This window comes from Crinia signifera, chromosome 3 (assembly GCF_055691185.1).
Source record: "Crinia signifera chromosome 3, ASM5569118v1, whole genome shotgun sequence".
Lineage (NCBI taxonomy): Eukaryota > Metazoa > Chordata > Amphibia > Anura > Myobatrachidae > Crinia > Crinia signifera.
The window spans coordinates 315,892,679-315,964,767 of record NC_139219.1 but is presented as its reverse complement, the minus strand read 5'-3'; positions in this window follow the sequence as shown (position 1 = coordinate 315,964,767).

Below are 72,089 nucleotides of genomic sequence, written 5' to 3'. Positions count from 1 at the left end.
TGTGTTATATACAGGGATGTAGCTACCATAGTTGCAGGGGGTGCAGCTGCTATGGGGCCCAGAGCTGAGAGGGGCCACCTTACCTGTCACAGTTCATGTGTTATATACAGGGATGTAGCTACCATAGGTGCAGTGGTGCAGCTTCTATGGGGCCCAGAGCTGAGAGGGGCCACCTTCCCTGTCACAGTTACATGTGTTATATACAGGGGTGTAGCTACCATAGGTGCAGGGGGTGCAGCTGCTATGGGGCCCAGAACTGAGAGGGGCCACCTTCCCTGTCACAGTTACATGTGTTATATACAGGGATGTAGCTACCATAGGTGCAGGGGTGCAGCTGCTATGGGGCCAGAGCTGAGAGGGGCCACCTTCCCTGTCACAGTTACATGTGTTATATACAGGGTGTAGCTACCATAGGTGCAGGGGTGCAGCTGCTATGGGGCCCAGAACTGAGAGGGGCCACCTTCCCTGTCACAGTTACATGTGTTATATACAGGGGTGTAGCTGCCATAGGTGCAGGGGGTGCAGCTTCTATGGGGCCCAGAGCTGAGAGGGGCCATCTTCCCTGTCACAGTTACATGTGTTATATACAGGGGTGTAACTACCATAGGTGCAGGGGGTACAGCTGATATGGGGCCCAGAGCTGAGAGGGGCCACCTTCCCTGTCACAGTTACATGTGTTATATACCGGGGTGTAACTACCATAGGTGCAGGGGGTACAGCTGATATGGGGCCCACTTTGCCTGTCAAAGTATCATGTGCTGTATACATTTTTCAGCATTAGGAGATAAATAGGGGCCGTTACAAACTTTTTCTATGGGGCCCACATGTATCTAGTTACTCCACCGCATGCACTACTTTATCTTGCTAAGTTCCTCCTCAGAGGCGGAATTAGGGATCACGCCTCCACCTAGGCACAACATAATTGTTCAGCTAGCTTCTCCCCCAATAACTTGTGTGTTGGGTGTTTTATTATAGTACATGAGGTCTGGGGTTTGAATCCCCTACATAAAGTGATGATTATTGTGTCTTTTTTTAAACATAGAAAACTGTTGAGCGAGTGAGTGATTGAGTAAGGATAAGACTCTTCTTTAGCTATTATATCAGAGATGTACAAGGGGGCCAAATATGAGACATGGGGCCAAATGTCCGGCAGCCGTGCGGGATGCCGTCCGAACATGGGGTCCTGATTCTAATTCATATTCATGTTTTTGCACTGCTTAGCGAGCCAATTCTGGTTGCTTAGCGAGCCAACCAGAATGACCCCCTTGGATGGTTTTTAAAGGGGCAGTCATTTACAAGGTTTTGCCTTGTAATTCACTGCCCCATTAAAAAAATCCTCAGAGTTTGGTCGGCATGCCGCATGGTTGCTGGACTCACACTGCATTACATCCGGAGCATAGTGTCAGTTTCCTCTCTAGTGGTGATGACAGACAGTAGATGGCAATAAGGCACAGGTAGATATGACGGATGGAGGAAGTAGAGGAAGTGGACATGGTCTAGGAAGAGGGGAGGATATGCACAGTGCCGGATTACCAAATAGGCAGAGTAGGCACCTGCATATGGGCCTTGTAACTCTTAGGGGCCCCGTGATCAAAATTATAGTGATTGGATCTTTAAAGAAAATCCCAATCATGCTTTCATAATTTGTTTCCAAACGATGGAAAAAAATTAATTAACTCAAAGAAAAGTTTACTTAAAAGACTCTGTTGAGAAAATACTGGATAAATGTTATGTACCAATTAACAATAAACCATAGACACCACAATTACATGACACTGTCCAGATCGTAGACTCTTGGTAAAATGAAATACGTGTTCAGAGATAATTTGCAAGGGGTCCTGAGATTTCAACATGTACTGGGACATAATTTGCAAGGGGGTCCCTGAGATTTTGACACACATAAGGAGATGATTTGTGAGGGAGGCCCCAAGATTTTGACTACCTAGGGACCTTAACGTGACCAGGGCCCAAGGTACCTGCAGCAGCTTCTGATCCCTTATTGTCCCACTCGATTCCTGTGATCGGTTGATGAAGGACTACTAACAGTACCCAGAATTTCCCTGAATTAATCTGGGGGTCGAGCTTTCAGCACTGTGGCTCCAGCTCTATGGAACTCACTTCCCCGTTCAGTTCGAGAAGCTTCAACTCTCAAATATAGACGCAAGACTTTCCTTTTCACCCAAGCATTTCACTATTGTCCCTTGTTAAGTTGTTCAGTTTGTTTTGTATTTTGTGCTGTAAAAGGCTAATGCAAGCACTGAGTCCTATTAGGAGAAAAGTTCTATATAAATAACATTATTATTATTATTATTATTATTATTATTGTTGTTGTTGGCCTAGAAAGACTCTTGCAGAGTGAGGCAAGGAGTTCCATAGGTAGTGAACACAATGGAAGAAATCTTGGAGACAGGAGTGAAAGGAGGTTAATAGAGGCAACATAGTTAAAGAAGAAAAAAAGAGTAGAGTTCCAGCTAGGTTGTATATCACAATGGGGCCATGCTTTTAAGGAGGAGAAGCATTTTTGAGGGCATCATAGGTTTAGGATGAGCAGCTTGAATTAAAGTCTGGGAACAATGGTCAAGTGAATGCAAATTTATTTAATAACCACAATGAAAATAAAGTCACAAGGTATAAAAATGCTCCAAAGGCAGCTGGGTGACCGTAGCCCTGATGGATATTCCATCAGTCCATTCATCTACAAATTTGGTTGCTAGAGGAACTGTTCAAGATTCACATAAGGCTAATACGTTGCTGTTAAAATTGGATCCTTAATGGACACAGAGGAGAAAGTCCAAATTTAAACACTGATTAACCTTTTCAGAGCCAACATCTCTGTGAGAGATGCACAAAATATCCGCTAAGAATGCCAGCATCGCCCACATTTGTTGTATAAAATCAATTAAAAAAAAGAGATTATAGCAGTGGTTCCCAAACTGTGTGCCTAGGCTCCCTGGGGTGCCTCAGGACACTTGCAGGGGTGCCTTGGGTTAGTGGACCAGGATCAATTCATATTATTAATGGTCAATGTCGCAGGCAAAACCAGTGCTGGTGGCTGCCAATCGTAACATATGTGGACAAACAGAAGCAAATCCTCACCACATAACTGTGACATATAAACACAATGCACGTCATTTAATATTTTATTTCTAAATTTCTCGAAAGAAGCATTTGGCCTAGGGGTGCCTTGAAAACATTTTGATGCTCTAGGGCGCCATGATTCAAAAAAGTTTGAGAACCACTGGATTATAGTAACTATGGGGTTTATTCGGTTTGGTACGGTGGGACCGTATACGGGCGGATCAGGTTTTTTTTCCTTCTGCGCAAGCGTATCTTTCGCAATGCGCATGTGCGGCGACCGCACACCACTCACGGACGAGTCTCTCCGTGCGAAAAAACCTGTCCGCAAGAACACGGTCATTATGGGCGGCATGTGGGCGTTTTTATAGGAGTGGCCGGAATAATGAGGTAAACTGGGTGTAAACATGGGCGTACACGGGGTGTGCACACAAAATGCATGGTGCCACAACCGCCTCGATCGGCGAACGCACCGTGCATTTTGGACCAAAAACTATTTTGGACGCCAAAGAAAGCTCCAGACCACCCCTAGAGATACCGTATGAGAGCGGACGCCTGGGTCTGCTAATTAACGCAGATTACTACTGAAACACATACACCTGAATGTAATGAGCAATGCTGCAGGCTATTAAGTGAAAACCATTATTTCACTACCTGCAAGCCACACACAGCCCTCAAACACATTGGAAGCTTATCTTTCTACACTTCTCTACATGTAAACGTTGGTTTCATTTTAGGTAATATTCATTCTAAGACCTGCTTATATATGTCAAGGTAGTTATTTTATAACCATCTACACCCAATCAGAAAGTGTTTTTGTATACTTTAAAAAGCAGGACACTCAATTCGACATGTGCCAACTTTTTCACTGTAACACAAACATACCAGTTTTTTATTATGAAAAAGACACATAAACCACGTCTAAGAGCAACAATGGTGTTTTTGGACTCAATTTCAACTTGCAATGTGGCGTACGCTCAGATATACAGTACGGAAGGTGTCGGTGGGAAAACGGACGAGATCCGTCCGTGCACTTTGGCGTACGCTCTGATGTACGCCAGGTATCGGTGACTAAGAGGGAGATCTGTCCGTACACGGTGGCGTACGCTCAAGTGTACGCCACTCCCCATTGTCGGTGTTTGGGACCGTCCGTGTGCGGCTGTTCTGTGGGCGGACTTACGCTCACCATGAGTGTACGGAAAACGTACGGTGTGATGGACCGTACGTACGTTTCACCGTACCAAACAGAATAACCCCCTATATAAGGTAACATTACAGGTTGTTATGATGAATAACAATGTTTGCTTGGCAATTTTCACACTTTCTGCATTTTGACCAAATCACTTGTCACTCAAAGAGTTCAAACAGGAGCCAGCCTGATATTGCATGACCCTAATCTACAGTACCAATACTCCTGCAGTGGTGGCTCCAGAGGACGAGCTGCAGCACAGTTCAAAATTCAAATAGGAGAGCCACACCCACTGCCTGTGAGTCAGTATGAAATGGCAGTTGGTGGCAGTTGCTGTGCCGCCCCTATTTGAATTTTGCTAAACCAGTGGTTGCTTTTTATAATCTATGATTTTTTATTATTGTGGTTTTAAATAAATGTGCATTTTCTTTACCATATACTGCCCATCATATCTTATATATTAATTGTAGACATTAATGATGGTGATAGTGGAGTCAGAAAGAAAACATGCCCCATGTAAATTTGTGAGAGAATTGCGAACGGCAGCGACTGGCAAATCCATACCCAATTCTCGAACCATCAAAAGGTTTTTCCAGTCTGCGCAAATGTGCGTAGGCCTGAGGCTTCCAATGACTGACACAGGGTGAAAGTGGTCATCGCTGTCATCACAGATCCTACTCAAAAACATCTGGGCACGCCTGCGTTTTTCAGACGCTCCCAGGAAACGTTAGGTTACCACCCCGAACGCCGACTTCCTGTCAGTCAAATTTGCGAGGGGATTGTGTTTACGTTCCATACGCCCTTTTCTTTTGCTAATCATCCTCACGCATGCGCGATGCACACGGAACACATCTCTCGGTTTTCAAAATCGCCGATTCGAGATCCATGTTGAACTAGGCCCATAACCTGAATACATTTACGGATAGAAAAATAAAACACTATGTATTAAAATTGACAGAATGTCCTTGGAAATCCATTCTCTGGCTTCAATAAAGGCGGCGTGATTTATTTACACAAGATTTCCATGCCAGCTGATTCAGCGCAGGGTCTGATAGAGCAGCGATAGTCTAAGCTGACAGCTGCGAGCAGAAGGGTTGATAGCTCGGAGCTGGAACCTTAGACGTAAATCACAGCCATTTGTGTCTCGCTTTGTTAGATGTTAACATTTTTTGTTGGTTTAACAGCTCACACTCGCAGCGTATTTATCCATTTGGCACACGTAGCTTAAGGATTTAAAAGTTTTCTTCATTAAATGGGTTCCACTCTGTCTTACGCTGTGTTTTTCTTAGCCCGCCTGTTTGTTATTGTATATATAGTGAGAACTCCAGTCCACGGCGAGGCCGGGAAGAGACGTGCTATGAAGAGACGCAAAGGACACACTCGGATTAACGGTCTCTGCATTTGATAAAAGCTGGTGATTGCACTTAATGATTGGAGGGAGAGGCTGGGCTCAATCCACTGCATTCATTCAGAACCATAGGCGTAAGAAGCGGACGCCGCTGACGTCATCAGCCCGAACGAGCAAAACGCCAGGCCTGAAGTCATGCTAGGCCCATCGCTAAACACCTGCTGGAGGCAGAGGGGCAAGGAGTGCGGACTTGTTATTACTACTAAGAAACAGGGTCTGTTTCATGTCAACGTAGGAGACACCCAGGTGTTTTCTCAGCAGTCCCGAAGCAGAAACCATCAGGGTCTACTTAAGATCTCCTTTGCCAAATTATACTTTGAGGAGGTGTCATGTATCAAGATGCCTTCCAGGATGCCAAGCTAAGCAGAAAAGGGTTGAGAAAAATGGGAGGAGAGGGAGGGGAACCAAAACGAAAAATGTAAAAAAAAAAAAGAAAGTAAAAATGCTTAAAGAAAAAGTTAGTTGTTCCAACTTGGCTGTTTCTTTTAAAAATAATTCACTAAGCGGTGTAGGAAAACAGGTAAGAAGTCTGTTCTGCGTTGCTGAGGGAGCTGGCAGGGCTCGGTGCTCCTGGCCTCGCGCTGGAAGGTTCGTCTGCACTGGAGTCCTAGGACACGCAGCAGGATTTGTACCGCCCTGACCTAATTCAACCCAGCTTGTAAGGTTCAGCATAATTATTAAAACAACATGACCCTTTTTAACCTCATTACAATATTATTTACAATGAAAATACAAAGAGAACCAACGGTCTGCATAAAGATTCTATGAGCCCTGTTATATAAATGTCCTGTTATTTAAATGTCAAAACAGCTAGATAAAAATATAGATAGATAGATAGATAGTCATTTTTATCTAATAGTCTAACATCCAGCAGCTGTTGACATGCAGGTAAATGGATAAACACTACAAGATGTGTCTTAACTGTGTCTTTGTGTATGACCACAATAACATCAAAGGTTTATGATATTGTGCATGATACAATAAGATCCCTTGCCTGAGCACCAAACATAAAGTACAGGCTGATCACACTGCACTGGCATGTTGTGAACTTGGCTCTATGCATATGCGCAAGCCTGTCACTGTGTTATTGGAGCATCACAGTACTGTATGGCTATATTAAACTTAGCCCAGGAAACACTGATGCAGTATCATATTGACTGCTAGTTATATTCTATCATCTGTATCTTGTTATGTTCAATAAAATCTACTCTTATAGGCATCTTCCAATATGACCACAATATCCTCATTCGTTCCCTGGGAAGTAAATATTTCCTTGTTTGATTTCCTTGTTGATTCTGAGGATGGCACAACTAATAGGAGATTGTGCACTTTTAGAAGGAGCAATGATCTTTCGAATTCTGATTGCTCTATAACAAAACAATTGAAATAATAAACTCTCGTAACTAGAAGATCAAACCTAAAAATACAAAAATCTTACAAATGGGGCAAAAATAAAATATAGTTTGGGCATCTACAATCAACAGTTGGAAGAACCAACTGGAATCAATCCCGGCCATCAACACCATAAATGGCCTGAAAGGATTAAGGCGGTCATAAAGGGAATGCAAACAAGATGTTCCATGATAGCCTGTACTGTCGATATCGAAAGATCTTAAATACTGTACTCCACACAAAAGTAAGCATACCTTGATGAAAGTATGTACTTGGCTGAGCTGCAGAAGTACAGAGCTGATGGACCAGTGCAACATCTTTGGTGCAATCATTTGCTTTGCTAATATATTCATGCCTGCTTAATAGCATAAGGACATGATCACCAACCAGCACAGCCTGGTCTAAGTTTGTTGTTCCAAAATATTATGCTCACCCAAAGACTACCACCCCCTTCTTCCAAGCTCCAAATCCACCTCTATAGCAAAGAACGTCCTGAATCCACACGGTGGACCAAAGTGCCACACCAAGAATCATTTGAGTGTCTATGAATCCAGTTGCAAACACAGCATCAGTGAAGAACTGCAGTTGCAAGTTACTGCAGGGATCTGCAGGCCAAGTCCACACTTCATACATTGGGAATGGAAAACATTTAAAAAAGTCATAGAAAACAGAACAAAGATATGTGTCTTAGTTGAAGTTGTTGTGCAGTTGAAACCCAATAAACCTGAATGAATCCGAATGTAGGGGTAATGTGTGTAATTCTGACTCAAAATTAATCTTAGCCAATAAGGAACATTGACCAGATGAAGCGCCTGGTCAAAAGATTGGTATTGTACCCAACACAATTCTTGAGGGGTCATGTAATTCATGAAAGAGCTGTATAAGTAAGATTGATGTTGTATCAGCTGATTGTCCTTGGTTCTTCTTGGGGATAAATCCCAATGGAGAAAGAACCAGGTCAACGAAAGGAGGAAAGTGGAAGGATTCAGGCATATGACCCAGCTCCACCAACTTTCTAACTTTTTGGAGCATCACATTTGTTAGATCAATAACTGATTTCAAATTTTATTGGCATACAAGCAAAAATTTATAATGAAAACAAAACTGTCATGGAAGATCCAAAAATCCAGCCTCAGCTTTGGTTAGTTATACAGTCGTGGACTTATTTGTTGGTATCCTCATAGCTTATTGAATAATTCTGCATGAAGTGATGAAATTAAAAGAAACTGGGTGACATTTAATGGGATGAGAGTATTAGTCACTTTCCAAAATCGCCCATTATAGCATTTTTTAAAATCGCTTTTTTTACGTGAATTCGCATATTTAATGAGCTGCGTGTTCCGGGAAAAAAAGTGTGATAATTTTTAGTCATGAAAATGTGCGAATTTGAGGAAATGTGCGAATTTGTGTTAAAAAAAGAAAAGAAAAAAAATGGCGTGAGGTCCCCCCTCCTGAGCATAACCAGCCCCTGGCTCATTGAGCTGGACCTGGTCACAAAAATACGGGGGGGGGGGGGGGGATCTGGGGGTCCCCCGTATTTTTAAACCAGATCAGGCTCAATGAGCCCAGGGCTGGTTATGCTCAGGAGGGGGGACCTCACACCATTTTTAAAAAAAAATTAACTTTTACACATTTTTTAAGACAGGACCATGCACAGATCTCAATGATGTGCATGGTTCTGGCAGATCCGCCTGTCAGAACCTGCATGTGTGGAGATTTTTAGTAACATTTTCCCGTTTTTGCATCTCGTTAAATATGCGAATTGTATAGTTTATAATGAGAAAACATCTGGATGTGAGTTCCAGCGGTACTAAAAATCGCACCTTCAGAATGTGCGATGCCACGGCAAAATCTATGTTTTTTGCCGTTTTTCGCATCTCCTTAAATATGCGATTTCGGAAAAACGTGCGATTTCAGCCGTTTTTTGACGAAAAAAAATTGCACAAATCAAATTTTCGCATCTCATTAAATGTCACCCATTGTCTAATGTATATGTGCAAGCTTTTGTTATTTAACAGATTAACCATGAAAACTAATAACGTTGCTTATTCTCCAAATATATTCTAAAATGGCCTGGAAAGATTTGTTGATACACCTTAAGCAAAGCTAATAAATAATCGGATTATAGTGATATATTAAACTACCTGCTTTCACACTTGTCTTCAGTCTTTTGAGTTTTAACCAGTCTTTCAGCCAATCTAAATGATGTAGTTCCCTTTGCAGTTTGGTATCATTGCTTGCACCACGCTAACAACAGACCAGAGAAAGTAAAATATAGCGTTGTCTGGGGAGAGCAGAACGAAAATTATAGACCAGTATGTTAAGGGCCAGGCTGAAAGACCAACTGCAAACAGCTTGATGTTCCTCAGACTACAGTTGCAAATATTATAAAGTCCACCGTACTTTAGTCATCTTCCTTGAACGTGGTCAAAAGAGGTAAACAAAAGTATAGCAAGAATCATGGAAAAAGAGCCAAAGAAAATATCTAATAAGGTATGAACTGAACTCTGAGGTCAAGCTACATCAAGGTACGATGCTTTTTGAATGACTGGGCTCCATGGAAGAAGCCAAAGGAGGACTCTACTGACTGGACTGGAATTTGCATATTGGCAAGTTAAAATGCTTCTGGAAGAAGGTCCTTTGAATAAATTAGTCAAAATTGGAGCTATTTAAAAAGATGCATCACCTTTATGTTCTCAGACAAAAATAAAAGAATGTTTGAAGAGAAGAACATAATACCTACTAGGAAATGTGGAGAAGGTTCAGTTATGTTTTGTGGCTGATTTGCCACACTGGCATGGACACAAAGAAATATCACGATTATCAAGGTATATTAATGTGAAACTTATTCCCCGGTGTCAGAAGACTCTGGGGAAGTTAATAGGTTGAGAGAATAGAAAGTGAGAGATTTGATAAGAAATCTCCAGATTATTTAAAGCGGCAATCATTTGAACTGCAGAACCAGTAAATGTAAATGATTGCCACTTTAAAAAAACCCTGGAGATTTTCTACCAAATATTTCACTTTCTAACGCTCTCATCCTATTACATTTCACCCTCTGTCACAGGTCATTGGTCCTCCTAAAGCAGCTCCAACTTTGGCCCTCCAAATGTTGTGAAACTACAAGTCGCATCATGCCTTGCCACGGTTCTGCTATTAAAATGCATGCTGGGATGCGTAGTTTCACAACAGCTGGAGGGCCATGGTTGGACATGACTGTCCTAAAGAATAATGACTCAAAAAACACAGCTAAAAGCACTTAAAAATGCTTAAGAATAAACATTGGATTATTCTGAAGTGGTCTCTATGATCCCTGATCTGAATATTATGGGGCTGAATCTATGGAAAAAAGCTAAAACATGAAGTCAGCAGAAGGCACTCATCAAACTTGGGACAACTGGAGCAATGTGCTCAAGAAAAGTGAACCAAACTACCTACTGATATACTGTATGCAGAGGTCCATTTAAGAGCTACAGAAATTGAATGATTGTAGTGATACACAATAATAGATTAAGGGACCAATCAATTTTGTCCATTCCATTTTTATTTGTTTAATTTTTAAAATATTCTGTTGAATAAAATGGAAAGTCTGATTTCTATTAAATATGATCATGAACAATGATCAATGCCAATTCCCTTTGTCAACTTTTTCAAGTTAAATCAGAAAAATATATGGGTTCTTCTTATCTTCCTGAAAGGGTACAACCTAATTTGTCCACCACTGTATCTCCCACCTGCATGACTTTCGACCAGTCGTTCAGGAAATGTGCATCTTCTAAGTGTTACCTTCCTCTAACAGGTGACTGGTTGCAGGTCCTGCCATAGAATGGAAGCAATTGCTCGGACCCCAGGAGAAATATAATTAGTAATATCATTCTAGAAGTAATTTGCCAACCTGGATGCCAGCAAAACATATAAAATTTTTCCAGACTATTTACTGATGACAAGGGAACCCAAGTCACATGCCTGAATTGCCTGCCGAAACCAAGAGAACCTCTTGTGATCACCAGCTCCTTGTTCAGAAGGGATGTATCAACCAAGTATTGTGCTACTCCCCCATTGCACCAGAAGCAGGACTGTCTATAGACTGACCCAGTAGACTGAGGACCTCAAGTTCATGCATTCCAACAGTCCCCGGACAGTTGACCACAAACAACACAGTGACCATATTTAAAGGGGAAACTCCACCAGCACATTAAAAGTGACAACATTTCTAAACGTCTTGTGGTTTAATGTTTCTCAGGTTTCTGGTGAACAAACCTCCTTAATCTTTATGAGCAGGTGAGATATTATTTAGACCAATGCCACATCTGGGCAACACAAATGATTCTGCTCCCTATGGGCTTCAGTACTAGGGATACATTCTCTAGGTCAGTGGTAGCCAACCCTAGCCCTCGAGAGCTACCAACAGTGCACGTTTTCCAGACAACCTAGCTGCTGCACAGTTGCAATCATTAATCACTGACACATTTTAAAAGATCCACAGATGGAGCTAATTAGCTCACTTGTGATTCTGTGAGGAGACCTGCAAAACATGCACTGTTGGTAGCTCTCGAGGACTAGGGTTGGCTACCCCAGCTCTAGGTATTTACAATAAATCAAGTGTTAAGTGCACTGAAAAAGTTGTGGTTCACTTATATGAGCGAAAAAGACCTACAGTAAATGAGGCTTTTAGAGATTCTCATGAACACCTTAGGTCCTGCAAGCTATGCTCGCTGTATGATTGCACACATTTCGTCAGCAGCAGAGCCTGGATTTCTTGGTACAATCTTTGATGCCTATATCATTACGAGGAGGAAATTTGAATTAATGGCTGTTCTGAAACCCTCAACAACCGTAAGAACACTAGTAAAGTGGCATAAGAATTCAAAACATCTTCCAGCAACCTCCTTGCATTCATTGATTATCATATGCACCTCCCGGGTCTCTCAAAATACTTAGGGGGAAATTTACTAAGATGTGTATCCTACTTTACATGTGATGTTGCTATGGGAAACCAATCAGAAGCTACTTCTTATTTATTTAGCACCCTCTAGAAGATAGTAGACAGGATCTGATTGGTTGCCCATCATCACATGTGAAGTAGAATTCACATCTTAGTAAATTTCCGCCTTTATGTTCTCTTATGGATTATGAATATAATATGAACTGTATTTTAAATACTGCCGCTGCTAGTATTGCATATATAATAATAGAATCATACTGTATACTGATTTCTAAGCTGTGACTTTGCTTTCTTGGGAATAAAAATTAAAATAAAAGGTAGGTATATCACTCATTTTATTTTGGTGGTGACGGCCATGGGAACCAAGTTTGCTCCCTCCTACACCAAATAGATGGTACTTATTACCATTTAGCAACATTACAAGGACAACTGTATGTAGCTTTCTGGTACCACTTCACTGAAGGGGAGAGAGATATATTTTAGAAAGCTTTTATACATCTTTTTGTGTATACCAGCTTAATATATATTAAAATAAGTACTCAGATAAAGCGGAGAAGTTGCCATAGCAACCAATAAGCTTTCAACTATAATTTATCTAGCACAGCCAGTATAATAACAGAAGCTGACTGGTTGCTATGAGAGATTTCACTTTAACTCAGTGGTTTGATACACCTCCCCAGGAAGTCATTTATTTTAGATTTAATATTGCCTATTACCTTTGGGATATTATTATAATGTTAATGATTATAATAATACCAATGGAATCTGGTTATTGATATGAACTTTAGTGTGACCTACAATTGTTCACATTACCAAATATCAACATGTTCGTAATGTCAATATTTAACATGTCGATACCAAATACCCTAAGGCTAAAAATAACATTAAAATGTATTGTTGACATTATGGTGTTGATATGTTACATTTCGACATAACCGACATGTTCACATATTATGCATATTGTTCTTGTGTCAACATTTTACATGGTACCAAACTTCCAAGTTGACATCCTGGATGTCAACTTGGAAGGGTTTGAAGTTCTAATCCTGGAAAGGTTTGAATTTCAACTCTGAAGGGTTTGAGTTCTAAACCTTCAAACCACAAGAAATAAATGTGGTAAATTTCAGGCCAAAATCACACGTATTGTAATTGGTCTAAATTTAAAATCAGAGGGAGGGGGGGGGGATTCTCCAAATCGCCCTCTTGGCTTTCTATAATTGGTCTCAAATACAAAATCACTGGGAGTTTGGAGGCTCAGAAACCTCTAAATTAACCTCTTGGCTTTCTGCAATTGGTCTCGAATTCAAAATCGCTGGGGGGGGGGGGGGGGGGGGGAATCAGAATTCTCTAAATTGCCCTCTCGGCTTTTGAAGTGTAACAGAGGCACCAGAGCACAAGCAGATGAGTACGACACAAGAGGAAGAAATACATGACTCGTACCTCAGTGTGGTCACTAGTTTTTTAGTGACCTGTTATTCCACATAGCTTCTAGTGTGTATAAGTAAAAAAAAAAAAAAAAAGTAGAAAACATACAGTACAGTAAATACATCATCCTAATATTATGCTAAACTTTATGATAGCTGCAAATTTACAAATGTTACTTTACATTACGCCCTGTACATTTTATACCACAGTTTGTGTAAAGTCTTAATGTGAACTATAAGCAATAAATTACAGTTTGCAGTATCCCGAACTGGAAGAATAAAGCACTTAAGGGATTGTGGGTTATTCTCAAACCATTAAAATGATTGGTGAGCAAATACTTAATGAAAAGACGTAACTCACAAGAAAGAATCCAATAGTGGTACTGTACATGAAGAGGACAGGCTTTATAAGAAAAATACAGATTTATTCCTGCCGGCCTATACGTATATATAAATACATAGAAACATATAGAAAAACATAGAATTTGATGGCAGATAAGAACCACTTGGCCCATCTAGTCTGCCCCTTTTTTAAACATATTACCTCAAACCATATTTCATCCTTATTTTTTGTAAGGCTATCAATATGACTATCCCAAGCATGTTTACATTGCACTACTGTATTTGCCTCTACCACCTCTGATGGTAGGCTATTCCCTTATCTACTACTCTTTTTGTGAAGTAATTCTTCCTCACATTTCCCCTTAATCTTCCTCCCTCTAGTTTCAGTGCATGTCCTCGTGTTCTGCTGCTCCTCTACCTGTGAAGAATGTCTCCCACCTGTACCTTCCTCCCTCTAGTGTCAGTGCATGTCCTCGTGTTCTGCTGCTCCTCTTCCTGTGAAGAATGTCTCCCACCTGTACCTTGGTAAAACCCTTGATATATTTGAAAGTTTCTATCATGTCCCCCCTTTCCCTTCTCTGCTCTAAACTATACATATTAATATATTTTAGTCTTTCCTGGTACGTTTTGTGATGTAGGCCATGCACCATTTTAGTTGCCCTTCTTTGTACAGTCTCTAATGTATTTATATCCTTCTGGAGATATGGCCTCCAGAACTGAACACAGTACTCTAGATGAGGTCTGACCACCAGATTGGAACCATATTGAAAGACGGAACGCTCATGTTTCATCCATCTTTATCCTACTGAAGGGTGCAGCAATGTCGCTTGGTGTGTTGTGCAGCACATCAAACCATGCGTCTATCGCTAGCAACCATAAGAGCTTGCAATCACCCACAACATCGAATGGCCCAACATCACTACAGTGTTTCCGGCTTGAACAGCAAATAGAAGATCCAGAGAGAAACATGAGGCTGATGTATCAACTTCAAGCAGTGAAGACAGTGGAGACTTGAACCTGTAGAGAAGTTGCCCATAGTAACCAGTCTGCTTCTACCTATCATTTTATGTACGTACAATAAAAAGTAATGATTCCAGTAGGCAGCCTGGTATTTCCAATAAGTACCCTTGTAGAACGTGTTTGTATGTAGGGTATAGATCAATAATCAGATCATTTAAGAACTATTCAGTCTACAATTTAGGATCCATTAAGGGATCACATTTGTAATCACTTTGTATCTGCTGCAAGCAAACTCCGCCCGGTCTTCCATGACCTTGAATGATCCTGCACCATCCTCCGGTATACTAAATGTGATATATTTATGTCAACGCACTTCGGGGGAAATTTACTAAGATGTGTATTCTACTATGTGATGCTGCTAAGGGCAACCAATCAGAATCTACTTTTTATTATTTAGCAACCTCTAGAAGGTAGTAGACAGGATCTGATTGGTTGCCCATAGCAACATAACCGGCGATGTAGAATACACATCTTAGTAAATTTCCCCCATCCTCTGTATATTCTGTGTATCGCCCATTGGAAGTACATGAAAATATTACCTGCAAGGACTCTTTGGGGTTTCATGGGCAGTGTTGTGTGTTATGTAATGTTTATTTAACTCTATACCACACACCATAATTCTTAATTCATTTTATACCACACTGTAATGCCCATTAGACATGCCACACATCGCAATGCTTATTTCACTTTATGCCACACACCGTAATGCCTTTTACATATTATCCCACACACCGTAAAACCGGTGGGCGTGCCCAATGCAAGGCCGGGAGTCCTGGCAAAATGCAGGTGTGCTTATGTCACCTACAAACACCAGTGCCATGTAAATGGTTAGAGGAAGTAAAAACAGTCAATTAAACAGACATTTGTGTGTACTGTAGGCACAGATAAGGATTATCCTAAAATCTGTATGTTTGCCAGCCAAGTATGTTATGGATGCACACGTCTTTAACACGTCGGTGCAGAAACTAAAGTATACAGTGTTATAGTGCTAAATTCAGGCTACTTGCACAAAGATGCGAATATGGCATCATCGCTAACAAATAACCAGACAGAATTGTGGGGGTTATTGAGTAAGGATCTCAGGATAAATTTTTTTCTATAATGGGCAAAACCATGCTGCACTGCAGGTGGGGCAGATGTAACATGTGAAGAGAGATTTTGGTGGGGTGTGTTCAAAATGAGGCCACACCTATCCTTGAGATCTACCAACAGTTCATGTTCTCCAGGCCACCTGTGGTTCTATAGTAAGAATGAATGCAGCATGTTTGAAAATGTGACAGTTAGTAATGACTACAGCTGTGCACCAGCTAGGTGATCTGGGAAATGTGACAGTTAGTAATGACTACAGCTGTGCGCCAGCTAGGTGATTTGGGAAATGTGACAGTTAGTAATGACTGACTACACGTGCACAGCTAGGTGACGTGGGAAATGTGACAGTTAGTAATGACTACAGCTGTGCGCCAGCTAGGTGATCTGGGAAATGTGACAGTTAGTAATGACAACAGCTGTGCACCAGCTAGGTGACCTGGGAAATGTGACAGTTAGTAATGACTACAGCTATGCACCAGCTAGGTGATCTGGGAAATGTGACAGTTAGTAATGACTACAGCTGTGCACAGCTAGGTGATCTGGGAAATGTGACAGTTAGTAATGACTACACATGTGCACAGCTAGGTGACCTGGGAAATGTGAGAGTTAGTAATGACTACAGCTGTGCGCCAGCTAGGTGATCTGGGAAATGTGACAGTTAGTAATGACAACAGCTGTGCACCAGCTAGGTGATCTCGGAAATGTGGCAGTTAGTAATGACTACAGCTGTGCACCAGCCGTCAAGGAGCATGAGCACCCATCATCATTCTTTAGACAAACTACACTACCAATTAAGACCAAAAGTTGAGGCAGAACTACATGGTGCATGTACCGGACTCAGGATACGATTCAAAGCATGCTGATACAAGCTCACCAGGGCCAAACAGTTTGCATGCAAACCTCTTGTGGATTTGAAAAGTTGGGTGCTATCTAGGGATGTTCTAGCAGGCCTACAAGCTATGACATCATAGCTGATAGCAGTGCAGTTGGAACCAACCTGGTTACAATTTCAAAAACTGCTAATACGCAAATTTACAAGGGATTACGCAGATCAGAGAGACTTTCAGCGCAGACCTTAATGTTCAATTTGTAAACCCCAATAAATTATACATTTTGAATGAAGTCATTTTTTTAATAAAAATATACAGTATATATATATGATAGATTTCTAGAATAGATGACGGCTTAAGAAAATAGATCAGACTGAACTAACTAGAGGTGATCCAAAAATTTGTTCCACAAACAGCAGAAGATCTCCTGATGATGACTTCACCACACGCGTATTTTAAGTCTCCTGGCGCGTGGAATGGAGGAGAGCTGGGATGCCCCAAGCGAGATTTAATGACCAGTTCCCCTGTTTTAACCATCAGGAAAACCACTACATTTTTATTGAGACTTTAATTCAGCATAAAGATATTGGCAATGGGACATATTGCATTATCTTTCACACAACACAACGCCTTTCACTATTATGTTTCTCCTCCACATGGAGAGATCTGGCAATGTCTATACATTACAGATATGCCCGGCTTATTCTCTGACTAAACAGGAAAGACAGAGAGAAACTGCATATACAGCTTTTTTTTATATTTTAAAGGAAACATTTCCATTATCTTGTGCTCCTTGCCATATATTAAGACCAAAACGCATAGTCTACAAAATCGTTAATTATAGCTTTCAAGTTTCTGCTGTTTGATGAGTCTCAGTAAGTTGGATTTGATGAATGAGCTTGGCGACCTCAAGTAAAAAAACTCCCAAACATTGGTCATCGCATCCAAGTCAAACAGAAACTGAGACGCCCGCGTGCAAGAAAAAAGTTACCAATTTTTTTTTTTTTTTACATTTAAAGGGGAATTATACATTGGGTGAAATTTAATAGGATGAGAGATTCAAAAAGTGAGAGATTTATTAATAAATCTCCACTTTTTTTAAAGCGGCAATCATTTACACTGCAAAACCAGTTTGATTTTGCCATGTAAATGATTGCCGCTTTGAAAAACAATCTGGAGATTGCATCCCAAATCTCTCACTTTCTGAATCTCTCAACCTATTACATTTCCCACCGTGCATCATCTCTGGGATATTTTTGTTTTGGTGTTCATAAAAAGTTGATAGCAACTCTGCATGAAAACTTTAAATTTAACATTCAATGGGTGCTCACAGGGCTGGTTGTACCTGTGGCCATAATAAGGGCACGATTCAGACCTGATCACTGGGCAGCAAGTGATCGGAGCTCAGCGATCAGGTAAACGCCACCGCACGCAAAATCCCGGCCATGCACACAGGATAAATCCAATCGTACTCACTCACCATCGAATGGATTTTTCCCTGTTCACAGTCATCGAGAAGACTTACTCTGCGCTGCGAACACCATAGGGCGATGGATCCCGCTGCTGATGTCAACATCTCTCTCTCCCAATGGTAGGGCAACACCTGCATTTTCCGGGGCACTCCCAGAAAGCGCTGGCATTCCACCCCCAAATGCCCGATTCTGTTAATCGACTTGTGAATGGTGCTGGCTTTGTTCAAAGAGGGGACCCTACGCATGCGCACTGCTGACCAACAAGTGGGACTGAATTGGGCCCTAAGACGCCACCTCCACACTTTCCCTTGCGGTGCTGGAGACTGGGTATTGCTGGCAGTGTGGGGTTGGGGGGGAGGAGTAGGTGTATTCCACAAGGTTATCACTGGTCCCGTATTGTGAAGCTATGAAGTGTCCTTGTGGATACTCTGTACATATGTCCATTATTCTGTACTGCTCCACAGTGCGGCAATCCTGCGTTACCTGTCCTGCCGGTACTGCTATGCAATCCTGTGCTATCTGTCGTGCTGGTGCTGCTTTGCTATCCGGAAATCCTGGTCTATCTATCCTGCCAGTGCTGCTCCGCAATCCAGCAGTCCTGAGTTACCTTTCCTGACAGCGCTGGTCCGCAATCCGGGAATCCTGTGCTACCTGTACTGATGCTGTTACCATCACCTGAATCACGTATCACACTCCATGTTACTCTCACGATTTCCTGTTGCTTTCATTAGTTGACAGCATAAGACCTGGCGGACGCTCAAGTACCGGTGAATGTGTACACTTCTATTGGAACAAAATACTCTCCAGTATTCCTATACCGGTCTCATCAAAGTTTACAGGACTATCATAACAGATCTAGTACATCTTCCAACATATACTACTCTAATAGAACCATTGACTTCTAGAGATGCCTTGTTGGTTTGGCAAACATATGGTATGAATACTGTGTGCTACTAACGTGTGACTTAGGTCAGAAGATATTCTTGCTATCAGTCTTGCTCACCTAGGAGCCATAGGCTTAGAGGGGACCCCGGACCTTAGTAGTAGTAGTAGTACGTTTATTTATAAGGCGCCACAAAGTGTCCGCAGCGCCGTACATCGCAAACAAAAAGCAAATTACAAGGTAACGTACAGGGTTTGTTGATAAAATACAGCATAAATAGGGGTGTAGCTGGTAGAACTAAAATCAGCATCAGTTCTGAAGTAGGTGTTGAAATTGTCGAGGAGACTGAAGATGAAGTAGAGGAAGGGAAGAACAGGGCAGGAGCACTGGTGAGGTAAAGAGGTAGGGTGAGTACGTGAGGAAGGAGGGCCCTACTCATAAGAGTTAACAGACTAAAAGGAGGTGGGTGGACGAACGAAAAACAATAGGAATAGTAGGAAGGATGGAGGGGTAGGGTAGGCAGGATAGGAGGAGCGAAAGAGGTTAGGAGGAGGAGGGATAGGCAAGACCTTGGTCTTGACAAGTTCTTTCCAAGTTCTTGACATGGTCTGGGGACAATGGGTGGCATAATGTGACAGAAAAAAAGTGAGGACCCTAGTACCCTTCACCAGCGCATCATACAAAATACACTTCCCTTATATTGGGAGATCCCAACGGGGTATCCCTTGCAATGATTGTCAACATGCAATAGAAAGGATCACACAGGGCCGGAATGGCCACCTGGCGCTTCTGGCAAATGCCAGAGGGGCTGATGGCCCAGTGGGCCGATATCTTTATGCAAGGTGGAGGCTCCACCTCCCGATCAACGCACAGAGAGAGCGGCTGGACTCGCTGCGGGTCCGGTGGCTCTCTCTGTGCACTACTGAGGTCCAGGAGAGAGGGGAGCATCACAAGCCGCTATTCCCCTCTCTCCTGCCAACCAGGATAGGCAAAGCGTGTGCACAAATACCAGAGCCGATTTGGTGGCCCAGTCCGTCGCTGGGATCATATATAGCACAATACCGTTTCAATCACAAATTCCATATACCATGTATACTCGAGTATAAGCCTACTTTTTCAGAACATTTTTTATGCTGAAAAAGCCCCCCTCGGCTTATACTCGAGTGAGGGTCCCACTTGAGTCAATAAGTTTTCCCAGTTTTTTGTTGTAAAATTAGGTGCCTCGGCTTATATTCGGGTCGACTTATACTCGAGTATATACGGTAGATACACATCAAATCCAAATTAAGGTAAAAAAATCACAATAAAATATATGCACGCGCACAATCTGCTCCTGGTGTCGGTTTTTTCTGTAGAAGTGTAATTACCAAATGTGTAGGAACGCTTTGGTGGAAGAAACAGTTCTAAACAGGATTGCACAACAATTATAAGCAGCCCGGGCAGATGGTGGGATCCTGTTAGATGGTACCACGTCTCCCAGCTGTCACCGTATCCCGGGAAAGGACGCCAACACGTTTCAACCTGTCCTTGGGGCTTTTTCAAGGCTTTTGGTGTGTGCAATCCACTTTCCAGTGTGACCCTATAAAGTCAACCCCCCACCAATCACTGAACAAGGGGGCAGTTCCAGTCCTCTATATATTATTATAGAAACTAAAAGACGCTTCCCGGATGTTCCAGATCACGTGACCACTTGTTTGGTCACATGTTCAGTGGGCTCCAATAATACTCAGTCCGGACATTCAACAAGGGGAGGTGAGGCTCTGGCAGGACAGTCGGTCGCTCTTGTTCCTCCACTATAATGTGGCATATTGTGAACTTGTGGCAATGCATATGAAATGAGGACACCGTGGTTAAAATGTGAACTAAGGCACTGCTACGAAGCATAAAATTAACACCCAATATGGATAGAGGTGACCCTCTTCAAGCACTTGGAAGTCGGCCCTTTCTAAATATTGTTATGAGGCCTTTAAAGTTCAAGGGCCTTGACAGGACTGAAACTAGGATTTTCACACGGGGCAAGGTAATAATTTGGCTATAGTTTAATTACAGGTAAATAGGGCACAGTATAAAATGTACTTCTAATGTCTCAAAACATTATCCAAATGTAAGTACACTGACGAATACTGAACATTTCGGGGTACATTTAATAAGATGGGGGTTCTACTGATGATGTGATGTTTCCCATAGCAACCAATCAGATGATATCTATTATCTTCTAGAAGGTGCTAAATAAATAAAAGAAGTAGAATCTGATCATCCCAACTTTAATAGAACTCCCATTTTAGAAAAATTTACCCCTGGGGGGCGTGGCTTGGACGCCGTCGGGAACGGACGTGTCCTGCAGGAGCTCCCTCACCCGATACTGACCGGATCGTCTGGCGGCTACATCTCCCCCCAGAGACGTCCCCCACTTGCCTCCCAGCCTCCCACAAGAGCTCCGGGCACCTCCGGTCTTGTTCGCAGAGCCGGGAAGTGCTTTTAAGCGCTTCCGCAGGTTGCGGCCTAGCCGGAAGGCCGGAGCCGAGGCCTAAATTTCTGCGGCGCCGATTCCCGGTGTCACCGCAAATCACCCGGAGCTCCCTGGAAACAGCTCCGGTCAGCACTGCGGACCCCCCTCCAGCGGATAAAGGGGCCACCTAACACGCCCTACAGCTGCGGCTACTGACCGGACCCACCAAACGGCGCCCCGGCGGAGGGTACACCCCACCACTTGCTGGGCAGACACCTGGGCCTCCCTGCCATAAGTAAGTGCCTTCTGGGGCCCCCTGCCCCCCCACACTATATAAAACGGGCCTCTGGTAGAGCCCTCCTATTCACTATATAGTCACCATCTTAGGTGGGGCACTCCCTGAACTGGGTGCCTGTGCCCCACAGCTAGGCCACGTTCCTTCAGAGCCAAACTACAGCCTACCACTGCCCCTATACCCCCTTAAACACCATAACTCAAGCCCAGGGGGCAGAGGCAGCCCACCATTGCCACCCGCTACCCGCAGCAGACCACAATTCCCCTGACGCCAGCTGAGCCTCTCACCTGAGATCTGACCCCCCTGAGACCTGCTAACTGAACTGACGGGCAGAGACCTGGGAGCCCCCCTGCTAGGGCTGTACATGTAAACTACAAGCCAGCTGGCTGCCACTCACTAATGCTGTGACCCTAGATGACAACAGGTTAATGTAACCCCTGCATAAGGGTCCCTCCGGTGCTGGTATATCTCAGACTTTGTTTCTTTGTGCTACTACGTCCCCAACATGCCTCCCAAGAGACCAAAAGAGGCACCCCCATGCAAGATATCCCTCCCCTCCAGGAAATCACCCCAACCCTCAGCATCCCAAGTCAGCCTACTACCCCAAGCGTCCCCCACTCAGGGCGCACAGCCCGTCACGACGTCCTTTAGAGGACTGGCAGGAGTTGACACTGAGTCAGATGCCCCAGTTACAGTGAAATCTCTGTGCCAAGTCTTCTCCGCTTTCCAAACTGAGATGTCTAAAGACCTGAAGTCGGCAATCCGAGAGGTTAAAACGGAACTGGTCGCTATAGGCGACAGAACCGACCAATTGGAACATAAACTAGAGGAGATAGTTACATCTCACAATGACCTGGTCAACTCCTATGACCGCCAACATCGCGACATGGATCAATTCAAGTCTAAGCTAGCAGATTTGGAGGACAGATCCAGACGAAACAATATAAAGATCAGAGGTATCCCAGATTCAGTGACAAACGCAGAGCTGGAAGATTACGCAACTACCCTGTTTCGCAGACTCCTCCCCTCCGCTGATCCCAAAGATCTCCTAATTGATCGCATACACTGCCTCCCAAGACCTAGAACAGTCTCCACTGACCTACCTAAAGACACACTACTCCGGGTGCATTTCTTCACTACAAAGGAACGTATCCTGAGAGTCGCCCGAGACGCGAAGAACAACGATACACTCGGAGGCCTACAAATCTACCAAGACTTCTCACCTGCAATGATTGCCAGCAGGAGAGCATTCGCCCCAATCACTGTAGCACTACGAGCCAATGATATCCGGTACCGGTGGGGATTCCCGGTCAAACTGATTATCTACCACGAAGACACATCCTACACCATCCCATCCCTGGACGCGGGGGTTAGACTCCTGCTGGACTGGGGTATATCTGTCGCGGATCACCAGGAGCCGAAGCGCCCAAATACCCTGCAGCACGAATGGTCCTCCACCTGAGGTCTCCTCGGACCTTGAAGAAGGTCCATCCAAGTAACGTTACTGCTGATGCCCATGCTCTTGACGTGCCCTCCACTGAGACGGGACACTCACGCTAAGTATCTGTTTCACTGCCTAGTTAATCATGCAAGACATGTGTTATTCAGTTAAACTCGTTAGAATTTGGACATACTTAATGGGCCATTAGCTAGCTTAAGCTTTCTTTTTCTGTTGCACCTAGTATGTAATAGGTGTTAAGTTACATGTTCTTTATTCTGTATTAGTATATCTGTCGTCTCTCAGTACCTATTTACAATGTATAATTTGTGAGTGGCGGCCTCCTCGTACTACTGCAAGACCCTTTCTTTCCCCTGCAGTAGTCATGCGGGTCCAATATACAGGACCCTTTTGTTTTGCCTTTCCCTTCATCCTAGTTTCTTCCCTTACTTCTGTCTCCCTCCCCACTCCACCTACTCCCCCTCCCCCCCCTCAGGGCCCGCAACGGACACTTCAATTCTGCAAACCTCCCTCTCCACGCACCCCTTGTCAGGACCTAGCTACACACCAGCACAACCCTTAGATTCCCAATGCCTACCCTAATGTCTTTAAACGTGAAGGGGCTGAACTCCCCAAACAAGAGGCGACTTGCCCTCTCCTATTTCCACAAACAAAAGGCAGACATAGTAGCCATTCAAGAAACTCACTTTAGCTCGCTAAACCCCCCCCCAATTCAAGGATCTGCATTATCCTACAGCCTTTTATGCTAATGGCCCAGCCAAACGTAACGGAGTAGCTATTTTGTTTAATAAAAACACCCCCTTTGTACCCCTCTCCCAGTTGAAAGATAAGAATGGTAGATATCTAATATTGGTGGGACTACTGGAGGATAGGCTGACTACAATTGTTTCTCTGTATGCCCCCAACACAAATCAAATTTCCTTTCTTCGCAAGCTACTTCTCCTAATTAAAAAATCTGCAAAAGGCTCCTTGATAATCCTTGGAGATTTCAATTTAGCCCTCGACCCAAAGTTAGACAAATCACATATCCCTGCATCCCACCCCACACAAACCTCTGGCCCCTCAGCATCCTTCCGCAACCTCCTGTCAGAATTTGATCTATATGATGTCTGGAGGTCTACCTACCCTTCAGGACGGGAATACACATTTTACTCCCCCGTTCACAATTCATACTCTAGAATAGACTACATCCTTTGTGACAAATGGTCCCTCCAACACACTAAAGATATCGACATCCTTCCCATTACTTGGTCGGACCATGCCCCTGTTACATGGAAATTGCACATTAAAAAATTAAATATTCCTTCAAAACCATGGAGACTCTTCCCCCACCTACTAACAGACCCCACAGCCAAATCCACCATACTGAACTCCATTACCTCATACCTCTCTACTAACTCCCCGCAAGACACATCAGTCATCACACACTGGTGTGCCCTTAAAGCAGTCACTAGAGGAGCAGCTATACAAGCAGGTGCCAATCTTAAACGGAGGAACATGCAGATTCAACAATCCCTAGAGTCTAGATTGACAGAACTAGATGCTCAAAATAAAAAATCCCCATCTAACACCCTCAAAAACGAGATTTCAAGCATCCGCAGCCAGCTCCAGAAATTCCTCCTAGCCTGCACCCAAGCAGCCTTAAATAAAATACTACCTCTTTAGTAACAGGTCGGGCAGAATGCTCGCCCGAAAGCTCCGCGCCCAACAAGCTAGAAATAAAATCAAATATATAGGCTCCCCTACCAATGAGAAAATAATTAACCCAAAGGACATCGCAAACCAGTTTGCATCATACTACTCGAAGCTGTACAACCTCTCCTCAGACACCTCCACCCCCCAGCCATCTAAAGAAACCATAGACTCTTTTCTCGATGGGACCCAACTCCCATCCCTAGCTATAGAACAATTAAACGCCCTCAATGCCCCGTGGACTCAGGGGGAAATACGTACAGCTATCGTATCCCTCCCCCGAAATAAAGCCCCAGGTCCAGACGGCTTCATAGCTGACTTCTATACCACTTTTAAAGACCTTCTTACCCCCCATATGACAGACTTATTTAACAAACTGTCCTCCCTGGGCTCAGCCCCCCCTGAACTTTTAGAAGCGCGGATAGTAACAATCCCCAAACCAGGAAAGGACCCCGCCCTGTGCCAAAACTATCGCCCTATAGCCCTACTGAACTGCGATATTAAGCTATTTGCCAAAGCACTGGCCCTCCGCATTAACCAATTCCTCCCCTTGCTGATACACCCGGACCAGACGGGGTTCGTCCCGGGAAGACAGGCCTCTGACAACACTAGAAGGGTGTTTAACCTGGTCGACTCTCTGGCTGAGGACCAGGGCCTTCTTCTTCTATCCCTTGACGCTGAAAAAGCGTTTGATAGGTTAAACTGGCAATATATGAGGGAAGTCCTACAGCATTTTGGCTTCAGGGACAGAATCCTCACTTCTATTCTTACACTCTACAGCTCCCCCTCGGCCCGGGTGTTCAGCAACGGCTTCCTATTCGAAAAGTTCCTCATCTCCAACGGAACCAGGCAAGGCTGCCCCCTATCCCCTCTTATCTTTGTCCTCTCAATAGAACCCCTGGCTACCACCATACGCAATGATGATAACTTCCCCGGTCTGCAAATAGGATCTCTTAAGCATAAGCTAAGCCTCTTTGCCGATGACGTGCTATTGTTTGTGACTGACCCTATCAACACCCTGCCCTCCCTGCACAACATCTTGGATGCCTATAGCGATGCTTCTTTTTACAAGCTAAACACTACCAAAACCGACGCCCTCCCGATTAACCTTTCCAGATCCTTGTCCTACCTGCAACTACTATATAAATACAACTGGCAAAAGGAAGCGATAAGATACCTCGGTATTCTCATCCCCTCAAATACATCCAATGTCTTTAACCTCAATTTGACCCCAATGCTCGCAACCCTCTCGGCCCTAACAAAATCCTGGATGGCATATGATGTTTCTTGGATGGGCCGTATGGCAGCTTTTAAAATGTCCCTTTTACCCAAGCTCATGTACTTATTCCGAACCATCCCCTATATTTTCCCACGAAAATCCCTCCAGGCTTGTACATCCCTGATGACTAAATATGTATGGACCTCCAAACCCCCAAAAATCGCCCGCTCAAGGATGTCGTTACCAAAAGCCTTTGGCGGATTGGACCTCCCAGACCTTTTTCACTACCACACAGCGTGCCTCCTGGCCCCTATTAAGCATTATGCTGAACCTGACCTCCCCACGAACTGGGTTACAATTGAACAAGCAAGGACCTACCACATACCTCTAGTCGACCTGATCAGAATTCCTAAACATATGAGACCAACCCACCTACCCCTGCTTCCCTCCACCAAAGCAACTTTACAAGCCTGGGACCAACTACTATCCTCACTACCTGCCCCGACATACCCTGTCCACAACATCTCCATCTCCTCCGTAGCAAAACTAATCCCCAACCTCAACCTGGGCACATGGAAGGCCCACGGAGTCTCCACCCTAGGAGACATACTAGAAGCCCAGACCCTACGCTCATTTACCTCCCTACAGTCCCTCTATCAGATCCCATCGTCCAAAAAATTTCACTACTTACAAATCTCACACTGGTGGAGGTCCCAGTCCCCTACGTCTCCCCCCCCAGCGCTTTATCCCAGACGGTCCTCTCTAGACCATTCCTGTTGCACACTAGAGGCGACATAACCTTTTGGTATAGAACTCTCACAACCCCTATGGAGTTTTCTAAATCTACAGCGCATATAAAATGGGAAACAGACCTGGGCAAAATTTTTACCCCTACTCAATGGCGCCAGATCTTCACCACCTCTCATAAGATGTCAAGGTGCCTAAACCATACGGAGATGCATGTTAAACTTATCAACAGGCAGGGCTATTTTTGTGCAGGCTCCAGCAGGAACTGAGGCCCTTATTCTAGTTCACTCTTTCAGACAAAATATTTCTTAGATGGACAAAACCATGTGCACTGCAGGTGAGGCAGGTGTTACTTGTGCAGAGATAATTAGATTTGGGTGGGGTTTTACACCTGCCTCACCTGCAGTGCACATGGTTTTGTCCATCTAAGAAATATTTTGTCAGAAAGAGTGAACTAGAATAAGGGCCTCAGTTCCTGCTGGAGCCTGCACAAAAATAGCCCTGTCAACAGGCTATATATGACCCCAGACCGCCTACATACCTTTTGGCCGACATGCTCGAACAGCTGCTGGAGACGATGTGGTGGCATAGGAACGATATTCCACATCTTCTGGTCCTGCCCCACAATTCTCCAGTACTGGATAGATGTATTCACCCTAATATCCTCTGTACTTAAAATGAAGGTTGATCCCGACCCCTCCCTTGCTTTATTTCACATCTACCCCCAAGATGTTCCCACGGAGAAGAAACTGGTCCTAGGCCACATACTTATAGCAGCCCGAGCCAATCTGGCTCAGCAGTGGAAACAGCCCTCCCCCCCCTCTCTCTCCTACCAGTAATCTTGAAGACCAATTTTCACTTTAATATGGAAACTAAGTTCTCCCCACACTCGTCCTCGACTTCCTCCCCCCACACCCGCTGGCTCCCATGGCATGTTTATGTAACGGAGGGAGAGGGGGCCAAGTTTTTTCCTCCACCCCCTGCATCAGACCACAGCCAGTTTACTCTGGCTGAACCCCCAGAGGACTGATGAGCTCGGGGGTATTCACCCCTAACCCCCACTAAGGGAACTCCCCGGTCCGGAAATGTCTTCTTAAGCTATTTGTTTGATAGCCTATATGCTCCCCCATCTGGGAACCTCTACTTACCTGTTTATTTACTTATAGACTACTACCTTTGTTTGAATGTTATATATTGCAGTGTTCGCTCTGCGCAGCGAAAAAGTATATTTAAAGTGAACCTTTGTCCCCCCCTGAACCCCCCCCCAAATGTCCCCCCTTTTCTTTTCTGTACCCCATTTAAGAAAAATTCTGTTACAATAAAAATTTATTGAAGTTAAAAAAGAAAAATTTACCCCTGAGAGTATACATAGGTTGTACCATATAACAAATCATGGGGGTTATTCTGGTTCGTATGCAGCAGGGCTGCGTTCGCACGGGGTCCGATATTTTTGTTCTGCGCATGCGCATTTCTGCACAAGTGCATACGCCGGGTGCGTGCAACCACGACGAACAGACTGTTCGCCGGGTGTAGGCACCCAGGACGGGGGGTGGGGGGGGTGCGGAGAGAGGCGGCCCCACTAGCGTATGGGAACGCCCAGCGTTTCATGGTTGTTCCCATGAGAATGCTGGCGTTCTCATGCGAATGAAGCCATGATGCGTGGGACCAATTTCGTTCCCAGCGCGCACGCATATGTAAGTGACTTGAAAGTCACTTTTATATGCGTGCACCTTCCACATCTTTAGATTGGTCAGCGACCATCAAAAGATGTGGAAGTTCCCCCTGCCCTGCGAATGGATGTTACTGTGTGATATCCATTCGCAAACCCCTGCGAGCGAGTCGCCCCTGCGAATGGGTGGCACCAGCCAACCATTCGCAGGGCGGGGTTTGGTGAACCGCGAATTTGCAGACTTGCGAATCAACCAGAATAACCCCCAATATGTATTTAGTCTTTTTTAATGTTCTCTTAAAAAGGTAAATTACCAATGGGCTCAACTTATAGCAGCCCCATTCGTAATTAAAGCGGAGACCAAATTAAGGTCATTGCTATTTCCTCTTAATTAGTTGATTAAACACTTAGAATCATGTAATAAACAGGAATAAGATACCTTATAAAAAAGAAAAATTGCAGTAGTTTCCATAATCTAATCATCTGAGTCATCCGGCGGTGGAACTGAAGTGAGATCATTACGAGGTCCTGGCAGAATATTTTACGATGAGTTATTAGCCTATTTATGTGGGACAATTAAGAAATCCTCAAATGATTGCTTAGAGCTTAAGGAAATGGATGTCTTGTGAAGACTCGCTCAGGACGTGGGATACTTTAAGGATAGAATCAGAGGACTTCTCCCGAAGCCAAAAACTTGACTCTGCATTGGAGATGCCAAAATCCTATCTTACACAAGTGGTATCCACTTTTCTGTGGTGAAAGGAACGAGAACTTCTGTTGAAATAGGTCCTCCGGGGAGGCTGTATTTTAAACTGTCTTGCAGAGAGAACATATTTGATATAATTGCCTCTTCCTGGCCCGTAGATGTTAATACTACGGCAAAATGGTTTTTGTGGTGTTTGGAATCACTAAAATACGGTTAGCCAAGTATATTTGGTTTTGACCTGGCAGTATACTACTACCTTCCTCGGGCCTTGGGTTTCATCGACCACACGTAATTAAGTTATCAATCAATACAATGACTGGCAGCATCCAGGTGGTTAACATTGTGGAAACCTCATAGCGCTAAAAGGCAGAGAGGAACCATCGCTGGACTTTCTAGAAAGAGACATAAAATCATGCATAATAAACTACACAGAAACGTTTAATTTTAACGCCCCTTTTACGATAATGTGGACGTGCTAATTCTACATTACAGCCTTTACCAAGTCTTCCAGTAAGACCCAGCTTAGTTTTAAAGATATAAACTAAACTAAAAAGCAATCCAAAATAGAAGATCCATACCATTGATGAGATACTAACTCCAGGATGCAGGTCACCTTTGTTTTAGTAGACTTTGAGATACTAGAATTCTGATACCTCTTGTGTTGAGAGTCCTGATTGGTGTTTTCAAAGTTAGATGCAAAAGTGCTAAAGCCAATGAATTTCAGAAAGGAGAACTGATAAATTCACAAAAGGGCTAGATCCCAATTGCGTAATATGTCAGTTATATTTAATATTTGGCAATCTGGTTACTAGTGAGTTGACAGCTTGGCATTAGTGGACAGGAATTTTGGAGGCAATTATTAACAAAGAGAGCTGTAAAACCCCAATCATTTATGTGACCTTCAACATGAGGAGGACCTGGTGCAAGCTGAGCGCTGAAGCACAAGGGGCATCACCATTGCATCTAGAACCGCGGTTCCCAACCTTTTTTCTCTCCTGTTCCCCTTGATTAGGGTTCTCATTTATAAGTACCTCCTCCTCGCAATTTGAAATATCAACAGAACTTACAAGTGGAGTGGAAGTTACCGGTATATAGCACTGTCATCAGAAATGGTGGAGCCTGGGACTGTCAAATTAGGCAGGGCCCCCTTTCTCCCTCTTGAACCGCCCGGTGTTCAACCTCTGCATTGGTTTAAGGGAAATGTGAAATTTGGTTATGACAAATTACACTTTATAGACTCAAGTCTGGGACCCCCTTGTTGTCTGGGAAATCGGTTGCATTGGTTTGGCATTTTGTTTCAAAACATCCACCAGCCAATCACAATGCATCACCATTGTGCTCTATGAAAATGTGACAGTTGGTCAACTCTGCATGTCCACCTTCCTGGTTGACCTGGAACATGTGACCTACTGGGTGGTCTGGAAAATGTGACAGTTATGTGCAGCCACCCACTAAGCAGTGATACTTCGGAGTATCGACTCCAGGGCGTAAAAAGGGTCAAATATATTGCTAAGGAAACAGTTGTTAGGTTATTACCTTTAGACCAGGGGTCCTCAAACTGTTTTGCTCTGGGACCCCATCAGACAATAAAAATAAAGACAGGACCCCAGCAAGTTACTGCAGAAGGCCATTACATCACATGTGTTGTCAGCAGACAGCACATACATGGCAGCATGGTGGAGGCACAAAATGATGAGCGGAGTCTAAAATAACAGACAATTCAACATATTTATCAGACTCCTTGAATCACTGGCTGAGATTAGAGAAGTCATCAGCCTGATGGTCAGCAACATGGAGTCGCAACCCCATGCTTAGAAGGTCGGGGCCCATTTTGGGGTCAGGACCCACACTTTGAGAACCTCAGCTTTAGACATTTTAGACCCACAGTTCAGAGGGTAATTGGGGTGTACTGCATATATCTAGTCACCTGGATCTTAAAATAGCAATGGCGCATTATAAATTGTTCAGTGAGCTCAAGAAACATCTGTTGAACTGGTCATTGGCTTTCATAGAACAGGGACATCGCTATGTAGCCTATACTGTATCTGAACCGACAGAATAAAGCTGAGGATATAAGAACACTTTGACAGAAACATTTGCACATAGATTTTAGCCTTAAAAGCATTTTAGGCAGAATTCCCAGAAATAATTGAATGTTTCAATGCATATTTTTCTTGTAATCATTTAGATCAATCTGAATTTTTAAACATTCAATTATTTTCGCTTTTGCTGCCTGCGCCATTGAACCGTGCTTTGATTCCACGCATTGTGCGTTTCCTCTGTTATTAGGATTATTGCTGTTTTGGGGGGGGGATTCTCAGTCTTATAAAAGGACATAACTGAAATTCTCAGAATATTTGATAAAGTTTATTTTTCTCTCTGCTTCTAGTCAGTAATACTAAGAGAATGAAACCTTTCAGTAGAAATATCTGAATTCCAAAGTTTCTGGCAAACAGGAAGGAGGGCACCCAGTGGATTAAGTATGGAACGTTCCATTGCTGTAAAATGATGCGCCAGATAATGAATATAGAAGGCCTTATAACCAGACCAAGTGCTACAAGGCTGGCGCACAAATAATGTCCTGAGGTACATCCCTGAAAGTCCACGGTCTAAGCTTGGTTCTTGTTCGTGAACCTTGGATTGACTAATTCTGATTAAGTTACAATAAGAAGTAGTAAACTTCAAGTAGTTCTGGTCAAAAGGGTGGACGGGTGGAGGTCGTTGAGTGAATGTTAACTGTATTGTATGGTGGTCACTGTGATGCTAAATGTACTTTATGGGAGTCACTGAGATTTAGATTGTACTACGTGAGGTCACTGATGATCCTTCTATTTAATGGCGGTCACTGGGATGCTCATTGTATTTTATGGAGGTCAGTGGGATGATCTTTGCACTGCTTGATGGCCAGTGTGAGGTTCTGGGATGTATGGTAGTCACTAATGTGTTTTTTTGTACTTTGAGCTGTATATCAGCTATTGTCATGTTCTTTTTATGTTTATTACAGGGATGCTGCAATGCTTATTGTATGGCGAGGCAGTTATTGAATACTCTTTGTACTCTACGAGTGTCACATGGATTATCTCTGTATTGTGGTCTCGTTGATCCTGTCTGTATTGTAATGCGGCTAGGAATATTGGCTTGCTAGACCAACCAATGTTTGTGTTGGACGATGCCTAAAGTTGATCATGCCTACATGAGGCTGCCTTCAGAAATCTTTCTAGGACCACTTAAATTCCCAATACACTAATGAACCAAATATCAAGTGGAGAACACCCCTTCAATCTACACCTCCAGGAGAACCCTGAGCAGGTGTTGCACCAATTGACTAGGAAACCTGTACCATATAAGAAGTACTTTAAATTGTGCCACGATCTGGATTTTACTGCGGTCATGGCAAGATTTAAGAAGCTGCGAGGTGGCCCTTAAGAAGCCCCTGTGCAGTCTTACTTGTTCTATAACTGAAGACAGAAGTCAGGATACAGAGAAAACCCTCAAAATAACTAAAAAAAATGTAACAAACAGAAGAAGGAGGGCAGTGGTGGCCACACGAGGGACACCAAAACCCTGATATAGCTGTGTCTGACAAGATCATCTTTCCATTAGGAATAAATATGTACAGTACCCTCCCAGCGTATAATGCCATCTTGACGTGTCGGGCCAGTGGTGTAACTATAAATTTTGCTCCCCCCTGCCAAAAAGTTTGTGCCCCCCCCCCCTCCAGGCTCCTCTACAGCATGTTTCCCCAGCGTGTGACGTGATGACGACGCACGCATAACTGAGAAGCTGAAGCAGGAGAGAGGAAACCCAGGCCGCCCTAGCATGCCCATCTGCCCGCACATCCTGTACACAGTAGCCAATAGTCGGCTCTGTGTACAGCCAATTGAATCAGTGGGAGAATTTGTCATCTCTACCATGGCCCCACCTGCGCTGTGGTTGGCTCGCCTCCAGTGCTCAGACAGCAGCATATCAGTGCATCGAGCGGGTGCCGGCGCCCACACAGACCCCGCTGCTGCTGCTTGCTCCCCCAAGCGGCTGCTGGGGCTGGCTTAAAGTAGTTACGCCACTGTGTTGGGCCTTGTGTTTGCATGAGTAATCCAAAAGTAGAAGAAACGACTTTTACAGTGAATGGCTGCATTTATTTGGAGGGTATGGGTCATAGGGTCAACACAATTAACCCTTTGAGGTGGGAACATTGCTTTGAGAGATCCTCAAAATATCCGCTAAACTGCTAGCGTCCCTCACAGCGCTTGTTCTTTCAGTATAAATAAATACAAATAAAGCCAAGTCAATTCATTGAAGTATAATTAAATATTGCACCCAAAAAAAAAACAGTCGCTGGCATTTTTTTTGCAGATATTTTGCGGATCTCTAACAGCAACATTGGCACTCAAAGGATTAAGGCCGACAGTTAACAGGTTGACCAGCATTGGTCGACAGGCCAGAGGTCAACACATGGAAAATGTTGACTTACCTTAGGTCGACATGGTCAAAAGGTCTACACAAGAAATAGGTCCACATGGTCAAAAAGTTGACGTGAAAAAAAGGTATGGACTGCCGGCCTTAATTGTGTCTACCGTATCCCTTTATTTGGTACCCTCTTTCACATTTATAGGAATATGCTGGTGTTCCAGGGAATAATCAGCAGATAATAAAACATAATACTTTATGTATTAACCCCCCCCCCCCCCCACCAACAAAAAAAAACACCCCTCCCCCCACAAAAAAAGAAAGAACTAGTAAATTTAGCCGTCCAGCCACAAACACAGTTTTCAAAAAACACTTCAATAAAAATAACTACCGATTTTAGTCGAGGTGTTAGTATTTGTGTGGCCTGTATTTAACTAGGTCTCAAAAATCCTGTTGTACCTCCCAGCTGCCTTAAATGATCTTATATACCGCCCAGTGGAATATACAATAATTCCAGCAAACAGCTATGAATAGAATAGGAAATATCAGCCATAACATCCTGTATGATTTATGCTGTGTTGACACTGAGGCCACTGATGTAGTTATTATAGAACAAGCTTTTATTTTATTTTTATTAGTGACCGATCACTATAAAATTAATATTTCCCACCCTGGCAATGGCAAGATCCCCAAACTTTCAATAAATGAACATTTTAGATACAGTACGTTCTAAACACTCTGACAGGTGGCATAATGCATTGTTTAGTAACATTGTAACTCAAGAAGTGTCCATTTGACAGAATGTGTTTGCATAATTTATGTATAATTTTGCACTATAAAGTGTATACTCTGCATAAGAACAGTGGGGGCTGACATTCCTGGGAATACTGCCTCCTGGGAATAGAAGCAGTGGGGGCTCACCCAGTATTACTGGGAATAAAGCCTCCTGGGAATAGAAGCAGTGGGGGCTGGCATAGTATTCCTGGAAAAACGGCCTCCTGGTAGTAGAAGCAGTGGGGGCTGGCCCAGTATTACTGAGAATACGGCCTCCCTGGAATAGAAGCAGTGGGGGCTGACCCAGTATTACTGGAAATACGGCATCCTGGGATTAGAAGCAGTGGGGGCTGGCCCAGTATTCCTGGGAATACGGCCTCCTGGGATTAGAAGCAGTGGGGGCTGACCCAGAATTCCTAGGAATACGGCCTCCTGAGATTAGAAGCAGTGCGGGCTGACCCAGTATTTCTGGGAATACTGCCTCCTGGGAATAGAAGCAGTGGGGGCTGGCCCAATATTACTGGGAATAAAGCCTCCCGGGAATGGAAGCAGTGGGGGCTGACCTAGTATTCCTGGGAATAAAGCCTCCCGGGAATAGAAGCAGTGGGGGCTGACCCAGTATTCCTAGGAATACGGCCTCCCGGGAATAGAAGCAGTGGGGGCTGACCCAGTATTCCTAGGAATACGGCCTCCCGGGAATAGAAGCAGTGGGGGCGGACCCAGTATTCCTAGGAATACGGCCTCCCGGGAATAGAAGCAGTGGAGGTCTGATGCAGTATTCCTGGGAATATCGCCTTATGGTAATAGAAGCAGTGGAGGTCTGGCCCAGTATTCCTGGGAATTTGGCCTTATGGTAATAGAAGCAGTGGAGGTCTTGCCCAGTATTCCTGGGAATATGGCCTTATGGTAATAGAAGCAGTGGAGGTCTGGCCCAGTATTCCTGGGAATTTGGCCTTATGGTAATAGAAGCAGTGGACGTCTGGCCCAGTATTCCTGGGAATACTAGTAATCAGAGCCAGATTAAGGTCTAAATGGGCCTGGAGCTGAAAATGATCGAGGGCCTGTTATGCACAATAATAGCAGTACTGGCCAGCACCTAATAATGTGGGGGGCGTGACCAGTGTTCTGGTTGGGTGGTCTGCTCATGGGTATGTTTCTATTTGTGTAAATACTTTCAACTAATTATATATGCCTGGAAAAGGCAGGGGGCTGGCATAGGAAAAATGCAGGGAGATATATTGGCGGGTGCCCTCCAAAGGTGCACCCGCAGGATGCTGATGTCCTAAGATACATGCGGGGTGAGGCAGCACTCCAGTCATAAAAAAAATAATTGAAAGCCGAAAACTTGGTAGACAACATTTCAGCACCTTTTATGTGGTCACCTAAGTTCACTACACCATACACCCCTTATACAAATCATGCAACACAATAGTAACCCCCTTATACTGTACTTGCCTCTTACACATTATGCCACATGGAATGAGCCAAAATTCACACTAGGGCACATAGATTGAGTCAAAATTCACGTTATTGCCACACAGATTAAGGCAAAATTCACATTTTGCCACATGGATTGAGCCAAAATACACACTATACCAAACAGATTGAGCAATAATGCACAATATGCTTCATAAACAGGGACATTGCGCGAAAAGACACGCATTAAAAATTTACACCATAATGTTCATTACGTATTATGCCAAACACCATAATGCCTATTAAAAATGAGGTAAGTGCTGCTTACCTACATGCTCATTGCCAGGGGTTCCATGCTCATTGCCATGTGGGATTACATGCTCATTGCCAAAGGGGAATACATGCTCGTGGTTACTGGGGGACAGCAACCGCCGGGCAGAAATGACAGCCATTGACAGCCAGGCAGAGAGCAGGGGGCTGCCCGGCTGTATTCAGAGCACTGCAGGTCCCAGCTATTTGAAATAATACCCCTTTCATACCAGAAAATGCAGGCACTTATCCAGGAATTTGGTCCCAGGATCAGGCAGGGACATTCCCGGACTGGCCCCTTTTACACCAGCCTAGTCACTGCATTTTCTGGTGTGAGGGGTAGAGAAAACCACCCCGCCCCCCTTTAAACAACCAGCTATATCTTCAGAACCAACTGACCCATTTACATGTAGGCTTCGAATGATTTTGGTCCCGTGAAACTGGGCCATTTGGTTCCAGAGAAATCTGTCCTCAAACAACATGAACAGCCATGAAATTACATTTCAGAAATGAAAAAAAATATCTCTAGAACCAATGTACCCATATGTACCACGTATCAGAATGAAGGCCGAGTGATTTGGGTTCGACTGGGATCAACCTCGAGCTTCTGTGATGCCAGGGGGCCATTGGAACTGGGTGGAGGTCGGAATTAGCGGGTCCCATGTTATCCTATGGGGAAAACGTTCCAGGTTTGCCTGTCGGCATCTCAGGTTCCCGGTGGGCTAAAGATGCGTGGCTGGGCTCATTGGAAAGCCCTGGCCCTCAGCTACAATGGGCCTAGCTCCTTCAGGCCCATTGTTAATCCGGCCCTGCTAGTAATAGAAGTAGTAGGGACTAGCAGGTTATCTGCCAGATTTATCAGCCTGATTCACCGGTTGTAGTGTATTGTGAAAATGTGCAAAACAACAACTGCTGTTACTAGCATGTAGAGGGGGGGGGGCAAGACCTCCCGCATTGCAACCCTCAATGTGATTGAAAAGGGTTGCTATTGCATTGCGAATATGCAAGTGTTTTGCTGAAAAGTCGCAGTACCTCCAAAGCAGCAGTGCAATTTAGGGCAGCAATGGCCATCATACCAGAGAACCCTGGCATATCATCCCTATTTCCTGGGTGTGCTGAGGCCCCAGCTGCGTTAACACACCAGCTGTCCTGAGTAACCCGAGGGTTAGTCGCATGGACCATATTCGGTCAGATGATCCGATGGTGCGTCTATTAAAGGTGGCCATACACACGCAGATTTATCTTCAGATCTGGCTGGTTGGAACAAAAACATGGTTATGGATGAGAGCAAATGACAGTTGACCATTTGCTTGGAAATGCTGGAAAACTGACAAACTGTCACTCATCCATAACCATGTTTTTGTTCCAACCAGCCAGATCTGAAGATAAATCTTACTAGTGTATGGGCACCTTTACACAATACGCCTCCTACGGATTGAGCATATGATGGCAAGGACGTTGCGCTGTGTTCTGCGTCTGTCTATGAATGAGTCAGTAAGCGCAGGCCAGGCTTTGCTGCAAGTGACCACAGCAGATAGCGAAATGGGTAAATTCCTTTAGTTCCAGAGACATCAGACTATTAGGTAGCATCAGGTGAAAAATGACACTGACAGTGGCGAACTCGCTACATATAATTTAACATCCACAGAAGCTATCCAGCTCTCTAAATTCCTTTAACGATCCTCAGCGGTCTCGGTGTACCGTTTTTATAGCCCTTGTTACTTTACCCCAAAAACATATATTAAAAATACATTCCAAAGTTGTCTGTCTAGCACCTTTCACCATCGCTAAATTGTCTCATAAAGTACAGGCTTATGTCTGTATCCGATTTCCCACTGATGAGACCAGCATCCCCTCCGGCTCTGACCAAGATGCATTTCATCACAAGACTTGGTCATGTCTCAGCTGCAGCATTCCTCCCCCCCCCCCACCCCACACTCTCTCGCTCCTTCCACCTCTTGGCTGGCTAGTTGCTCAGAAGTTCGGAACAAGTCATAAGTCATCAGAGCCAGCCACCAGAATTGTTGACTTGAAAATAATTCAATTGTTACATCACCCTTGTTCCGAAAGCCTGGCTTCGCTTTAAAATTCTTTTTTCTCTTGTATCTCTTTTAATACGCTGTAAGGTTTGGCTCCGAAACGACTTGAGTTGCTCCGTCCAAGAGCTCCTTGTACCTCACTAACATCCTCAGACTCTGATGTCAGCCAATAACCGATATTATGATTATAGCATAAGAAAGAAACGGAGGGCAGACTACACAACGCGGGCAATAGCGCTTCTGGACTCGCAGGAAATGACAGCATTCTGGCACCTAAAAACTCTATGTGCACTTTTAAAAATAGAAACTCCCCCCCCTTAAAGATCAGTAAAGATGCCATTTTTATTCTTTTTGCTCTAATGTAGACTACAGATGTCGTTCCTCCTGATGTCTCACCCGTGTATCAAGAAAAACATAACTTTTACTGTGTAATACAATATGTTTGTTCACAGGCCTACAGAAGTCATATATTATATACTGTATGCTATTTAAAGTCTGTTGATTTTCCATTACTTAAGCCACAATGGACCTTTTTTTTTTTTTTTTTTTGAGAACCTAGAATTACATATTTCTTTACTGAGGAATTTGATATATTTTTTTTGCATCTATTCATCTACTGTATTAGTAATGGATTTTACAGTTTAATATTTCTAGGATGAGTGAAACAGCTTCTATACTATACAGTTTTCTTCTTTAATATAGAAGCTGCAGGGCTTCCGCCCTTAGTAAGATGCATTGAGATGGCGCATTGAGTATCTTCCCTGGAAGTGGCTTCCCAATGTATGTGCTACCTGCCAATCAAACACTTGTCCCAATGTCAGGTGTTTTATCCCCCTGGGACTGCCAGTCCGGACTGTGATTAGTAGAGAGCACTTCCAATAGGATGCACCTACTCCTCAATTCTGTTAGTCCTAGCTGACTTTTAGGGGCTGCAAGTTGTTGCCAACTGCTGGGATTTCATACCCGGCCTGTAAGGAGGTCTCACAGTACTTATATGTTAGTTGGGTGCCGACTAAGCTATTTGCTTAGTTTTCCGCGGGGCTCGCCACACTTCGGGCTCGACACACTATATAAAATCAACTCCATGCGGACATGGATAGTGGGGATATGAGTGTACAACTATAGTGGGCGCCCAACTAACATATAAGTATGCCAACCACTGAAACTGGCATCCTTGGTATATAAACACTTGCTGTATAATTAAACTCACCATTTGCGTCAATGGCCAGAGATCCATATGACACAAACATATGGGTAGATGAATGAAGCAGTGATAAGGGAGGAGAAGTGATAAAGTGGCCGGTACTTTATCACTAGCCAATCAGCTCTTGACAGTTAAGTTACAGACTGGGTTTAAAAAGGGACAGTTACATAGTTACATAGTAGGTGAGGCTGAATAAAGACTTGCGTCCATCTAGTTCAACTTATGTTTATAGTAGCTTATCCCTTGTTGTATAGTATGTTCTGATATTTTAAAGACAGATTGTTACTTATTCGTACCCATGGATGTTTTTAACCAATAAATGTTTATCCAACCTTATTTTAAACGTATTTATAGTGTCTGTCGACACAAGAGAGAGTTCCAAAGTTTGACTGTTCTGACTGTAAAGAAATTTTTTCTTCTAGATCAGGGGTGTCAAACTCAAATTCATCGGGGGCCGCATCAGCAGTTTGGTCACCCTCAAAGGGCCGGTCCCCCAAAAAGTACAAATGACAGAAAATCTATACAAGGTGTACTTTAAAGCAGTATGAAACATGACATGCATATAACAATAATGCGATAACAAAAATGGTGGGCCATCAAACACAGAGCTATGCTGCAGAAATTTAATTCCATATCCAGTACTAATTATATTGAGGTGCAGGGTTCAGTGGTAGACAGGAACAGAAGGTACAGAGCTGCCTTAGGGATGCTAGAGGAGGTGACACCATTTTGGGAAAGACATTTTAATGTGGGCTAGCAAGATAGACACGCAGTGACTAGAGGAGAGCATGGCCTGGTGTGTAAATGTCACCCTCAGTGACAGAGATCCCCACATACAGCGACCAGCCCGAGCTATACACTACTAACCTATTTCAGTCAGCCGCCTCGCACACACAGTTACCGCTACTACCAGCAGTCCAGCACGGATCGCCAGCTGCGTGACGTCCCAGTCCCAGCAACCAACCCCGCAGCTCCGGCGAGCGAGCAAGTGCGCGCGGGGTGGGGGGTGGGTGAGAGGAGGTGGCCTAGGCAGGAGCTGGGACACACTGCCCCTGCGTGCTATCTCCTCGTGCGGGCCACATGACGAGGTCTGGCGGGCCGGATTTGGCCCGCGGGCCTTGTGTTTGACACCCCTGTTCTAGAAGAACAAAATCTTTTTTCTTCTAATCTAAACTTGTGCCCTCGTGTCCTAGATTCCCGTCTAGCAGAAAAAAGGGTGTTTGACAGTTCCTTATATTGGCCCCTGATATATTTGTACATGTTGAGCATGTCCCCCCTTCAACATCTCTTCTCTAGTGTAAATAGTCCCAGTTTGCTTAATCTCTCCTCGTAGCTTAAAGTCTCCATTCCCCTAATAAGCTTAGTTGCTCTTCTTTGGGTTTTCTCTAGTACTATGATGTCCTTTTTATAGTGTGGGGCCCAGAATTGTACTCCGTATTCGAGGTGTGGTCTAACCAATGATTTGTACAGAGGCATAATTACTTTTGAATCCCTAGTTTCCATGCCCCTTTTAATACATGATAGAGTTAAGACAGAGACAGTTAAGAGTTGATTGGCCTGAGATAAAGTATCAGTAACTTTATCACTTCTCCCTTATCACTGCTTCCTACATATACCCCTCAGTCACTACGTCATAATTGTCGGTACTTATATTTTAGTTGGGCGCCCGTTACGTAGTTTGCGTAGTGGTGTATTGAGAATACCAATACACCACTATGCTGGCTACGTAAACTACGTAACTTACGCAAATTACATGTTACGCAAATTACGTAACTGGAGCCCGCTAATACATCGCTGCGCTCGCCACACTTTCTAAAATTAACTCCACGCCCACGTGGACACTGGGGGTATGACGGGGATAGTGCCCATATGATTGTGTTAGTGGGTGTTGTATATGTGTGTGTAGTGTGGATATGATTGTGTTAGTGGGTGCTGTGTGTGTGTGTGTAGTGTGTGTGTGTAGTGTGCATTATACATACCATCCACGATGTCCCCGGCGCTGGGGGAGCAGGGAAACCATGTAATGCTCCCTCAGCGGTGACTACGCTAATAGCGTACCCGGGGAGAACTGTCATGACGGCCGCGATGCGGGGAGCCGAGTGCTGGAGGGGATATCGTGGATGGTAAGTATAATGCCCCCCCCCCCCGCCCGCTGACGGCCCACTGAATCCCACATATGTTAGTCGACTAACATATAAGTACCTAATTGACTACTCTTCAGAATATAAGTATAGGGAAAGGGGATGGATGGAAAACCCGTGCACAAGTTACACCTATTATATGTGAAGTAGGATAGCTTGAATGAACGTATCTGATGTCTCCCTGAATATATAAAAGTACAAAATTGTATAAATGTGTAAGGAATGCAATTTTAATACTGCCAACCACTGGTGATTGTCATGGTGATGGACTATTTTTATTTGGAGACAAGGAGATGCCACCCAACCGTCCCATTGTTAATCTGGCCCTGCCAGCTGTGCCAACCTGGCTGCCCGGAGTGGGTAGTCACAAAAAGTCAGCAAGTATGCCGCTGAGTGACTGGGACGGGCGTGCGTGTCAGACGCACATGCGTACCAGTCTGATGGAGACACTCTCCGCCAGCGCTCACCAGCGGGGATGTTCTGGCGAGCACCGGCAAGGAAAGAGAGGAGCTCCAACTGTACTTTCATAATGGAGTACTTTGGTTTTCGAGGCATTATCATTTCAAAAGTACACAACCCACACAGATGCGCCAAGCGGTACCTCAGCTAACAGAAACACGGCTTAGGGCCATCCCATATGGAATAATCCTCTAACAATACAAAATCATAGGAGATTGCTCAGATATTAGCTATAATTGCACCAAACCTGCTGTTTTTGCATTATAGGGAAACAGGAACCATTTTTGATTAGACAAAAAATGAAAAAAAAAAAGCCTCCGGATTTTGGAAGAAAGAAGAGAATCTCGGTAGAAAGAAAAATAAAATATTGCAAGATATAAATAGAGGGATTAAAGTTGATTTGTGTAACGATTTCATAAACCTCTCTCAATGAAAACAAATGAATCATAACTTAATTTCCTTCCAAAGGATCACAATTAAATCGCGGTGAGCCAAAGGGTGGTTTTCAGTTTGTAGGAAATGAACTCTTAGCTTCCAACGCATTCACTTCACACTATATTTGTCTTGCTCCTCGCTCCCTAGTAAACAGTAGTCAGGATATGTAAAAAATAAGGAAAAACAGCTTCACGGGGATCTGTAGGTGTTAGAACTCGGAAGTTACATAGTGCAGCTCGGATTGCCTCAAATAAATCTCTGCTGCCGACTCGACAAAATATTACAGATTAATTGCTATATTTTAATAGAGTAGACCTCCATAAAAGTTTTATTTTAATTTTTTTTTTATTGAATAATACAGTGATTTATGAAACCAGGCCTTGTAGACACATTCATCATGGGGGGCAGATTAAGTTTAGGAGGGCGGGAGAACATTCTTTATGGTTTTTTTTTTTCATTGGAAGTGAAGAAAATCTAAAGACGTAAATGTGATATAGGGATTCAATACAATGAATTTGTCTCGTTCCGTCTTTACAGATGTGTCCTCAGACACTGTGGCTTCAGCCACAGTGTCTGAGGACACATTGTCGACAGTCATTGTTGACCATGGTCATGTAGACTTTTTGCTTGTTTCGACCTTCTGTCAATGTCGATCTAATGTATGCCGACCATTTTTAGGCGTCCGACGAGACACGGTTGACCGTTAGTGGAAGACCAAGTCATTGTCGATCTAGACATCTTTGATCTGTTGACCGGATACACAGATGACTGGATACCAGTGCTGCCTCTGATTAAAAACCCTCCCTTGACTAGGCTGCTGCTGTTCTCCATGGGCCTGAGAAGCATGTAATGAGCTCCACCAATCAGAGCTTAGCACAAACGTCTCAGCCTCTGCCCTTTGGTGCAAATTGTCATGGGACTCAGCCCCATTAAACATTGTCACATTGGCAGATAGGTGAAGCTGCAGCACTACCCCACTCTCATGCACAAAATCTGTAGCTAATACATGCCAACCACAGGGGGGCCCCTAGCTAGAGGGGGGCCCAGGGGTACTGACCCCTTGTGCCCCCATTATAATCCGGCCCTGGTCCGGCTCAGCAAGTGACGCATGTAGTCCCATGGGGCCAGATGCACCAAGCTTAAAAAAAGTGGAGTGATAAGCAACCAGCCAATTAGCTCCCAACTGACATTTTTCAAACCCAGCCTGTAACATGGCAGCTGGAGAGCTGATTGGCTAGTTGCTTATTAATCTCCACTTGATCACTTTTTGAAGCTTGGTGCATCCAGACCCAAGGAGAGCAAAGGGGTCATCTGACACCTGGGAGGGCTCTCTGTAGATATCCCCAGCCTTGCATATTGATCCAGGCTGTTTCTAGAGAAATTACAGTAGCTACCAGTGCGAACACTAACTTGAAGCTCGATACATCTGGCCTTAAGTGTGAAGGTAATTTTATAAAAACTCCTATAATACAGCAGGTATATCTCCATTTGTATGTAAAAAAAAAAAAAAAAGTTAAAATACTGTACACACAGAAAGTCATATCATATATGTATGAGCAATGCACTAAAAGCACCTATCAGATTGATAGATGAATCTGAAAATAGCCAATTAGAAGCTAGCAATGGCAGCTATCATCGTCGATGTGAATTTGTAAATGCAACAGACGTGGGTCTGCATCTGTTGCATTTCCGCAAACAGTCCCTTAATCTACTCATCATACCCTGCCCTGGTTCTCCAGTTATTGGCAGACGTACGTGCCAGATGTGCGACACTGCATATGCCAGGGACCTGTTTCAGGAAAGGATAATGAGGGCATTTTATATGACTGTAGTGCCATAAACCTCCAGGCCCTGTATACCCACATTCTAGCCGGACATATGGGGGGCAAGGTGTTTATCTGGGGATTTCGATTTGGTTGCTGAGCCTATTTGTGTGTCAGCTATGGTTTGTTGGTGCCTGGCTTCAGAACGGCTGTTGGCTGTTTTTACTTTTATTTTTGGTAGTTTCTGAAGGAGAAAGTTTAGGTCACGGAGGAGACTAGGCGTGGATAGTAGTGTCGGTCAAGGGTCAACACTGGTCCAGGTAGGCCTTTCTCTGGGTCAATACTGATGCAAGCAGATGGCCTCATTGGCTTCTGGTAATGTCCCTGTAAGGGTTGGGCATATGGTCCTTGACTTATGAGCTGTTGTTTCTGAGTGAGGAAGTTCAGGTCATGGAAGAGGCTAGGCGTGGATATTAGTGTCAGTCAAGGGTCACCATTGGTCCATGTAGGTCCTTCTCCGGGTCGATACTGATGCAAGCAGATGGCCTCATCGGCTACTGGTAATGTCCCCATAAGGGTTAGGCAGATGGTCCATGACTTGCAAGTCGATTTTAGGCAAGAATGCCGTTGGCAGTTGGCCCTGTTAGTTTGAGCTTTTGTTGTTTTAAGTTACCGATAAAGCTCAGCCGTTTTTCCCACCACATACCCTAGATTAAATGTCAATGAAAGCACCATGACATCACAGGCTTAGTAGGTGGAATCAGAACTGGGTGCTGCTGATGGTGGGGGCAATTAATGGGTCAGCAGTGCTTCCACGTAAGCCAGATTTGAATAAAACTGGATACAAGGTTAAAAAATGACATCAACAGTCCAAAATTCAGCAAAGCAAATATGAGACTATTAAACTACTAAAACAAATAATACTGGAATTTTTTTATTTTTTTAGATGGATGGTCGTAAAAACCTAAGACAGCTTCTAATGTTCCGCTATTTGTGATTACAAAACCAACAGTTATCATTTGAGTCAACATCTGTGCTCGCCCTAATCTCCGACGCGTGATTTATGCCAGGACTGAACTACTTAAATTTTATATAGAAATCGTGATTTATTTCAGAGCCCATAAATCAACACATTCCATGGTCACTTAAAACCACTCACATGAGCCAGTGTTGCAATAGGAAGACAAATGTCTGTGCGACCGGGCTGCCAGCACAGAAATCTTGAGACTCAGCACTGGACCTAGACAGGGAGCTCGAGTGCAAGATAATACTTGTATTCTGTGTGTATTGTATTGCCAGCACCGTTATAAGCTTTATAATTCTGTCGATTTCTTTATGCAATGGCCTTGTCCCAAAATATTAGGAACATTGGTTTGCAACTGGCAAGATGCATGCTGCCCTCAAATGGATTACACGTGGCAATCCTGGCCACGTGTCTTGATTACTGTCCAATGATTTCTGTTCCTCTTTTAGCGATTCTGAAGTTATAGACTGAGCCCAGCGAGGATGCAAGGTCTATGTAGCAGGTTAGTACATGAATGCATTGAAATGATGTCTCTTTAGGCAAATACAGGGGCAGTGGGTGGGTTCAGTTGCCCGGAAACCCCCTTCCCCATACTAGTTAAAGATAACAATCATGACCACAATAGCAATTATTTATAATGCCATTGAAATACTGTAGCTGCAGTCACAACATTCAGTAGAAGAGATGGAACCCAACCGTCTCACATGTCCAGTGGCGGCAGCTTCTCCTATGAAGTCTTCTGTGTGTGTGGATCTGGGTGTTTTCCTTTACCTATGATTTCTATGATTTTTCCTTTACCTATGAGGGATTTTTTAGCTTTGTTTGTTAATTAGCCAGCAGCCTACAGGTGGCGGTCAATGGTGTGTGTGGGTGCAGGGTGGTAGTGTGGTGTATGAGGGGAGTGGTGATAGTGTAGTTTGTGCAGGGTTAGGGGTAGTGTGTGCGGGTGCAGGGTTAGGGTGGTGTAGTGTGTGTGGGGAGCAGGTGCAGGGTAGGGGTGGTGTAGTGTGATTAGGTACAGGATTAGTGTAATGTATGAACGGAGCAGGTGCAGGGTTAGAGGTGGTGTAGTGTGTGCAGGGGGCAGGTGTTGGGTTAGGGGTGATTTAGTGTAAGTAGGGGTAGTGTAGTGTGTTAACGGAGCAGGTTCATGGTTAGGGGTGGGGTAGTGCATGCAGGTGCATGGTTAGGGTACTGCATGCAGAGAACAGGTGCATGGATAGGGGTGGGGTAGTGCGTGCAGGGAACAGTCGCATGTTTAGGGCTAGTGTAGTGTTTGTGGAAAGCAGGTGTCGGTCAGGGGTAGTTTAGGTGGATGTGGTATGGCGGTCTGACAGGGGGCATCCTGCCAGTCAGTATTCCGATGTTGGAATCCCAACTGCTGGTGCTCCATCAAAGGGGCAAGCGCAAAGAAGCCTCTTGCGCGGTTCGCTGTGCTCGCCACTCTGCTGGCTCGGTGGCTCATATAATGTGTGAAAGGGGCGGATGCGTTGTTCGGGGTAGTTCCTGTCCGTTTCCCGGTACAGGGAAGCTGTCTGCAATGCTAGAGAAGAGACTAATTAAACTTCCAATTGCATAATTAGTTATTAAGGTTGATCTGAACAAGTAGTGACAATTTATTTTTTTAAATATGGATTTTAGTTGGGCTTATAAAAAATCAAAATATCAAACTTTTTGCACATGCGGGTTACTCCCCATATGTGCCTATTTATACCACACCCACATTACACAAGCCACTCCCTCAACATTTTTGTCACGGCTATCCCCTGTGAAAAGCTGGGCTACTTGCTTGTGTCTGCCCCCCTGGCTGAAAGTTGCCAGCCAGCCCCTGGAAGAGGCCCTGACTATACTTAGCCCATAGGGGAGAACATCCCACTGCCTCAATGGCCAGTGTCCTTATGGAAACAGCAGGTTATAACCTACTCACCATGTTGAGTTGTGAGTTGGTGCTACAGTCACCTTACTTTCGTGTGCACATCAAGGTCAAAGGTGTCCTCGGGGGAGGAAGTAGTGGTTGGGGGCAGCACAAAGCTGGATGACACACCCCTACGGTACTTGTTGTGATCCCAGTACCATGGCACATCTACCACACACAATAAGTTCTAATAGCAAACAGACAGAAGTTATACCAAAAGTTCACAGTCCACAATCCTACTCCTATATGCTGAAAAGTCTTACACTGAGTAAAAAATATATTGGGGGGTATTTTCACCTGGGGTTACAGTAGAGTTGTGCGGCTAAGTTCTTTAGAAATACAACCTCACCAAAGTTTTGCGGTTCTAGACCTTCCAAAAACCAAAGGAGATTGGATTCAAACTAAGTCCCGGTTTAGATCTTATTGTGGTTCGGAATTTAAATTTTAAATCTGCATTTCGAGTTTCGTATTGCAAAAATGGCATGATTTGAACTGTTTTTGTGGATTCCAAAACAAAAAGTTGGAGTGTGGTATAACACAATCAAAATTAAAATATGACAATGAAATTAGTGCCAAAACACAAGACTCTATAACTATCTAACAAAACAAGGCTCAAGAGAGTAAAAAAAAGCCACACAAACCATTAACTATAAACACTAAAGATTATTAAACATAATCAAAATGCTGAAATGCAATTTAAAAAATACATACTTATTTTAGGAAATTACAGGGCCTAATAGGGCAATTTATTTGGGGAAATAGTGCAGCACAGCTATGTCACACAGTTGTAATCAAGATAGGAGAGGCCTTCAAACCCCTAATTTTTTTAAACTATCATTGTGCAGTTTACATGACTAGAATTGTTGAGATGTCCAATATTCCTACATCCAAACAATGGATACACATAGTAAGCTGTGCCACTAACATTTTCCTCTTCCACTCTCCCCTAAATCATTAAAGTTCCTCACATCTCACATCCTCCATTAGTTCCCACTATTACAGTAGATGTGCTTTATTTAGCCTTTGGCTATCACTTCCTACACTACTTTTTAGTAACCCAGATTTCACATCCACATCCGGCAACCAAGAAAAAAAAAAAAATTCACCTACTGTATATCTATCTCTCCCTTTTACTATTTTTAGCTGGTGACATATCACCAAACCCAGACCCCAACCACCTGTCCCACTCAGATTTAGCTGGTTGCAGGTCTTATAGAAATTCAGCTAACCTCATAAATATCAAATACCTCCCACCACCCACCAAGCAACTTAAATGTGCAACAAGCTAACATCCATCCACGACCACTTCATCTCTCACGACTTCAACCTGATGGCCATTACACAATCTCGCCTGCAGCACTGTCACATGGTGGTTTCCACTTCACTCACACCTCCAGGCCTGGTAACTGTAAAGGAGGTGGGGTAGGAATATTACTGTCCCAATCCTTCACATACTCAGTTCTCCCACCACATTCACATCATATGACGTTCACGCTATTAGGATTTTTTCCTCTTTCTCTCTGCGTATTGCTGCTATCTATCGCCCACCTGCGCTTCCCAAACCTCAATTTCTGGAAGACTTCTCTGCCGGGCTCCCCCACTTCATTTCCTCTGACATCTCCACCTTCATCGTGGGTGACTTCAAAATCGCTATTGACAGTCCACAATCTCGGCATGCTTCCAAATTCCTCTCTCTAACCTCCTCACTCTACCTCTCCCAGTGGTCCAACTCTATTTATGAGGAAGTCCACTGCCTTCACCTTGTTTTCACCAGGCTGTGCTCAGTCTCTGATTTTACTACTTCTCTCTCTGGTCACAATCTCATTACCCTCTCGCTCTATTACATTACCCCAAGCTCACTGACACAGAAATCATGCAAGCCTACTCAAACTCGCAGAAATACTAATGCTATTAATTTTCCACAACTTTACACCTCTCTGCAACAGCAGCTCTCACTAACTTCTATATTTACCTCTCCTGACTCTGCTGTTTATCACCTGTACCAGACTTTTGAAACAGCCCTTGATCAAGAGGCTCCAGCTTTCCATTACACCCCACACAGGCTTAGATGCCAGCCGTGGCACTCCAAATTAATAAAACAACTACGAAATCACCACGTAAAGTGAAACACCAATGGGGTAAATCTCGGAATCTGACTGATTTCCTCACATATAAGTCTATCTACCAATCCTACTGCAATGCTTTGGACACTGCCAAGCAAACATACCTACAATCTGTCATCTCTTTTCAAGTCACCAACACTAAGCGACTTATTAACACAATTAAGTCTCTTATGTACCCTCCCCCACCGGCTACCATCAGTGCACAAGAACTTGCCTCCTACTTTAAGGACAAGATTGGTAACATCCGAGATGAAATGGTATGCTCTTCCTCAAACTCTAACCCACTTTTTTCCCCTACTGAACCCTCTGGCACTTTCTCTTCATTTGAGCCCACAAATGAAAAGGAAGTACACACACTCTTCTTATCCTCCTATTTCACTACCTCTACCCTTGATTCTATACCTGCACAAGTCATTAAAACTCTAAATATCTCTTGTGCTTTTCCTAAATGTGACTAAAGTCTGCAGTCTCTCTCTTGTTACTGGTATTGTTCCTTCTCTGTCCAAACATGTAGTGATTACTCCCATTCTGCAAAACACAATTCTGATCCGTCCCTACTCTCCTCTCACACACTTTCTGAAATTCCACACCCTATTAGACCCACTTCAGTCAGGCTTTCCTTCCCAACACTCCACAGAGACAGCACTGACTAAAGTGGTGAATGTGGCCATTACTCAATACTCAATACTTATTCTTCTAGATCTTTCTGCTGCTTTTGAAACTGTTGATTATACTCTTCTCATACAAACACTGCACTCTCTAGGTCTTAATGATACCGCCCTTTCCTGGTTCACACCTTACCTATCTGATCGCTCTTTCAGTGTTAGCTTCTCTGACTCTACTTCCTCTTCACTACCTCTGTCAGTCGGAGCTCCGCAAGGCTCAGTCTTAGGTCCTTTGCTTTCTCAATCTATACCTAATCTCTTGGAAAACTAATCCGCAGTTTCATATTTCAGTATCACTTATATGCGGATGATACTTAAATCTATCAACCCAAGAGTTGTCACCAGTGGTTTTGGGCTGTGTCTCTGAATGCCTCTTGTCATCTCACCTTGTTTGTTTTCTCACTACCTGAAATTCAATATTTCCAAACTGGAATTCATTATATTCCCACCAGCCAAGGGTAGTTACCATCATGATATCTCCATAACTGCTGACAACTCAACAATCTACCCTACCCCACAAGCTTGTTGCCTAGCGGTCATCCTCGACTCTGAACTGTCCTTTGTTCCCCACATTCAATCTGTCTCCAAATCATGTTACATGCATCTAAAAACCATTTCCAAAATATGATCTTATCTTACAGAAGATACTGCCAAATCTCTAATCGCACGTTGATTATTGCAATAGTCTCCTAACTGGTCTTACCAAAAACCGACTCTCACCACTGCAATCCATTTTAAATGCTGCTGCTAGGCTGCTCTTCCTAGCAAGATGCTCATCGTCTGCTGATCCGCTCTGCTAGTCCCTCCATTGGTTGCCCATATTTCACCGTATTCAACAGAGGCGTAACTAATATTGTGGCGCCCCCCCCGCCAAAAAATTACCTTACCCCTCCGCATGCCGCCGCCGCCGGCCCCGCATTCAGTCCGGCACCGCAGATAGCCTCCGGGCTCCGTCTCCTGCAGTAATGAAAAATGACATGACAAAATGGCTGCCCCCGTACAGCAGACAGTTTTTTTAGGGATGTTAGAGGAGGCGGCGGCCTCCTCTAGCATCCTTAAAAACTGTCTGCTATTAGGGGGCAGCCATTTTGTTGTGTCATTTTTCATTACTGCAGGAGACGGAGCCCGGAGGCTATCTGCGGTGCCGAACTGAATGCAGTGGCGGCGGCATGCGGAGGGGTAAGGGGGGGTCTGACCAGAGTGCCCGGGCACTGGGGGCGCCCCGCTGGCGCTTGCTCCCCCAAGCAGCCGCGGTGGCTGCCTTACGGTAGCTACGCCTCTGGTATTCAATGTAAAATACTTCTACTCACATATAAAGCTATTAACCATACTGCACCAGCATATATCTCTTTACTATATCTAAATATCTCCCATCTCGACCACTCCGCTCTGCACAAGATCTGCGTCTTTGTTCTGCACAGATCACTAGCTCCCATTCACTATTACAGGACTTTCATTGTGCTGCTCCCATCCTATGGAATGCCCTTCCACACACAATAAGACTCTCCACTAGCCTCCAAACTTTGAAGCGTTCCCTGAAAACTCACCACTTCAGGCAAGCCTATCATATTTAAGTTCCATATGCATAACCCTCAGAGGTACTTATGTATTAAGTCCTTTTGGACTTGCAACTTGGTGGGACTGCTTTGCTATTACTTGTGTCTATCCTTGTGTTTCCCCTCTATGTCCCTATAGATTGTAAGCTCGCATCAGGGCCCTCTTACCTTCAGGTGGAAGCAAAAAGTTAGATAACACGTTATCTTGGTGGGGCACTTAATGCAGAGATGTGGGGAAAAGCAGCAGTTTGAACAATTAGGGGGCGTTACTCCCATACAAAGTAAACATGAATTATGTCCTAAATTGGAGGTATGAGGGAACAAAGAAAACAAAAAACTGCGCTAAAAAAGGTGCTGTAACACATGTTAATAGTTACATCCAATTTAACCCCTTGAGTGGTGAGTTTTGCTGGGGCAGGAGAAACCTACCAGGGCAGGTTTGTCCTGCCCCAGCAAAACCCACCACAGATTGTCAGAGGCCGCTCCCCACCCCCCCCCCCCCTCACCTTCGCTCCGGCAATAGTATGCCGGAGCTCCCCTACCGCCTGTCAGTGATCACACAGGCGGCAGGCTCGGGAGGACTCGGGTGCCTGAACTCTCCCGAGTCCCCCCGAGCCGCGCCGACCATCTCCGAGCCTGCCGCCTGTCAATCACTAGAACTAACGGCGGGGCAGGGGAGCTCCGGCATACAATCGCCGGAGCTGAGAGGTGAGGGGACAGCAGAGCGGCCACTGGGGGGGGGGGTGCCCGGACAGGCGATGCACCAGTGGTGCACACCTGGACACCACTGGCGCACACCTTCATTTTAGTGGTATGGCCGAAAATTTTCCGGGCATACCACTCAAGTGGTTAATGAAAAAATAAATGTAGACAATTCATTAATAAAATATACAAAGTAAAAATGTATATTATAAACCCAATAAAATTATATTGGAGGTAGGAGGTTGTAGCCAGGCTGGGGGGGGGGTTCCATTGTTGGTTGTAAAAAAAGTGGATCCCAATGAGGTAGTGGAATGGGCTGGTTGGGTCACTTGCCAGAGATGGTAGTAGCAATATAGTCGCCTAAGGATCCTGCTTATAACAATATGATTTTTTATGGTACTCTTTACCTAGAACGGCGCCCACGATTTTGATCGCTGGCATCGTTAGTAAAAAACCGCGGGCATCGCTGGCATCGCATGCACTAAAAAATCGGGTGCGATGCGACCGACGCAATGCCCGCGATTTCCCATAGGGAACAATGTTAAATGTCTCAATTGACCCGATTTTCCTGTTCAATGCCTCAATTGACCCGATTTTTCCATAGGAAACAATGTTAAATGGCCCACAGAGGCCAAATAGGCACCCTGAAGTGTGACATGGCCCCCACAATTGTTAACGCCACCCCACGATCAACGTGAACCCGAAGCGTGGCGAGCGAAGTGAGCCCGCGAGGGGCGGCGGTACGCGTCCTACGACCTTTTCATACCCCCACTATCCACGTCGGCGTGGAGTTGAGAATAGAAAGTGTGGCGAGCGCAGCGAGCCACCGAGCCCGAAGCGTGGCGAGCGCAGCGAGCCCCGCGAGGGGACGCGGACAGCTGTGAAGCCCGCGTGGGGACGCGGATACCTGTGAAGGTATCCGCGTCCCCTCGCCACGCTTCGGGCTCGCCACACTTTCTATTCTCAACTCCACGCCGACATGGATAGTGGGGGTATGAAAAGGTCGTAGGACGCGTACCGCCGCCCCTCGCGGGCTCGCTGCGCTTGCCACGCTTCGGGTTCACATTGATCGTGGGGTGGCGTTAACAATTGTGGGGGCCATTTCACACTGCAGGGTGCCTATTTGGCCTCTGTGGCCCATTTAACATTGTTTCCTATGGAAAAATCGGGTCAATTAAGGCATTGAACAGGAAAATCGGGTCAATTGAGACATTTAACATTGTTCCCTATGGGAAATCGCGGGCATCGCGTCGGTCGCATCGCACCCGATTTTTAAGTGCATGCGATGTCCGCGATGGCCGCCCTTCTAGGTAAAGAGTACCATTTTTATTTCAGTGTGAAGACATGTGTCACACTACAGCCTTACTGCATATAGCATCTCGCTGTAGCGGGGTTGCAGTGCTAATGTACGCATCAAAAACATGGGAAGGCGCCCCCCCCCCCCCCCCCCCCCCGCCCAGACTGGGCAGCTAAGCACACTGCACATCCTGACAATGAACAAGGAGGTTCTCAGTCGGATGTACCGGATGCTGATCTTGCATATGCAGGTGCCACAGGGAGCGATGGTTCCGCCCCCTTGGCATAGTCATCGACAATGCCAGAGCTCTATTAATTACAGCCATTCTCACTGCAACAGACAACCAGGCAAGGAAATGAGCATCAGATAAGGAGTACTGGATCTCATAGGCAGGATAGAGTCAATAATGAGCACATTTTATTTATTTATTATTTATTTATTACCAGTTTCTTATATAGCGCACACATATTCCGCAGCGCTTTACAGAGAATATATGAACAGTCACATCAGTCCTGCCCCAGTGGAGCTTACAATCTATATTCCCTACCACATGTACACGCACACACAGACATTCTAGGGTTAATTTGTTGGGAGCCAATTAGCCTACCAGTATATTTTTGGATTGTGGGAGGACCGGAGGACCCGGAGGAAACCCACGCAAGTACGGGGAGAATATACAAACTACGCACAGTTAGAGTCATGGTGAGAATGGAACCCATGGGCTGTGAGGCAGTAATGCTAACCATTACACCATCCGTACTGCCCTGAAGAGATGTAGGACCGGATGTATCATCAAGCTTCAAAAAGTAATAAAGTGGAGAGTGATCAATAACCAGCCAATCTGCTCGTACCTGCCATTTTTCAAACCCAGCCTGTAATGTGTCAGTTAGGAGCTAATTGGCTGGCTGTTTATCACTCTCCACTTGTTCACCTTTTTGAAGCTTGATACATCTGGCCCGCAAAGAGAGAGAAAAAGTCAGACACGATATAAAACAAACACAAAGACATAAACATATAAATGAAGGACTAGTAGGAAACCGACAAGTAATGAAGGCAAAAGACTCTTTAGCTGTCTCCCGGCACAATACTTTGTAGCGTTGGCGAATGTTGACTTTGAGTCAGCAGCATCTCCGCTCTCCATAAAGATGTCATGTCATCGGTTACCGGAGTGAGAGCATTCGACATGGTCTGTTACAAATGACCCCGTGGAAGCTGAGTGTACAGCCAAATGGAAAATCACATTAAAAACTTATATGATTAATAGTTCATTTCTGGAGCAATAAACTAAAAATATCCATCATGCAACCCCACATAGCCTCTGCTAAAACACTCCTATTATACGGCTGACCGTGGACTCGGGATAATGGGAATATTACTGACACAGGGCTATTGTCAGTATGAGCACTGCTATAGAAGACGATGGTGCCCCAAATGACGGACGGCAGATTAAGAATCAACCAGAAAATTAGTAATTACTCCAATTGTACATGCGCAGCGCAAATTAGCTTAACAGAGAGACGTTGCACTTTGATACAGGGGTGAGTGTGATTGACTCGCTAAATAGCAGATTTACACTGCTTGGCCAGCCATCTAATGCTGCCCCCAGGAATACTCGCCCCCTGCTGCGGTCAGCACATCCATAAACATCCATTTGAAGGGTAGCGGATGGGGCCAAACTAATTTGATGGCCTCAGAATGGACTGACCTAGACTTGCGGGGTCCGAGAACGGTGAGTCACTGGGGCATCATCTGCCTGCCCCAGAAGGCAGGTGGCTGCCTGTATTCATATGGGGATACTCAGCGGTTTCCTGGGGGCACCCACCGTTTTTGTGGTTACGCCCAGGAAAACGCAGGATGTTCACATCTGAACACCCATCTGCCCAACCTCCATTCTGTCTCTCCCCCCCCCCCCCGACGAGTGATTATGCAAGTCGCGGAAGGCACCCGCACAGAGGCCCTGCACATGCGCAGTGCATAAACATTGGTCCCTGGGCAAACTCTCCCAAAATCTCTCACTTTCTGATTTTCACACCCTATTACATTTGGCCCCAAGTGTCTGTCAGAGGACTGCTGTGTGTACAGCAGTAGTCGGAAGTGCGGATTCTGTGACAATGAAACCCCCTGGCAATCAGCAAGAATCCCCCTGGCAATGAGCATATAACCTTCCGGCAACAAGCATGTATCCCCTGGAAATGAGAAACATACCCCCTGACAACTAGCATGTCACCCCAGGCAACGAACAAGAAACAACTCCTGCAACAAGCATACAATCCCCTGGTAAATAGCAAAATAACCCTTGGCAACAAGCAAGGGGACCCTGGAAATGAGCATGTAACCCCTGGCAACAGGGATGAATTGGGAACTAAATGTGGCCATGGAAACATTTTTAGAAGTGGCCTAATGTGGACAACACCAAATCAAATGTAGATGATCCAACACTAAAATAGGTGCGATTAATGCATCACTACACCTAGGTGGAAGCTGTTGGTCAGTATGCTTTGCAGTCTAGTGGCCCTCAGACCTTTAAATTGCTGTGACAAACCACAACCTCCACATTTTAAAAAATACCCCAACTGAGACTGAACAGAGCCCCCAAAATCTCCATCAAACTTTAAAAAAATTACTTATTACCATAACCCCCCCTGAATATCCACACCCCTCCCCCATTGGAGCCCCAAAACAGCCCTGAAATGTTTACACCCCCAGATAGCACCCACTCCGGTCCCTTTAACCTTACATGCATTCTATCTGTTAAGCGCCTTGAGTCCTATTGGAGATAGAGCGCTATATAAATAAAATTATTATTATTATTATTATTATTATTATTATTAACCAATGCCACAATGGGTGCTCTGTGAATCAGCAAAGTGTGTGTGTGTGTGTGTGTGTGTGTGTGTGTGTGTGTGTGTGTGTGTGTGTGTGTGTGTGTGTGTGAGAGAGAGATAGCAGGGGAAAGGGGCCAAAACTTTGGGCAGAACCACATCTTTAAAAAAAAAACATCACTGGCTGACAGGCGGCCTCACTGGTGTGTCGGCCTACCAGGAATCTTCCCTGTAAGATTTCTGGCTATACCACTGGGCTGGAGCATCATTTCTCATTCATAACAAGTGTGTCATGGCTATGAGTTTTGTGAACCCGGCGTATGTGTGAATTCTGTGCGAGTAGGTGGAAAACAGGGAGGCAAAGGGACAGAGAGTAATCCCTGACCAGGAATCAAAACCGGGCTTCAGCAGAGAGAGCCGTATCCTGACCACTGGATCACCAGGGAGTTGGTTTTGATATCAGAATGATGATTGTATAGCTGTATGACTGAACTGTACTGGTTGTCAATGCACTATGGACAAGATTGGATACAACTGGACCGGGCTGGATGCTGGATATGAATAGGACTGGACCAGGCTGGATACTGGATACGACTAGACCAGGCTGGATACTGGATACAACTGGACTGGATACTGGCTACAAATGGACCAGGCTGGATATGAACAGGACTGGACCGGATACAACTGGACCTGGCTGCATATGAACAGGACTGGACTGGATACAACTGAACCGGGCTGGATATGAACAGGACTGGACCGGATACAACTGGACCTGGCTGGATATGAATTGGACTGGGTACGACTACGAATGGATGCAGACTGTGAACCAGACAGGGAACCAGATTATAGCTTGGAGCGACTGGATTACAGGAGCAGAGGTTTACATGAACCCGGGTAGTCAGTATTATTCATAAAGGAGGATCAGATGCTAACTTCACTCTAAGCTGTGTGACTTGAGGAACTGACAGCCTTTGAGTCCCAGATCTCTATTTATACCTAGGTGATTGATGACTAAAGTCAGGTGATTCAGAGACTCAGGCTGACACAGGATTGGATAGCTCACGGTCAGATGATCAGACCCTGTGATGTCAGTACTCCAGGTAGGCTTTGAAGTGGAGCAAGGCCTAGTAGGCCGTAAAACACTGAAGCCTAGTTCCTAAATATGCACAGGGAATGCTGGCTTTCAGATCCATACACCAAAGAGCTGATTGCAGAGGAGAATCAAATGCTGTACAAGTTTGTTGCTAATTACTCACAGAGGAATTTAGTGAGAGTTCAATTGGAGAATGCTGAACCACTGCAAGCAGGGAGCTAAGGGGTTACAGCTGTCGGAACACTGGGCTAGAGTCTCTCAGGTGTCTAATTAGGGAGAGCTGACCATAGTTTCACACACAAACACTGATTGTAGCCTGAATAAATCCAGGCAGAACACACTGAAAGACCATGCACAAACTAGGGAACAGTAGAACGAATCCCCAGGTTCGTGACTGAGTGATAACAAGAATATCACTCGTTAAAGAGAAACCTGATTCCCGAATGACAATAGTTGGGTTGAAGAGGGTTTATAACAGAAACTAAGTACAGATAATAGGATACTTGTATGCTCCGACCTGCTTAGGCTGAAGTCACAAGCTGAAATTTGTTGGTTGGGAAAAAAAAAAATATTCTCATTTACAATATAAAATAAACAGTGGAAAGTTCGACCGCTTTCAGAAAGAAGAAAACAGAATAAGCAAAAGTCCCGTATGAGCAAAGTCCAGTAAATAAGCGGAAAATGTGAATAAAATCCTTGTGGGATTTTATTTTTGTCAACAGTTTGGAAGTGTCTGAGAGGAAACGTATGACATCCTCTCATTCCGCTAGTGCCTCTCATACTATCCAAGCAAAACACCAGGCAAACACTGTACTAACAGGACAGCATGAAGCGTGACCACCAGAGGAGAACGGGGTCATACTGACATTTCCTTGTGGAACTCAGCAAGACAAGATTTTAAGCAAAATTAGCATATTTTCCAAATAAATCGAATTTTCAGTGAAATTATGCTCTGTCACCTCCTTTTACCTGGGACTGAGGCAGAAGTGGGCACTGTGGCAGAATGGGTGCAGCAAGGGCACTGGGTCAAAGGCCAATGGGTCAGGGTCGGGCTCGTGAGATTCAGCCATCTGCAGCAGAATCAGCATTCATGAGTGGGTCCCATTTTGCAGGCCAGCAGCACTGCAGGGGCAGATGATAGAGGCTTGCTGCAGCACTGGCTGAGCAGTACCAGGTGGGAGTGGTCCTGTCTGCTATTGCAGGTGATTGCAGGGCTCCTAGGATAAAGCCAGTTATCTCTGCCGCAGCAGGGGTGGCACTCCAATAGCAGAAGTGCAGCCACGTGCACACCTGTAGCTCTCCGTTGGTGCATGTAGTGATAAAGGGGGTTATTCTAGTTCATTCTTTCTGACAAAATCCTTCTTAGATGGACAAAACCATGTGCACTGCGGGTGGGGCAGATGTAACTTGTGCAGAGAGAATTAGATTTGGGTGGGGTTTTTCTTCAAAGTGAGATCTATATTGCAGTGTAAAAATAAAGCAGTCAGTATTTTCCCTGCACAGAAACAAAATAACTCACCCAAATCTTATTCTATCTGCACATGTTACATCTGCCCCCCCCTGCAGTGCACATGGTTTTGTCCATCTAAGAAGGATTTTGTCAGAAAGAATGAACTAGAATAAACCCCAAAGATACTATTGTGATCATTTATGTTTCCTCCTCAGTTATTGCAACATCCTTCAAATAGAGAAGAATGAATTGTGCTCAGGATTGGAGAAATCTAAATAATGTAGTACACTAGTCAGAAGTGCTGGATTTAAGCTCCCTTACTTGTACTACAGATAGAGGTGTGCACAGAAGCAGATGGCTTAGGGCAGGCATGGACAAACTAAAGTATGGCCCTCCAGCTGTTGTGAAACTACAAGTCCCATCATGCCTTGCCAGTTTGGCAGTATGGCAATGCATGCTGGGATGTGTAGTTTCACAACAGCTGGAGGGCCTCAGTTTGGCCATACCTGGCATAGGGGGAATAATACCAGCAGGCTTTGCATCCTGGACTGTGGTGGAGGTGTGGCTCTTTCAGTGTCTGAGAGAAGGTGTTGAGGATATGGCTTAGGATACCTTCCCTACTTACGTCCTCATAGTTTTAGAAATGGGATCTTCTGGAAGGATATGTCCTTGGAAACAGCTTGTTAGTCCAGTTCTTCCAGCAAAAAGATGAAAAAATAAGAGTCTATAATTCATTTGTAGCCTGTTTGCAGAATACAATGGGGACCTTATTCTATTCCTCTAAACGCCGCCAGCATGACCGCCCCCCCTCGCATGCAGGCGAATGGATGTTAAGCATAAATCATTTGACCATCGAATGATTTTATAAGCGATGGCAGATCTAAGACACCTCTGTGGGCGCCCTGTACGGGAAGCGGGCACTGGGAGTTCCCATGGGCGCAACCCCTTGCCTGCTCGCACCAAGCGGCTGCATATGCACATAAATGTTTTTGCTCATGCGCAGTCACACCGGAGAGCGAAGGGACCAGAAGAGGGTTTTAAGGTTTTGCAGGTTTATAGGGATTGTGGAGATGTAGTTTTCTCTTAGATTGTCAGTTGGGATATTACAGACTAGTATCTGCTACTTTTTTGGCACCTCCTCTTTTGGTTGGACTGACTATAAGGATCAGAAGTGACCCTGTCAATAAAGCATTTGCTTCGAGCGGGCTTTGTAGAAAATAATAAAATATCAGCGGCGATCCGGGCAGCAGCGGCTGGAAGCTTGTATAGCGCTATTTGCAAAAAGAAAAGGATTAAAAAGTTTAGTATGACTGATTTGTTCTCATTTCTATTGTTCAGTTGAAGAACACGGTCATTTACAGGAGGGTTAAACATCTCATAGGATGTACAGGACGTCTAGTATGGGTTTACCGTCCTGATCGAGAACTCAGGCATCCAATCATTAGCGTGAAATTATCGAACACTGCTCCTTATATTATAGGCTGTTGTTGCTGATTTCTCTAGGTATTGTCGTACTAGTCTGAACACTTTGGATAAACCTCTATTGAGCCGGTTTCCTAGAATAAGTGGGAACTCTATTTAGGCTGAATAGTTTGACTATTTTAAGAACCAACCCATCTTCCTTTTAGGCCTCTATCAAGGAATTCATTCAATCAGTCTATCTACCAGGGATGAAGTGAGGTGTTAATGTGTCCATTACCCTTCTTATGTGTGTGCACCATAGGCATGATTAGAGGTTGTAGCCACACCTCCTGGGGGCATGAACTTGCCAATCAGGGCATGCCACTAGTCACAGGGCATGGCCTATCAGTATGCTCCTGTCTAAGGATACCGGCATTTGCCAGTAGTGCCAGATGTCGAGTACTGACCTTTGATCGACCTCTCATCAGGATACATCGTTACCGGTTTTCAGATGAGTCAAAGAGCACCATAAAAAATTATCAACAGTGCAGTACCCAATCCAGGAATGGATTGGACGCTGTGAAGGACCAGCATATAACAGATACAGCAATAAGAGATTGACTCTATCAATGTGCCCTCTGTATTGTTGCCAACTAATCCTGCATTGACCTCCCTCTCCTATACCTGACCATTCATGTTCTCCTCATTGAGTTCCTGACTGGTGCTACCTATACTCTAAGTGGCCTATCTCCCTCCAGTGCTGCCACTGACCAGCCTTCCGTTTCTACTGTACAGTAGCCCAGCACTAGCCTCCTTTTCCCTCAATTTTTAAAATTATGCCAAGAACAACCTATTATTTTAATGATACTTAGGGCGAGATGTACTAAGCTTGAAAAGTGATAAAATGGAGAGCATGCCCTCCAACACGACCCATTCCATTAGGTACAAAATGCTCTGTTCCTGGACTTCCCTGCCAGTGGCAGTTACAGAGGTTGGACTCCAGCACAGTCCAAAATTCAAAGAGGGGGAGTCACATCAACTGCCAGTGAGTGCAGGACAGTGATGTTTGGGGTGGCAGTAGGTGTGGCTCGCAGTGGTGCAAGTAGAAAAAATTTCATAGTGGTACTGTCCTGCGCGCCGAAAAATAGACGTGGCCATGGGCGTGGCCATATGACACTAGGGGGAGTGGCTACAAGACAAAGCATAAGAACACGAACAGATAAACTACAGAGATATTGCGTGCCTAACGCGCGCGGAAAAAATTTACACAGTAATGCCTGTTACGCGTCACACACCCAATACATATTACCCATGCCATAATGCCCATTGTGCCACTGCCGCACAACTGATGATGTCCATTACTAATATGCCCCCACAGTGCCAGATATGCCACCACAGTGCCACACATACAGTATATGCCCCCACACTGCTAGGTATGCCCCCAGTGGCAGATATGCCACCACAGGGCCACACATATGCCCCTACAGTGCCACACATATGCCCGCACGGTGCTATGTATACCCCCAGTGCTAGGTATGCCCCCACAGTGCCACACATATGTCCCCACAGTGCTAGGTATGCCCCCACAGTGCCAGATATGCCCCCACATTGCCAGATATGCCCCCACAGTGCTAGATATGCCCCCACAGTGCCACACATATGCCCCTACATGCCACACATATGCCCCCATGGTGCTAAGTATGCCCCCCAGTGCCATATATGCCCCCACAGTGCCATATATGCCCCCACAGTGCCATATATGCCCCCACAGTGCCACACATATGCCCCCACAGTGCTAAGTATGCCCCCAGAGTGCCATTTATGCCCCCACAGTGCCACACATATGCCCCCACAGTGCCAGATATGCCCCCACAGTGCCACACATATATGCCCCCACAGTGCCAGATAGCGTAGTTACATTAATTTACATCCATCCAGGCTGGCTCAAGACTTCTGTGACTGAGCAGCAGCTGCAGCCCCAGCCATTGTTGAGACAGAGGAGACAGAGGAGACAGAGTGTAAGAGGAGAGAACTTACATTAATTTACATCTATCCAGCCCACCAGCACTGGGCGCCCTGTCACATGTCCCGTCGTCCTCCCGGAGACAGTGGCGGCTGCTGCCAGAGTATGCCACGGCTGACTCCCCTCCACGGTCCTGAGTCAGGCTGCGCGGTGCCATGTTCTCCTCCTCCTCTTCTGCCGCCGCAGTCAGTCAGAATTGACTACCGCGGCTTTGGAGACTCCCGGGACCCGTCCTGTGCGGCACGCGATCCTGCGCATGCGCAGTGATAGCTTTCCGTATTGTGTTTTATGGCGATACGGGGTACCGGCAGAATATATCTTAGCGGTACGCCGTACCACCCCGTACCGCCACACTTACAGGCCTGGTGGCTCCCCCTTTTCGAATATTAGACAGTGGTGAAGACCAACCTCTGTAACTGTCACTGGCAGGGAAGTCCAGGAACAGAGCATTTTGTACCTAATGGAATGGTCCATGTTGGAGGGTATGGGAGAGTGTTAAACAACCAGCCAATCAGCTCGTAACAGCCATGCCACAGGCTGTGTTTGAAAAATGACAGGCAGGAGCTGATTGGTTGAAGGTGTATCACTCTCCATTTTATCACTTTTTAAGTCTTAGCACATCTCGCCCCTTAAACTGATGTATAGCAAAATACTGAGTATTAGTGGGGCACTTTATGACAGAGAACGGTTAAATGATGCCTCTATTAAATTGAGTTCAATTATTCCTTTTTATTACTGTCTGAGGAGAGCGATCCGCGCTGTAGGACACCGCTCTGAATGAGTCCAGGAAAAATATTGGCATGAGAAAATGTAATTAACAGACAATTCATCATCAGACTCTATATCCTCTGTTACATTGTGTTCTACGTACTCGGATTACTGTACAACATAATGAGGATGAAACCAGATCACTGGACATATAAAGTACATTTATTCTCATGTTCATGGATCGTCAGAAAGAGAGGAAAGATGGACTTGGGAAAGCGAAGCTGTTTTCTTCATAAGTTGTCCCCCGTGAGAACGTTCTGCTGTTTTTGTAATTTATGTATTTATTTATTTAGTTATCAGTTTATAGATTTATTTTTGATCGTAGACGGAGAAAATAGAAAATGTGGACTTAAATAAAAAATAATTCGGTACATCACAAAGCTGTGGAGCAGTGAGCCAGCGCAGAAATAGAGAAGTTGCCCATGGCAACATCAACCAGTTAGCTGCTATATATCATTTTACAGAATGCACTTCATCAATGTTACCTCAAAGATGATTGGTTGCCATGGGCAACTTCTCTATTGGCCCGCATCTACACTCTTTTCGTGAATAGACCCCAAAATGTAAATTGCAAGGACTCACTGGCAAATACCGATGGGGTTTATACAGGTCCAAATAATCCAGAAATATGACAATGGATATTCATAAGGGTTGGTTATCGTTATGGTTGTGCTGCAATATAATAAAGGAGAGAAAAAGGCTACTATTATAGCCCAGCATGTCCTGCAATAGGCAGGGGTCCGGGTAGACAACTGGAGCTGGGGAAATGACTTGCTGGATAGACCTGGGCTGGGAGGCGGTTAACATTCCAGCGAATGGTATGCCAGCATCCCAACTCGGGAACCCTACTACTGACATCCCGAACATAAGTACAGTATGCAGGGCGAGCAAGGCCGGATTAACAATGTGCCTGGGCGAGTAAGCGTTAGGCCGGAGGGAGGAGAGGGGGTTAGATTTAGTGTGCAGGGACAGAGGGTTAGGGTTAGTCACTAGTGGGGAGGGTTACGTTTAGGCACTTAGAGGGGGGGCTAGGCTGCAGGGCAGAAGGGTTAGGGTGCTGGCACCTAGGGTTAGGCAGTAGTGGGAAGAGTTAGGCACCAACGGGGGCAGTGAACCACTTTCCACAGTAGGAGACCCCTAGTGGAAAGTGGATCCCTCGGCTGGTAAAACAGCACAACGAATGGTGGCGGACAATTATGGGGGGGGGTGTCATTCGCACACTGATGTCCTCGCACGTATGTGAATGGATGTTTTGCATAAACATCCATTCACAGCCTTACGCGCGGTGGCGAAATCATTCAATGGTCACCGACCATTGAATGATTTCTATGGCGCTAGCAGATCTACGACACCTCTCTGGTGCCTTAGATCTGCAGGTCCCTGTACGGCAGGGCTGGGCAACACCGGCCCTCCAGATGTTGATGAACTACACATCCCAGCATGCCTTGCATCAGTTTCAGCATGGCCACATAGCAAAACTAATGCAAAGCATCCTGGGATGTGTAGTTCATTAACATCTGGAGGGCCGGTGTTGCCCAGCCCTGCTGTACGGGAAGAGGTGAGGCAGCTGACATCCGCTGCACATATGCAAACATCGCTCCCCTGTGGGAATGCACAGGGAAATGATTAGATCAGAATGACCCCCATGATGCTGGGGCCAAGCTTGTTACATCTAGCAATCAGGCAGGCACCCACCTATACTTTTATGGAATGAGCCATATAAATGTTATCTAAGAGCTGATTTGGCAACTTTCCCACCTGTCAACTTCGGCATTCTATAGGGGGTTTGATACATTTCACACACACCTAAAACCCCCCTCCCCCCACCCCACCCCATTTTCTGTTGATCACAGGTGATCACCAACCAACAGCAGTTGATGAGATGCAATACTTGAATGAGGGAATTCCTGTCTTTCAATATTGGACACCCCTCTATATATTACCCTCTGAGGCACTTATGTATTATATAGCTTTTCTTCTGGACTTGCAACTTGGTGGGACTGCTATGCTATTACTGGTGCCTGTCCTTGTGTTTCCCTCCTATGTCCCTATAGATTGTAAGCTTGCAGCAGGGTCCTCCTACCTCCAAGTAGTTTTTTTTATCACTGTATACAATTATAAAGCGCAACGGAATCTGCCGCGCTATATAAGACACTGTAACGAATCTGCTGCGCTATATAAGACACTGTAACGGAATCTGCTGCGCTATATAAGACACTGTAACGGAATCTGCTGCGCTATATAAGACACTGTAACCAGTGGCGTAGCTACGTTTTGGGCGCCCCCCCGCCGTTAGGGGGGGGCGCCCATTCCCACCCCCCGCCGCCGCCCCGTCGAGCACCCCCCCCCTCGTCGCCCCGCCGCCTATGCTAACCCCCCCTCCCCCGCAGTCTTACCTATCGCGCTGGTCCCGGCGGCTCCGTCCGTTCATCTGCTGAGGACCACCACAAAATGGCCGCCCCCGTACAGCAGACAGTTTCAGAGAACTGTTTGCTATATGGGGGCGGCCATTTTGTTGTGGTCCTCATCAGAAGAACGGAGCCGCCGGGACCAGCAAGATACGTAAGTCTGCGGGGGATTGGGGGGGGGGGGGTAACTATAGCACCGCAGCCCCCGGCGCCCCCACATGCACAGCGCCCCCCCGCGGTCGCGGGGGCTGCGGTGCTATAGTTACGCCCCTGACTGTAACGGAATCTGCTGCGCTATATAAGACACTGTAACGGAATCTGCTGCGCTATATAAGACACTGTAACGGAATCTGCTGCGCTATATAAGACACTGTAACGGAATATGCTGCGCTATATAAGTCACTGTATTGGAATCTGCTGCGCTATATAAGACACTGTAACGGAATCTGCTGCGCTATATAAGAAACTGTAACGGAATCTGCTGCGCTATATAAGACACTGTAACGGAATCTGCTGCGCTATATAAGACACTGTAACGGAATCTGCTGCGCTATATAAGTCACTGTAACGGAATCTGCTGCGCTATATAAGTCACTGTAACGGAATATGCTGCGCTATATAAGTCACTGTATTGGAATCTGCTGCGCTATATAAGACACTGTAACGGAATCTGCTGCGCTATATAAGAAACTGTAACGGAATCTGCTGCGCTATATAAGACACTGTAACGGAATCTGCTGTGCTATATAAGGCACTGTAACGGAATCTGCTGCGCTATATAAGACGCTGTAACGGAATCTGCTGTGCTAAATAAGAAACTGTAATGGAATCTGCTGCGCTATGTAAGACACTGTAACGGAATCTGCTGCGCTATATAAGACGTTGTAATGGAATCTGCTGCGCTATATAAGACACTGTAACGGAATCTGCTGCGCTATATAAGAAACTGAAATTAAATTAAATAAATAAAGGAACACTTCCCTTATTAGTGTGGTTCACCTATTTGAATTTTGGACAGTGGTGCATTCCCACCTCTGCAACTGCCACTGGCAAAGAAGTCCAGGAACAGAGCATTTTGTCCCTCCTGGAATGGGTCATGTTGAGAGGTATGGTTTAGGTCTACAATAAGCCCCAAGTAGTGATGCAAAATGACCAGTCACCTAGATGTGGCGACTAATAAACATATACAGCTTGTAAAGATGCCACCCGATGCTAAATTTACTGACAAAAATTCTGCCGCCAAGAAAAAGATATACTGCGACCAGTAAAATATGACCTTTCTTCTTACCTCCGTGTTTTGTATACCATACCTGTGGTTCGAGCCTAAATAGTGTTTTTTATTAACTATATCAAATCTCAATGAAAACCGGAGTCGTCTTTAAACTTTCACGTAACGTCACTGGAAAAAAAAAAAGTATTGTCAAAGTTTGGCTGCACAATCGTTCCTCACAGGCAAGCAGCTATAAACGTTCCGAGATTTACTGTAATGTTTAGAATCACGTCATATATTTTACTGGACATTTAAAGAGGAGAGAAAAAAAATGGAATGCACCCCTTCTTATAAATAGGCTATATTGTCCCTTCCAGAGGTCATTCGTCTGGCGACACAGGGGAAATGCTGGTGTTACCTGTAACCGCACCTCCCCCCTCCCCCCAGTACACATCTTAATTGATCATAGACTCTCTTGCAACGTCTTAGCATGCAGACTCACACTGCAGAGTTTCTGTAGCCAGTGTCTATCGCATCAGTTCTCCAGCCACCGTGTCTGACAGGTTGTAACGTTTAAGAGTTGCTAATACCACTGTTGTGAGAGTCCCTTGTATTAGTACGCAGCCTCTGCGTACTGCAGATCCTGTGTGATGATGAATAGTACAGTTGTGCTACAACGAGAGTCTATCCAATTAAATGTAAGGCACTGCCAATTAGTCTCCGCAGCCATCATCCACACCAGATTAATTATGGGTGAAATATTTATCGACTCTAACTACGCGAGACGGGCAGTTTTATTCCGAGCATAGAAATTGTACTATAAAAAAAAAAAAAAAAAATTTTTAATAGGACGTTAATGAGATGGAACGATTTAAGCCAAAAAACAATTAAAAAGGCACCAGTAAGCAGACTTCAAACCTGAGATAGGACTGGTCGTCTATTCGGGATTTCGTGTCTCAGGTGATAAACTCAAATATACCTAACGTTCCTCTTGGGGCCGTTGGCAGGACTCGATGGTTAAACCACAGAGCAATGAAATCCACAAGTTAGCAGTTTTATTTTCCACTCGCTCATACTATTGGTGACCCTGTGAACCTGTGTTTTCATCCGCTTCCTCCTGCCTTCCCACGCCCCGGGCCTTTTGTCGTCTCCGAGACTTTCTCCTGCTGAATTTTGATGAGCGCAGATACATGGTTTTCAGTCGTTTGCTCATGTTCGTGTTCACGGCAGTTACATTGTCTGCCTATTCAGAATGCTCAACGATAACGAAAACTACACTTTAAGCGCCAACATCTCTGAGAGACATGTGCAAAATATCCACTAAAAATGCCGGCATCGCTCACATTTGTTATATAAATTCAAGAGAAAAAAATGTTGAGTAAAAAAAGATATTTCCTATATAAGGTAACATTACAGGTCATTATGACGGATAACAATGTTTGCTTGGCAATTTTCACACCTGTTTTGACAAATTCACTTGGCACTCAAAGGGTTAACTCACTTGTTGTATTTCCCAAAATTGTAAACAAACAAACCCGACTTGTTCATTAAATACCCCAAATTGTGCATTTGGTGAATTCAAATCATGAATTTTCAAAATACAATTCAAACAATAGACGGTTCGATCCCAAAATACATATATATTTTTTTAAATGATGAATTGTGTAAATAAAATGGGTTATTATTAAATCATTAAATTACCCTGCTTTTTGCTACTGGCTGTATTCACCAGGGAATGCTGTCGTAATCCAGGATTAAGCCATGTATGATCAGTAGAGTCTCCCACTCTTTTGAGGTCCGAGAGCTTGGCCGCAAGAGGAAGTCTCTCTCTATAATCACGGTGTTCCTTTAAACTGACCTTTCTCCTGAACTCTATATGCACATAAAGGTTTCTTTGGTAAACCGCTATTCTCTTATTCCCCCATGTGACAGGCTCTCACCTTTTAATAGGTGCCCTATGTTCCTCAAAAAGTTTCTTGGAGGTAAACCACAAGGCATTGGTTGGCAAATCTGTGGTGGTAGTAAGATGCTCAGGATCCAGATGGTTTCCAAACAGTAAAAGGATGTATTCCATATACAGACAGTCCGAACATCCAATGTAAATAAAGGAAGATAAAACAAGTCGTTTCCCTCTTGTGTACGGAACCAAATCCACTTTCACCCACCAAGAGGTAAGGTGGAGGCTTTAAGATGGACATCAAGTAAAGGCTCCAAACCAGGGAGATGGTTCTCCAACTCACCAACGGGGCCCTTTTTCTGACCTGTTTGTATTTTTTTCTTGGTATTTGGGACCCATCCGTGGAGAACATCCAATGGATGGGAGGAGGACAATTCCAGCCACCAATATTAAGAGACAACGCATAATTGTCTACTATATCTTTTTTTTGTATCCCCGCGTGTGACATGGTGCATTAGCCTTACGGCACGGTATATCTTTTATAAAAAAAATCCATGTTAGAGGATGTGCATCGAGGGTTCCTCATCAATGCTGCCCCACGGACTCTGCTTCTGGTTAGCAGGGTGTCTGGAATGGGTATCATGTACCCAGAGCATTCCGATGGTCAGGATCCCGACATCTTTTAAGTATGCTAAACCTCCCCCTTTTACCCCCTAACCCTACCTACCTGCAGCCTAGCCACAACCCAGCCTTTTACCCCTTAACCCTACCTACCTGCAGCCTAGCCACAACCCCCCCCCACCCCACAGCCTTACCCTAGCCCTCCCTCTACTGACTAAACCACACACTCCCCATACTTACAATCAGGATGTTGAGAGAAGAGCTTCCTGCGCCGGCACTGCACCGGTCTTCTGACCAGTCTCATGATTCCTGTGTCTGCATTCCTGCAGACAGTAGAGCTGCTTCAGTGCTGCTAAGAGCCTCCGGGCAGCGATCAACATTTCTTTTGCCATCAAGCACCCCCCCCCCCCCACACTGCATCGTTACCAAAAGCCACATCCGCACCACTACCCGCCACAATGCATTAAGTGCCGGGATAGGGCATTTGAGCCCCATGCAGGTTGCTGTGGAGGCTGGCACAACCCTTTAGAGACAGGCCGCAACCCTAGGTATGAGCATCTGTCACTGAACTACTCTGGTAGGCCCGTCATTCCTAGTGCAACACTGCCAGTGAGTCACAAGAACATATATATAATTATCTCTTTAAACCTGAAAGATTCAAGAAAGTATGACAACTTAGTAATGGTTGGCAACAATGCGTAATTCTGGGCAAAGGTAACCGGCACCTATAGCATAAATCATATATCTCCTTTTTTGTGTAGTTAGAAGTGGATCCAGCACATGGATAATGTCTACAATGTTTATAGGATGCTTATACTTTATTGCTAAAATACAGACAACAATGATGTGAAAAAGGACCAAGCGCTTCCAAAAACCTCAGCCACCATAAGATGCTACTCCTCCTCAGAAAATGAATTCACTGTAACAAGATGGCCGCCAAGGATACTACTGCCCATATGTGGAGATTGTGCGAGAGTGTCATGGTTTATCTGCACTATAGACTCTATTACAGTATCCTGTACCTACTGGCTGGTTAGCTGTATGACACCCAGTTCTGCACAGGTCCCACTTTATTTACCCAGTGTATATAACAGTGAGTACAGTAATGTAGATATTGTTTTCCTCCCCTATGTGGGAGAAGCATGTTTACTGATATCTAGTGCACTTTCCCTGTAAGATAACCTCGTCCTCCCTTACACTTATATTAGTGAATGTTCCACATGTGCCGCAATGACAGGGCCAGGGGGGTGGCAGCTGCAGGACTCCTGAATTAGGCCCACATGTTGTAGTATAACTTGGAGGACCTTATCTCAGCCCTGGCATCCGCTCAGCCTCTCGTTTTCTGGATTTTACATTATTCGGTATAGCATTGCAGCACGTAATTACCTTAGTGCACAACACTGCGAAGCATCTGCTGTAAATCACGGGTTTTTCGACATTTATCTTTTTATTTTACAAGGCAAAGGTTGGATAAGTTCAAGCGAATTGGAACTGTCTAAATAACATATGTAGGAGATGTGTTCTGCTGGAAGGAAAGACGGGAGAAAGCCTGGTGAGGAGGCTTCAGGTGGGTCCAGTGCCCAGATAGTGCCCTGCAGGTGGTAACACTGAACAGGGTGATAGCTTACACATACGGGCACTGAACAGCAATGGTTGCTAAGGCACAGGCAGAACCCTGTGTTTTGCTGTAATGCCTATCAGCACATACCTGCAGCAAAGATGGGGTAATTCAGACCTGCTTGCTAGGCTGCGTATTTTCGCTGTCTAGCTAGCATCTAACCGCCACCCTGCCAAATGCACCCCTTCCCCTGCGACCTGAATACCTGTGCTACAATGCAAGCGGATGTCATTGTAGCATCACATGGGTCCGCAGAGGGGAACAATTATTAGATGGTTACTCGCCTTTGAATGTTTTATCGTCTCCTCGCAGATAAAAGTAAGCCTATACTTACTTTTATCCTGCACGGAGATTGGCGAATTGGGGGCAGGCGCTGAAGTCTTGTGATGTCATCCGAGCAGGAAGGGGAACACCTGCAATCGAGCAACCTGGGTCCCGTTCACTTTTATGGAGGTGGCAGCAGTGTCACCTTAGCACTGCCTCCTCCCGCGACCCCGCCCGACGCGCCACCACTTCGCCCCCAAATAACGTCATCGACCTGGCATTAATGCGTGCCGTTGTGAGACCCGGTTAGCGCAATGCCGGGTCGCTCCAGAGACAGACCTGTGTCCACATGCCGAGTGGGACCCAGCATCTGCTACGTGAAAGCAGCATAAGCCTGGTGGCTCTGCTCAAGCCCAGTCACTACCTTCTCAGAATGTTGGCAGCACCCACCTGCTGGTCATTGATTGGCTGACAATGACTTCAGTTTGTTCTCTCCCATTAGCCGCAAGCAGGGCCCTGATACTGATTTGATGGTACAGCAGGAAAAAAAGCAACTTTGTATCTGATACAAACCATGTTGTCATGCAAGGGGAGCAAATACATTTATATTTTTTCTATGCAGGGTAAATACTGGCTGATTTTGCAGGTAGCCCCCACATATTAGTTTTATTTTTGCGGTGCAATTTCCATTTGGACACACCTCACCAGTGGCGGCTCCTGCCTTTAGACTTAAGGGGGGCTGCAATTTCCTGGGTACTGCTCGTTGCAAACAGTTATTAATTATTTGCAGGTTATTAGTTTGATTTGCGCTGTACCAGTGTTTGTATACATTTATTGTAAATAAATGATGTACTTACAGTATATGCACATAAACATAGGTACAGTGCAAAATACACACTTTTAATAACTTTAATATTAATTAAAATACACAAAATGATACTCTTAATAAAGATCTACACACAAATAGTATTAAAATAAAG